This window comes from Tenrec ecaudatus, chromosome 1 (assembly GCF_050624435.1).
Source record: "Tenrec ecaudatus isolate mTenEca1 chromosome 1, mTenEca1.hap1, whole genome shotgun sequence".
In the NCBI taxonomy this organism is placed as follows: Eukaryota; Metazoa; Chordata; class Mammalia; order Afrosoricida; family Tenrecidae; genus Tenrec; species Tenrec ecaudatus.
In genome coordinates, this window is record NC_134530.1 from 311937979 (window position 1) to 312010067 (window position 72089).

Below are 72089 nucleotides of genomic sequence, written 5' to 3' on the forward strand. Positions count from 1 at the left end.
CACAACTCTTTAACCATACATAACTGTCCTCAAACACAATAATAAAATCATACCTGCCCCTAACATGGCATACTAACACACATATAACCATAAACACACTACCCCCATTTTCAGCTTATATTTTACAAAGAAACTAAACAAAAATAGCTGGTGCATACATACAAGCAGAAATTACTCCTAACAGTTACAGCCCTCACTTCTGCAGCTGGTCACAGGACCACCGCTGGTATTTAGAACTACCTTCTTCCACTGCCCATTCTGGATTTCCTTTACCCTCGGTGAATACTTGGTTTGGTTGTGGCTCTTTGCCTGATGGGGCGGCCTAAACCCTCATTCCTAAAAAGTCTGGGCTATTCGTAGTCATGTCAGAATTGTGGTGCTGTATTTTACCATAGACTTAACACAGGACATGGTAGTACTCAGAGACGACGTAAGGAATCTCAAATATTCCAGATAGGCGTCTCCTCTCCTTCACCTTCATTGTGCAATACTAATCCAATTTCGCCTTGGTAATCAGGATCAGTCACACCAATTGATATACAGGAATACCCTTTTTTGCCTGTAGAGGTATGAGGAGTACAAAATGGCCAAAAGGTATTCTTAGCATCTAGTTCAATGACTGTGTCTCCAGGTGACAGTATTCCTTCCTTTGAAACGAAGACCTCCAGATGAGAAGATGCAGGGATCCAGGGGCAAGAAACAAAAATGGGGTGAGTGGATCATGAGGAGTATTAGTGAGTGATGCTGCTCTATTCCCACCTCTTGTTTCCTAGACATGTGACTCTTGGCAACTGGAGAAACCGCACCATCTATTAGAGGCTGGTTTAGAGCATATACAGGCTCCTGGAGAACATTGCTCCAACACTGCAAGATATTGCCGCCAAGCATGTGCCCTAATTATATCTTCAGAAGACCATTCAGTCATTCTATCAAAACAGCTGCTTCATGATGATGGTGAGCGTAGGAGGACCAATGGATTGCAGGAGCATGAGCCCATTGCCACACTTGGTTTGCTGTGAAAAGTGAGTACCTGGAACCGAGCAATTGACCTAAGAAACGGATGCTATGTGGAATATTATGTTGGTGGTGGAAATATTTCTATAAGCCCATGAATGGTGGTTTGGGCAGAAGTATTGTGTGCAGGGAAAGCAAATCTGTATACAGAGTAAATGTATATTCCATTAAGAGCAAAACGTTGTCCTTTCCATGAAGGAATTAGTCCTATGTAGTCAAACTGCCACCAGGTTGTTGGTTGATGCACCCAAGGAATGGTCCCATATCTTGGATTCAGGGTCATTCTCTTGAGATGGGCTAGCACTAGCCTCTGTTGCCTGCTGTATGACCTTCCCCTTCCCATCTTGAAAATTCCAACTAATGATTGATTTTAAAACACACTCTTATGTTCTTGAGATCAGAACATTGTAATTAATAATCTTGTTCCTTTTGATGTTGTAACCAGGACATTACTATTTTTATTTTATTAACTAGGATTTTATAATTAATGCTGTACCCTGAATTGTAACATTGACTTTGATTTCTGCTTCTGCCCATGCTTGCTTAAGTCCTAGACAAACGATAAATGAGTTTTTGCCTCCTTTTCAAATGGATTGAAATGTCTGCTTGGGACTACAATCAAAGAATCCCTTTTAGATTCTTGCAGACTGGTTATAACTGAATAAAGACTCAGAAATTTTCCAGTCATTAGAGTGTCTGTCATATATTTGAACCCGCAACACTCTGCGGCTGACAGATTAGGCACTCAGCAGTGGCAGTGTCCAAATCAGCTTAGGTAAGCGGAAGTTCATGTTGCTGAGCCCATGCATAGCCTCCATTCCTGCCACCAAGAATAATTTGTTCATGTACCCATTGGCTAAAGACAGGAGGAGCTGGGGAAAGTAGAAAACTTGTTTTCACAGAATGTACCGTTCTACCCACTTGCTTAAAGTCGTCCTCTGGAGAGTTAACCCTTTGGTGAGCATACACATACGATTCAGCTATCTTCCATTTTTTGGTCCATTTAGAGAGGTCTAGTCACATACTCGTCCTCACGCCTCCTTGTTACCAATTTTCCAATCAGGCTCTTTCCAAGTCCCTAAACATCCAGTCATGCTATTGGCCACCACCCAAGGATCAACATACAGTTGCATATTTGGCCGTTTTTTTCTTCCAAGAAAATTGAACAACCAGGTGTACCACTTGAAGTTCTGCCTACATGGAGGATTTCCCATCACTGCTGTCCCTCAGGGAAGTCCCCGAAAGGGATGTTAGCACTGCTACCGTCCCCTTTTGAGTCGCGTTGTACAGAACCATCAGTAAACCAAGCACAAGATTTCTGTTCCTCAGTCAATTGCTCATAAGGAACTTCCCACGAATCCTTAGGCACAGGTGGGAAAAAGATGACCCTGCGACAGGAGAGGAGACTAGAGGCATTTGGGCCTCTTCCTGATGTCGTTTGCTACATAAAGTTTGCTTCAGGTCCTACAGTAGCCCGATCATGTATACACCATTTCCATTGCTGTGCATGTTCCACTTTAGGACTCTGTGGGTCAGACAAGACCCAGTTCATGATGGGCAGCTCAGGCACTTGGTGTTCCATGGTGAAGCAGTCAGTCTCCACAAAGGCCCAGTAACAGGTTAAATGTGGTTTTGAAAGGGAGAGGAGTTATCTACAGAGAATGACAGCGTTTAGTCCAAAACCCAAAGGGTCTGTGCTATGATTCAATAACAGGGACTCACCAAAGAATCCAACTGCATATCTCGCTGTCACTGGCACTTCAAGTACCATTGGATCAGCCGGATCGTATGACCCAAGTAGCAAAAAAGCTTGCATGGCAGCCTGAACCTATTACAGAGTGGTTTCTTGTTCTGAGCCCCACTCAAAGTTGGTGACTTTTTGAGTCATTTGATTTACAGGTCATAAGAGTACAGTCAAATGAGGACGTGTTGCTTTCCAAATCCAGAGACCCACCAGGCATTCTCCCTCCCTTTTAGTTGTGGGAGAAGCCAGCCATGGTAAGTTACTGCTCACCTTATCTATACATGTCTCACAGCACTGGAATCTTAGAAATTTCACTGAGGTGGAAGGCATCTGAATTTTTGTCAGGTTAATTTCCCCCAGTCTAGCACACAATTGTTTTACTAATGGGTCTAAAGTCAGCGATACTTCTTCCTTACTAGGTCCAATCAGATTAATGTCATCAATGTGACAGTCCAGTGTGAAATTTTGTGGGAGAGAAAAGAGATCACATTTCTTGTGGACTAAATTATAACACAGTCATAGGGAGTTGAGATAACCCTGAGGAGAGTTGTAAAAGTGTATTGTGGCCCTTGCCAGCTGCAGGCTGGTACTTTGGAAATGGCATTGAGAAAAAGGCATTGGCCAGATCAATAGCTGAATACCAGGTGCCAGGTGAGGCACTAATTTTCTCAAACAACGACTACATCTGGAACAGCAGCTGAAATTGGACTAAACACCTGATTAAATCTACAGTAATCTACTTTCCTTCACTAAGGTCTATCTGATTTTTGCACAGGTCAAATGTGCAAGTTAAATGGGGATATGATGGCAATCACCACCCCTGCATCCTTCAGGCCCTTGATGGTAGCACGAATTCCTGCAATCTCTCCAGGAATACAGTACTGCTTTGGGTTTTTCTATTATCCTAGGCAAACGCTTTTCTGTTGCCTTTCACTTGGCTTTTCCTAATAGCCCTTGTTCCACATTTCAAGGATTCAATATGGAGGATCTGTCGGCTGTGACTACGTCTATTCCAATGATGTATTCTGGAACTGAAGGATTTTCTACAGGACGGGTTCAGCGACCAACGAGACCCCCTGTGAGATGAGCCTGAGCTAAGACTCTAATAATAGCTCAACATCCAATAACTCCATTCTTGACTGGTGGACCTCCAAAATGTGTTGGGTCTCTTGGGATTAGCATCAGTTCACAGCCAGTATTTAGTGATCCCTGAGAAGTCTGATTATTTCCTTTTCCCCAATGAACAGTCACTCTTGGGAAAGTCCACTTTCTATACTAACAGTATACGTTTTTGGTCATGTAGTGGGGGTGCTTCCTCAAAGAGACCCAGCTTCACTTCTCCTTCATTCAAGGAGTGATGAGTCTGTAAACTGCCTCAAATCTGGGAACTGAATGAGGGCTCATGATTCTATTCCGACTATTTAAGTGAGACCCTTGGTCACCTGATGCAGAATTTTTTTGTTTGTATTGGTCAAGTAAATACTTAGTAGACTGTCCAACTGTTTACTCCTGGGGGAAGCCTGGATAAGTACCCAATGCCTTGGGTCCATATGAGTTAGGCTATGCTGATTGCTACTTGGGCTTCTGTCCCTCATGGCAACCACACCCACCCTGTCTTTGTCACTTGAATGCTGCCACTTGGCCTCTACACCATTGGAGCCCAATCAGCCATTGCTGGCAAGTATATTAATTCAAATGGGGGCAATTCACAGTCAAGCCTGACTGACATAAAATAACACTTGCAGGAGTCTTCAGAGATGCTTGAGCTCCCTTTAAAAATTTGTTTTTTATTCTTTGGGTAAAATGTATTTCCACAGGGAAATACCTTTGTTGATCTATGGGTTTATAAAAGGTATTTCCACAGGGAATTATTTGGTAAAAGGTATTTCCACAGGGTTTATCCTGATAAATCCACTCTAACACATCAATTTCCCTAAACCTTGGGATACTTCCATAATTTACCAAGGTAGGTCCAGTACTTCAACTTCCCTTAGTGAAGGCCATCTTGTAATCCATACTTCAGCAAACCAACCAAATAACATATCAGATCCTTTCCTAGCCTCCCTAGCTGAAACATGGAATGAAGAATATGTATTTAGTGGACTCATATTGATAAACTCCAACTAATTCAAGTTTATATTCCCTATCCTAATATCCACACTGTTAAGAACTATTCCTATATATATTCTCCAGGTTTCTGTTTGTAGATATTAGAAAACTCAAGCAGTTCCTTAAAGACTAAACTGTCCTCCTCCCTTGGTTATCTTATAGGCTTCACCTCCTGGGACTCACTGTGACTTAAGTCTAGTTATAAGTCTAGAGGCAATAATGGGAAGGGAGAGTGTTTCCTGGGAACATGTAGCAGTATATTGTAAGGCATCTGTCTCAGGAAATACTCCAGAAACAGCCCCAGGTGCTGTATCGGCATATGTAGTTGAGCTAATGTCCTCATGTGTGGGTGAGGGGAATACTGGTTTTGCTGAGAGTAGATTAATCTCTTCAAATTGGAGGGTTGATGCCGGTGGCTGGTTGCCTCAATGCAATCTGGAGGCTCAATATCTCCATCTTCTGGATTATCGGCCCATAAATGCCCATCCCAAGCTTTAGGGTCCCATTTCTTTCCAATCTGCGTTCTCACTGTAATATCAAACTCCTTTCTAGGTTGAGAAGTAAGCTGGCGTTGTAATTCAGCTACTCGCATGATAAGACCCTGGGTTTGGTTTTCAGCGATATCAATTCTGTTACCAAAAGCGATAAGGCTTTCTTTCATAAGACAAGTAGAAGCTTTGAGGTCATTTATTGGCATTTGAGCTGACTTCTGTAGCTCTGAGTTCATCTCTTTCCTTTACCAGTTTGTCTGTTCTAAGAACGGACACCTAGCTTCCCTGTACTTCTCATCTTGGCAAAATTGTAGAAAGGTATCAAACACTCCATCACCCAGAACCTCACTTCTTACCAACATTTTATCTATTAGCGGGACTATTTGGGGAATTAGCTTTGCTACTTCACGGCAATGATTCGCAGTGCCTGCTTGACTAACAGTGACAGATTTATCCTTGCTTACAGAAAGAGAGGCTGAGTTCTCAGAGCCTTTCTGCCTAATCAGAACTGAGAATCAATTTAGAAAAGGCATCTTTACAATTTTGTTTCTCCAGAACCATTCCCAGTATCAAACATGATTGATTAGGGTCTCTAGAGAAGAAAAAACAGTGACGCTTGGATGTGTTAGTATATAGAAAGTGATATACATCAAGAAATGGCTTACAGAGTTGTAGAAGTAGGTAAGTCCAGTCTGATTCCAATCAAGCTTCTCCTGACTCATGAAGCTGTGGAAGCAGAAAAACAGGAAGCAGGATGATGAGGCAGGGAGCGTGAGGGGTGGTGGTACAGACTAATTGATTAAGAGGTAAATAAATCTGAGGTCAGTAGTCCTTGGACGGCTCCTGGGACCAGCAGGCGATGTCACAGGACATTGAAGAACCAGATGCAGGATCCAGCTCCAGCAGACACTGAAGGCCACAGAGAACTCGGCTGTGCGCCAGCTCTCTTATATGCAAAAGGCCACACCCCCAAGGAAGTGCCCTCAGGCTGTTACCTTATGGATAGGTTGGTTCCACCCCTACCCTTACCCAGGAGTGTCTATCTAGCGGACATACACTCTAACCATAGCACCGGACCACATAACTCCGCAGAGTATACGTGAAATTCCCAAATTCTGAGCAATTACGGAGTGATCCAGCAAAAGGAAAGCCTCAGGCTCAGCACATATGATGATTCGCTGAGCCCTTGAAGACATAGAAGATACCAAGAAAGGTATTCTCTAAATATGCATACACGGTTAAAGAAATGAAAGCGGGACTCTGAAACCGAAGAAGAGTCTAAGCCATCAAGGAAAACAAGAAATCCACCAAGCCGAATCTCCAGTCAAAAAGACTTGCTGCCACCACCCCTGGAAAACTCAGTAGCTGCATTTGGCAAGAGGAATGAGGGGCCCAGGCAGCATACAGAGGGAACAAAGGTTAAAACAAACAGCCCCTGCTTTTCCAGAAATCCAGAGCTTGAAAGTTTTCATTCAAGATAAAATATGGAGTTGTTCACATTTTATTGGACTGAGCCTGTTAATCATAAGATGAGATTATTCGGAGTCTAAAAATAACCAGAAGATTTTTTTTTTACTCTCTGAAAATGATCAGAGGCATTATGGACCCGAGAAAATACAAAGGGAGCTAATGATAAGGTAGGAGGTGTTGATGAAATAAAAATGCTACCCATGTATGCTCTTTTTCCAGAGTAAAGTAAAAGCAAGGTCTTATTTTAGGTATGTTGGGTTTTAGATTCCTGTTAGACCCAGAAAGTATTATTACAGAACAGATGCGATGTTATGATTCTGTAGTTTTATTTAGGCAGAAGATCTAGTTGGAAATACAAATTTGGAAGTCATCACCTTATCTGTTTATTCAGAAACTGTGTAAATAAGTAAGACCCAGCAAAGAAATTTGGCCAATCATTCTTAAATCAGCTTCTCATGCCAAGACTATTTCTCCATTTGTTCCCTTTGGAAATCCTTTTTCTGTAAAATTCGGCTTATGTTATTGGCCAAAACTATTAACAGCTCAAAAATAATCTCTATTTTGTCTCCACGGTGGACAATATTTTTCATAAAAGAAAAACAGCTCAGGGGTCTCATTCATAGTTCCCAAATAAAAGTCTTTCCCAAATCCTTCACCCCATTACCTGCTTCTCCAAGCCATTTGCAATTTATTTTATTTTATTTTTCACTTTTAGAGGTCAAGGAAACTTGAGGTCGTCTGACTCATTTGAATCATTTGGCTCTTGTAGTCCTGAAGAAAATTTGCCTGTGCTGGAATTTCACATTTATATTTATTTTCCTACCAAAGATTTGGTAAGCACCTTAAAAAAGAGAGAGAGCCAATCCCACTAAACATATCCAACTGATTGATCACAAACCTCAGATTTTCCTGGTTATTTCTAACAGTTGCATAGTAACCGTCACCCAGCTCACTGCCATCAAGTTGATGCCCACTCATAGCAACCCCATAGGGCAGGGCGGAACTGCCCCTGGGGGGTTCTGCAACGGCAATGCTTTATGGAAATAGAAAGCCTCGTCTTTCCCCTGAGCAGCAGCTGGTGCTTTTACACGGCTGACTTTGCAGTGAGCAGCCCAACATGTAACGACTCTACCATCAGGGCTCCTAGTAATTGTCGATATTGACTCTTAAAAAAAGGACACTTATAAATGGCCAATTTACCTCTTTAGCCTTCTGGTTATTTTTAGACTTTCCCTCTGCAGCTCTTCTACAGCAAATCCTGGGGCTCCCTATAAAAGGGAACCCAGGTGGTGTAGTGAACAATTACAGTCTTAGAAACTCAAACATGGGAAATTCTACCCTCTCTTATAGGGTCACTCTGAGCCAGTATTGACTCAACGGCAGTGAGATTGGACGTCTGGTTCTAAGGGAAACCACAGCCATTCCTACATCTAAAATGTCAAACAGCAAAGGAAAAAATGAAGACTAACTTGAGGGGAAAGAACGGGATTTCCTTCTTTCATACAATCTCTCTGCAATATTTACAATTATGGAATCTCCAGGAGACATGGTGGCGTGGTGGTTACACATTGTGCTGCTAACTGACAGGTCAGCAGTTCGAAACCACCAGCTGCTCCCCAGGAGAAAGATGAGTGAAGCTTTCTACTTCCATAAGGAGTTACAGTTGGGTCTCTATGAGTCAGCAGCCACTCAGGGGCAGTGACTTAATATCCAGGAATCAGAACGGACGGGAACATATTGGGTTGGTTTGCTTTTGTTTTGTACTGTGTAGGAGGCAAATTATTACTCTAAGCCTTTATGTGTGAGGTTAACAAATTGGATTTCCAGTCTTGACGACCCTGGGTGGGATCCCTATGAATCGGAAGTGACTTGTTGGCAGTGACTTTCAGGGTGTCGGAATAATTATCTTCTTCGTGGGATTAGGTTCTAGCCTCTGCGGTTTGGGTCTTTCCACAAACATCTTATGTAGGAGTGAACTACCCATGAAGTGGAGACTTGGAATAATTTGGTTAAATTGAATGATTCTAGTGGTTTTATGAGTTGTAATACTTGCATTAAGATTTGGGGGTGAAAATAAACCTCCCTCTGGTTCTGCTCCTTTTTGAAGTATGGTATTTCAGAGGATTTTCTGCATGCTTATTCCAGTCCGTACACTCTCTTCCGATTCTCTTTTGAATCCCCTCCCCCACAGACTCTGGAGGCCACCAGTTGACCGAGGGAATATTCGTCGGAGGGAGTTTGCTGCGAGAAACCAGCCATCATTCTCCAGGCCTTTCCATTCATCACTTGACACTCCCTCTTGGTGCAATGGATCCTGAGATTGGCACACACCGCCCTGGACTTGGTTTTTCATGCCCCTTCTTTGTCCCACTGTCTCGATTGTTTTCTGCTGAGCCATAATCATTTCCCTGACCCCTGGATGCTGATGTACCTCAGCAATATGCCCTTGAAGCTATCCTTTAATAGATTCACTCTACAGTGATCCCAGCTGGTCCCATCTCCTTAATTACCTACCTTCTGACATTGGACCCTCTCTTACTTCTTCCCCAAGCACCAAACTGCTCATTCGGCTGCCCTCACCTCTGCCTGCGTATACCAGCGCTATCTCAGCCTTTACATGGCTACAAGCATCTCAATTGAACTGGTGGTTTCAGTTAATCTGACTCAAAACCCTGAAGTCATTTTTTATTTGATAATTTTCCTCAGGACTCATCATTCGCTGCACTAGCCTAATCTGTCCATTTCTACCTTCTAATCTTTCCTCAAATACTGTTATTTTTCATTTTCTACATTCATCCCACAGTCATCTCTCACCTGGGCAAACAGCATAGATTCCAAACTGTTTCCATTGTTTCTACTCTCTCTTGAAATTTCCACTTTGACTTCCTTTCTCTAAGACACTGCCCACTGCTCTCAAGGAAATGTAGGTACACTCACTGCACCCCACAGTGCCCTGGACGCTCTTGCCAGTTCCATGTCTTCCCCAAGAACCACACTGCCCTGACGCTCTGTACTCTGGTCATGCATGCTCACTCCTCTTGCCATTCAATGTCTCTTTTGCTGGTCCCTCTTTCTAGAATGTTCTCCCCACCTGCCTCCAGCAATAAACAGTTGTTCTTCAGAATCGGGTGCACTGAACTTGGTAGTCACCCCAAAATTATCATTCATTTAAATGGCCTTATGTAGCATTTGCCACCTCGTTTTCTATAGTTGTCATTCATGTCTGTAATACATTAATTAAAATGATCTGCCCTATAAAATGCTAAACTTCCTGGGGCTATATGTGATGATTATCTTGGCCTTGCTTGTGTTCATAGTATGCGGTTTAATGTTTAAATGTTGTACTACCCTGCCTGGTGCCCCTGCTGTCCATACCAAAGCCCAATGTAAATAGACCCGTCATGCACAATCTCTCACCATTTCCTATGGGTTATGCCGTTATGGATCTTGCATAGTTTAGAAACGCTTGGTAGTAGGTAAATGGGGTGAATTCTGGATAAAGCTGACATTATGGTGGGTAAGATTTCAAAGCCAAAGGAATAGAAGGGCCTTCAAAACCAAAGGAATAGTATGAGTATGTTTTAGAAGATAAGAGAAACAGGACAGTATCCTTTTCCTAAGCTGCACAGATCTACCAACCAGAGGTCAGACACACAGTAACATATCCATAAGGAAGGCATTTGTGGTAACAGGCATCATCAGAACAAAAAGTCCTATCGTTGTGAATGAGGGGGGATGGAGTACGGAGTGGAGACCCAAAGCTCATTTGTAGGCCACCAGACATCCCCTTACAGAAGGGTCTCAGGGAGGAGACAAGCCAGTCAGGGTGCGATGTAGCAACGATGAAAAGTACAACTTTCCTCTAGTTCCTAAATGCTCCCTCCCCACCCCAACTATCATGATCCCAATGCTACCTTGCAAGTTTGGCTAGACCAGAGGATGTACACTGGTACAGATAGGAAGTGGAAACACAGGGAATCTAGGGCGGAGGACTAGTGGTGTGAGTGGGGATACTGGGAAGGTGGAGGGAGGGTGGGTTGGAAAGGAGTAACCGATTACAAAGATCTACATGTGACCTCCTCCCTGGGGGCAGTCACTAGAAAAGTGGGTGAAGGGAAACCTCAGACAGTGCAAGATATAAAATAATAATTTATAAATTATCAAGGGTTCATGAAGGAGGGGGGAGTGGAGAGGGAGGGGAAAAATGAGGAGCTGATGCCAAGGGCTTAGGTGGAGAGCAAATGTTTTGCAAATGATGAGGGCAATGAATGCACAAATGTGCTTGACACGATGGATGGATGGATGGATGGATGGATGGATGGATGGATGGATGGAGATAAGAGTTGTATGAGCCCCTAATAAATTTTTTTTTAAAAAAGGCATTTTGAAAAGACAGACTTCAGAAGTGTCCAATCTCTACAGGTATTGTGATGGCAACTGTGTTCACCGATCTTACACTCACGGGAAGCAAGTTGTCAGATCGAGTTGAAGTGGATTCGGCTCGTACCACATTGGTCGCAATATGTTCCTGCCTCTTGTAGTGGATTCTGCCTTTAGAATCTTTCCTCCGTGGCATCTTTCATCTGGGCATCCTGCCCATGCTGAGCTTCCTGGTGACCCTGTATTCTTTCCCAGTGGATGTGAGGGGACTTGGTTTTGACGCTCTGGCCCAGGACTGCAATTTATGTGCATGGTGGTTTCCATGGTGTTGGGGTTTGTAGTGAGGACAGACACCCCAGACTCACCTCAGGGTCTTCACCCACAACTCCCCTTTTGATTTTTAGGTCTCATGTCCATAGCTCTGGCTTGTTCTTGTGTTTTGGTAAGAAACTCTCCTCTCCAGCCTGGTGCTTTTACCAGGGTGACCACGGAAAGAGGGGACAACACGAAGAAATTCAGACACACCTATGCCTTCACGAGCTCTTTATTTCCCTCTAAAGTCCCCAGGAAGACTCTTGAGTAAAACTATAGGCAAAGTCTCTCTGAGGAGATCGTGGAAACAAATACAATTCATATCGAGTCTCCAATCACTCAAGCAAGCACCAACGGGGATCCGTGAGGAAGAAGAAGGCAGAGGTGATCATATGGCTCTCATGCATCACTCTGTGAGCTCAGAAGTGGGTGACTGTCTGCTCTTTAGCCCAGTCCTGAATGTCTGCTTTGCCGAAGATGAGGTAGAAGATCAGGCCGGATACATTAATAGCAGCCGAAAGCAAGAAGACATGTCTCCAGCCCAATTCTGCATACTGGAGGCAGGAAACTGTAAGTCATTTTCTGTCACCTATTATTGACCATCATGGATCCTAACGGTTCTCCCTCCCCACTCTCTATTCCAGCCTCTGTGGACTTCCCGATGGCTCCAGCTATGCCCGGGATAAGTCTAGCTTAAGGCCATTACTCTGGCTCCTTAGCCCCTCTACTGCAACACTCCTTACCTACATGCCCATAACCTTCAGTCTCTTACTTCCTTCAGCTCCTTGAGTAAATGTTACTGTAAGCTGGTGCTCTTTATGCAGCCTACTTAATACTGATATTTTACTCGCTTCGTATGTATCCCATCTTAATCTTTTAGCATTTACTGCCATCCAATGTACCAGCAATTTGAAAAAATCAATCCTGTCATCTTTCCCCCCTAGAATACGAGTTTCATCAGGGGAAAGGACTTGCTTGGTGTTATTTCTTAGCTAGTCCGCACTTGGCCCACGTGAATGTTTGGTGCATCCCTATTGACTAGCAACATGCATGAATGATGGGCGGATAAGGTCGTCTTGAGAGTTTCGCTTTTAGGGAACTCTTTCCTCCTAGTTGGTTAGACAGTGGCTGGAAGGGGAGCAAAATTGTACAAGAAAAAAAAAAAAAGAAGCTGCGGCAACTTGATTTCATGAACTGACCTTTCTCTGTTATTCTCTCTGCATGTTCTAACTCACTAGTGGAATTCCAGAGGGACCTTAAGGAGGAGGTTCGGGCAAGTGTCCTGGGTTTCTTTTTTCATGCAAAATCTGCAGGGATCAACATCTTTAGAAAAAGTCCAAGCCATGAGATGACTTTATGTCGTATGACAACATAAAACTATGCTGCCGAAGTCACTTTGTGGTGCAGACAGTTCCTACTCTGGGCTGGCACCCAAAAGGTTGGACTCTGCTTACCGCTACCTTGGGATCAAGGTCTGGTGGCCCTTTTTGCAAAAGCAGCCATCCAAAACGGTGAGACAAAATCCTACTCTGCCACACAGACTTTAGTTACCACGAGTCACAACCGACTCAACAACCAAAGCCTTGGCTTGCTCTAAGTTCCGCTTCTAGCATGGAAAGGCTCGGCATAGCCAAATGCAACAGCCAGAGGAGTCCCTGAACTCAATCTCCGTGGGCATCAGTGGGAGTGGCTGGCCACTGGCTACTCCACTGTCATTTACGCAGCACCTCACGCCTTCATTCTGTCGATATTGGTTGGTGACCACATCATCCTGTGTTGCCTGACATCTTTACCGTCCTGCAGCCCAGGACATCTCTCAGTTCTTAGAAGAAGTCCGAAAATACAAATTCATCACGCTGATTCCTCCTCTCTGCACACTCTGGTAATGTGCCAATTTCCCTAGATGACCAGAGCCTAGGGTAGACATGAGAGTGTTTGGAGCGCCTGTGATGCTTTAGCTTCCGGTTGAGCTCCATTGAGGAAGACAAAAATACCCTTAACCTGATGTCTCACAACCTCAGGAGGTCCGGTACATCCTCTTGGCAGTTTCCCTCCTAAAGATCATGACATATCACCTCACCTGATTGAGGAAAAATCCAGACACTGTGGGAGAGATGGCCCCAGCTGTGTGTGCAAAGACTTGTGACAGTCCCTTGAGGAAGCCAGTGTATCTGTGAAAGAGCAAGAGGGAGACACAATTCTCCTGTGAGCAAAGAGTAACTCAGACGACCTGTTGCAACTCTGGCCTGATCTCAGTTCACTCTCTGAAGATTAAACCTGTTCTGTATTGCCTTGAAAGAACATTGGAAGCTAGACGTGGAAGTTCAGCCATCTCTACGCTCTTCTTCTTCGGTTGTACCGTATCCATCAGGTTATGTAAGCACGGTAAGGTGCTCTGGTCACATAATGAATTATGTTGGGCTTCCAAGCCCAAGGTTAGCAATTTGAAACCACCAGCCCATCATCTTCGGGAGAAAGATGAGGCTTGAGACTTCCCTATAGATTTACCGTCTTGGAAACTCACCCACAGGGCCAGTTCTCCTCTGGCTGCGAGTCAGAATTGACTCGGTGAGTTTGGAAGGTGGGTTTTCTTGAGGTGTTAAGCATGTGTCTCCGGAACCCTTCTTTTTGTCAGACAGACCCTGTGCTCCTGCCCCATTCATCAACGGAGAAATATTGGTTTCTGTTATTTCTCATGTCATATTTTCATCAGAGTGAGAGAGCTGGAACGATACTCCATTTACGTAAGGATGAGACAAAGAGGTCCCTACCGAGGAGCAATATCCAGGATGTTCACCAGGGCTCCCGAGTCACAGAGGCTGCTGAGGCCGGGAGAGAGGATCAGGAAGGCCACGGTGGTGCTGGCGCTGGATCTGACCCAGTACAGGGACACCATGAGCATGGAGGGGAGAAGAGCTCCTGAGGGGAAGGGCAGATTTAGAGTAAGCAGGGGGCGTCTCTCAATATTCCACATCCACTCCCATAATTGGCTCGCTCCTTACCGATGGCAGTGAAGAGCTTCCTTATGGTGATAAGTCTGAGGATTTTTCTGGAGAGGAGAAAATCAGCCAATAGACCTCCGAGAATAATGCAAATGAAGCCAGATATAAACGGCAGGGCAGACACAATTCCACTCTGAAAACCAGAGAGGAGGTGAGACAGTTTCTCAACCCCAATTCACCTGGATCCAGACTGATCCCTGGACCGATTATCCACACCTATGATTTTTCCCTTCGTGTCCATCACTTTTCATACAAATCCAGTGTTGTATTGAATCAGTGATGTTTTAGAGCCTGGGGGAAAATGCATATGACTCTATTTGTATTTGAAGATGACTAATGGGCTTGTCAAGGGAGAGATAAGTCTTTCTATGCTCATAAACAGTTACAGGCTTGGAAACTTAGTGGGGCAGTTCTAGCCTATCCTTGATTTTATCCTGCTGAGTCAGGATTGATTCAATAGTGGTGAGTATGGACTTTTCACATATAGAGAGAGCACTTAGAAATAGTTATTAATAAGACTCAACACAGTGGAAAAGTAGACAAAGAATATGAACGGATAATTTTGAGAAAAGAAAAATAAATGGCTGGTAAACAATTGAAACCTGGTAACAGAAACACAAAGTGAAACTACAGATAGATATAAATTATCATGGAATTGATTGGCAAAATTCTAAATATGTTTAGCATGTTTTGTGTTGCTGTTCTCGGGAAATGGGGCCTCTCAATTATGAGTAGGCATCTGTGGATGGGGATCCTCCAAAAGTATACATGGGAGTTTAACTCTGTAACTATAATATGACACTGATTGGAACTATGGGTTTTCTTCTGTCATTTTAATGAGGTCATACAGAATGAGGTGGGTCCTAAACCTAATCCCTTCTGAATGTTGTCTTCTAAAATGGAAAATCAAACAGGAAAAGGGACACATACAGAGCAAATAAAGACATGGGACAATTTATGAGCCAAAGAGTGCCACACAACACCCAGGGTCACAGAGAAGGAAAAAGTCTCTCTTCTGCCAATGCCTTGATTTGAACTTGTAGTCTCAAAAATTGTGAGATGATAAATTATTTTCTATGAAGCCACTCCTTACGGTATTTCTGCTTTTGTCTTTAATGACAGTACTAGATAACTAAGGCGGGGGGCCTATAACAACCTAAATAAGTATAAAAATTTATACTTATGTACTCCTTGATTCAAAAATCTAATATGTGGAAATGTTCACCACAGAAAGAGCTTCACAATTGCCTAATGACAAATGATTGTAATTTCCATTGCAAGATCCCCCAAAAGAATAGAAACAAACCAAATATTTCTCAGTAAAAATGATTCTTATCTACCAATATTAAAGATATCAAAAGGATAAGTAGCAAAATAATAATGTTTAAATTACATCAGCATACACAGCATATACTATTTTGTGGGAAAGGAGTTGAGAAAATAAAATTGAGCTTTCGTGTATGCTACCATTTTTGTAAAGAATGTAAAAGTATATAAGAAATTAATGTAAAATATAATTAAGAGTTGGCTGGGTCCAGAAATTAAAATAGACTGAGAACAAGGTAATTGTAAAAATTTCAATCCAAACTTTTAAAGATAGCTTTTAAAATGTTGAACTCTGTTAGTAGACTAGCCATTCAAACTCCACATTAAGATTCTTTTGGAGAAAGTGCAAGTCAGATTTTTGTCTCGGGGGAAAAAGAGACCATCAGTTGTTTGGTCGGACTCAAATGAGGGGAAGGGTTTAAATGTTTTTCCTTTTACACTCAACCTTCATTTTCCCACGTCTTGGCTTTGAGGATGGGCAATTCTTCCACCAAGCCTCACAGTAGAGTCAAAATATTCCCAATAGCAAGTCTCAGGCTGTCATCCCACAGTCCTGACTTCCTACCTCTCTGGAGCTCCTGTAACCTGATTCTCTTGTTGAAGCTTCTGGTTTCACTGGCTGCTACAAGCCCTCCCAACCCCATCCCCTTTAATTGCACAAGTGCATCTTTCTGACCTCACGACTTCCATACTGACCCTGCTTCTCCACAGACTCTGACCACTGGCAGGTCACTTCCTCCTGGCTACTGAAAACTTTTCCTTAAAGGAGGCCAGTCAGTCTGAGAAATCTGCTCTTCGAACAAAGACTGAGCGTGTAACAGCGATTCCATAACCTTGTGAATAATCAGTAACCTTGATAGTATTTTTTTCTTCCATGAAAATGTATTTCATGTGAAACACAAAGTACACATCATGCAAATGAGTGAGGCATGACCACAGTCACAATGGTGCTGCAAGCTACAACCGAGCACAACAAAGTAAACATTTAGTAAAATAAAGCTGTAAGGTGATGCGACGTTTTTTTTATCCAGAAGGGCAAAAAACCATGCTATTAAATATTGTAATGCCACTTTTGTGTCTCCTTTCCCAGTTTTGTGCCATAAATCTATCCAGAAGATAGCCCAGGATTGGGTAATAAATGCCTCATTCTTTAACATAAAGTAATCACGAATTGGAGCTCACTCAAATGCAAAGAACAACCACGAAGGTAGTCAGAGCATCCATTCATTTTGTAAAGTTTCATAGTGTTGTACACACATATAAATCCTAAATGAGGTTTTATGTCCTCTCCATTGTATTTTATTCATAACTTATCTTCTTTAAACTTGTCTATCACAGGTATTTCAAAGCCAGGATTTATTTTAAGCACCGGTTGCTCGTGCCTTGTTTAGCCAACATTGGATAATCCAATAGAAACATTTTGCATAAATCTTTTAAAAACATGACATTCGATGAATATCAAGATGATCTTGAAACACATACCAACCTACCTCAATAAGCACCAACTCACATGGAGATCAATCACAATGGAAATGAACCCTTTTGCATTGGTTACATGAGGGTCATTTCAGATCAGTCTTCTGATTTGGGGGTCACAGAGATGGAGTATCGCACAATCACGCATCCAACAGAAGAACATATGGAGATTTCTCTGTACTTACATCTGTGAGGCTGGCTTGAAGTACAGAGTTGATGTATGTCGGCGTGTATGCCATCATGATATAAAAAGGCCAATTATGACAGAAGTAAAAGACTAAAATGGCCCAAAGTGGCAAGGATTTGATCATCGCCTTGATGGGAAGAGACCAGCCTGGAGAAGAATCCTGGAAGAAAGCACATATCAATGTCTACTCCATCCGAGACTGGAGTCCTCTCCACTGCACGCTACATCACAGACATTCAGGCAGACATAGCAGGAAATGACAGGGAAGTCGTTCAATGTACCTGATCTGCTAATGCGCACACAATGTACTCCTTCTCACCGGTGCTGATAAAGGGATGACTCGTGGGATCATCGTAAACCAGAGGAAACCAGAGAAGACAACAGATGCAGCCAACTCCACCTAGAGAGAGAGGATCCAGCCGTGTGCATGGAATTCAAGGTCTTCCTTCCTTTCCACTCGGCTCTGAGACGTGATGCCTCTACTCAAAAGAAAGACTACCCTCAATTCTTTAGCCTCCTTGCACTTACATCAATCATCTCATGCTCTTACCTTATGTGGAAGGCCATTCCCAACCGGGTCATTTTGGCCTTGACCAGATAGCTTAACCCTTTGAAGAGTACATAGAACTGTTTATAACCTAGACCATAAAGAATTGTTGTGTTTCTCTTTGTCCTCTTGGATCTTGGTAAGTGCTGTGGGAAGAGCATGTCCCAGCTCGCCAGCTCTACACGGGAGATGAGCTACATGAGCTTCCAAGCTTCCAAACATCCCACAGCATGGTGAGAACAAATCATTGTTGATTTAAAACACTCTGTTGTGGTGTTTGTTTGTTTTTTAAGTCCTGTTATTGAGTTGTAACAAAATGCTACTATTCTTGCCACCTGTGCTTAAAATTGACCTGCCTGACTAAGGGTCAGTCAAAACCCCCACTTCTTGGCATGCTTTCGAAAAGTTCTGTTCGTTATTCAATATTCCCATTACTATCACATTTCTGAAAGAACCTATGACTTCATGATACTATGAAATGTTATGTGCAACCGACTACCCGGACAGATTTGACTCACCTTAAACCTTTTTTTAGCAGGATCTTGAGAAAAAGTTAAGAGCTCTAAGTTGCTTTTGTTGGCTTGTTGTTTGTATATTTATTCATAAATACCATTGAAAAGTACAATAAATCAGACTACTAGATTTTGAGATTATAAGGCTACAGAGACAAATATTTTGCCATCAAGAAACTTAAAACTGAGAAGGAATGAATAGATAGGAAAATTAGTGAATTCCACATTAGCATTTGAGGATTTAAGTACTCATTAAACACAGATGTCATGGTCCCATTGTGTACATGCTACTTACCATTTTTCAAAGTGGTGATCAAGTCTCTCTCAGTACTCAGTACTCTCAGTGCCTGCCCCCTTTTTTTTTGTAATTCTTCTTTAAAAATAATTTTATTGGGAGCTCTTACAAATATCATAACATTCCATGGTTCAATCCCATCAAGCAGTTAATGTGCAATTGCTACCACAGTCAGTTTCAAAACATTTTCTTTCTTCTTAAACTCCTTGATTTCAGCTCCCTTTATCCCGCTCCCCGCTCCCCGCTCCCCGCTGCTCCCCGCTCCCCGCTCCTCCCTCCCCCCTCCTCATCAAGACAGAACTTTTGGAAGCAGATGTCTTCAATAAATCAAATAGTACACTTTCTTTTTTTTCTGGCAAATTTGTTAACCTGGTATTACAAGAATGTAGGACCTTTGCTAGTGAAAAGGTTCTTTAGTCTAAAGAATGCAGGAATTTGCAGGTGGCATTTCACATAGATAATACCTCAAAATCAACCAAACAAGCCATGGCTGAGAACAACAGCTGCATTGCAAAAAGTACTGATTACAGGTAAGATTGTGAAGTAGTAGACTATTCACGAAGGAACACTCCAGGTGCATTTGGGACATTTCTGCACCATCGGTTTGCATACCACGCACACTATTGAGCTTTTTCTCGGCCTGCCCTGTCCAGCAACATCTATTGGTTTATTCTCCACTCTTTACATTCAGTGTTGTACCTCCAGTTTGCTCACATTCCTATGATATTTTAGTTATTGTAATAATTGGATGAAAAGAAAATATGGCATGAATGAGTGTCATTTAAAGTGCAATCTTATTTATTAGATAACATTTTCAGCGCATTAAGGTAAAAAGGACCCTGAGTCCTTGTGGGCTCAGTTTAGAAGCACTAAATAATATAACTTCTAAAAATAAAATATAGGAATAAGAACTCACTGCCACTGAGTAAATTCTAACTCATAGCAACCCTGTAAATCAACATTGGCTCAATAGTAGTGAGTTCATGATACTATGCTTAAAATTATTAGCCTTATTCTAATTAAACTCTTAGGCCACTGAGTGTATGTGTCATTTTGACAGCAAGCAAGACACCATGTGATTCACTCTGAACATTTATCAACTTTGATTCTATAAGGAGTCTGGTGACATGGTGGTTATGCATTGTGTTGCTAACCTCAAGGTCAGCAGTTAGAAACCACCAGCCACTCCGAGGGAGAAAGATAAGGCTTTCTACTCCTGTAAAATTGTACAGTCTCGGAAACCCACAGGCTCAGTCCCACCCTGTCCTATAAGGTTGCTAATGACTCCGAATCGGCTCAATGGCAAATGTGAGTTTTGGTTACATAGACTTCCAGATATATAAGGATTTTGCTAACCATGGCAACTTCCAAGCAAACAAACAAAAAGACCCTGCACTATCTGCCATCAAATAAACACAAATTTGAAAAGCAAAACTCACCAAAGATGTAGAAAGTGTAAGGCCATCCTATGGTCTGGCAGAGGAGACCACCAACAGCAAAGACAGTGAAGGATCCCAACAGTGCCCCTAATACAAGATGCAAGCATGTTCTAGGTGAAGAGGTCAACTTGTGCTTCCTACAGACTGACCCCTTTAACAAAGCTGAGCTGTGTTGTGATTAAAAATATGATCTTTAATTCAGACTATCTCGATTCAAATCGTATTCCTTCATCAGATAATTGTGATCTTGGACAAGGAATAACTAATCAATAGATCTCTTTGCGTCTCAATATGTGAAATGGTAATAATTATATATAGTTGACTCCTTATGTTGTTCTGAGACAACAATCAAATAATATTCGTGTAAAGTATGTACACAATATGTGTAAATACATACACAATACAAAGTATGTACACAATACATGTAAAGTATGTACACAAAGTTTTGGAACATTTGAGTCATTCAGTTATGACTAAAAGGGACAGTGTAGGATAGCTGTTTAAATTAGGAACTATGGAGACAGAGTACTCCACTTGGGATACAAGGTTGGGCTCTCTTGACATGCCATTGAAGAATTTTCTTGGACAGTGCATGTAAGGTGAGGATTAGGATTTCATTTACCTGATGCAGCAATGGTGATGAGTTGACTCCTTTCCAATGGAGGAGCCCATTTGACCCAAATTGAATACTGACCTGTTGTTACCATAACCTAAAAAAAGAAAGAAAGAAAGAAAGCAGTCATTCTAGTATGCCAATATACCTTCTGGGTTCTGTATTCCACTCATACTTGGAAGACATCTGGATACCTGGGCTATGCCTTGGACCACCCGAATTACAATGAGCAGTGCCACGCCAGTACCAGCGACCAGTGGAATGAAGATGGTCAAAACCGAGGAAATGAACAAGCCAGCGCCCACCACACGTTTGGCGCCAAATATTCCAGCCACGTAACCATTACAGATTGGAGCCAGGAAGGCGCCATAGTTCAGAGAACTGAGAATGATTCCCTGGATTTCAGGACTCCAGTCATACACAGGGCCCTAAAGAACAAAGAGAATCTCATTATGTATTTGTCTTTGGTTAGAGAGATGACAGTTTTTATTGTGAGATCCTAAAAGGCAAAATAATAATAGTAATAATAATGAGTTCTTTCCGTTATCTCTCCTCAATGCCTCTCCTGTACCAATCGCATTTAATAAAAACTAAATATGTGCTCAATTCCCTCTTTCAACTCACCATCACATAATTCACCCACAAATTAAAACATGTAGAAAGAAAGTTTATAAAATAGTCAGCAATATAAGCAAGGTAATGTTTTTAAGTAAAAGAAATAAACAGAAAGTAGCTAAAACCCTGTGAAATTTATTTGTAGAAATTTTGATCACACAAAAGTTGTGCACCATATTTATTCTGTCTACACTGAGTATCCAAGATGCTGGGCTACACATAGAAGAAGGCAGCATTAGGATTAGAGGAAGACTCATTAATAACTCATAATGTGTTAGTCTGGGTAAACTAGGGAAACAAATCCACAGAAACTCATATCTATATGAGAGAGTTTTATATAAAAGGTAAGCTTACATTAAAAAAGCTTCCCAACTAAGTGCTTTCCAAGCCCATAATAAATCCAACATTAGCCCATATGTCCGACACCAATCCACAAAGTCCTCCTCTATCTCACAAAACAGACGCAATGATGCTGACTGCAGGAGGAAAACCGAGTCAGTGAATGTGTAAGCATCTCAGCACTGGCAGGAGTCTCCATATGCCTACTCCAATACCCAGGGCTGCATCAGGGTAGGTCCATGTGGCTTCTCCTTGGGGATGTCTTGCAGGAAGTGAGCTTTTCCAGCTGAAGCAGGGAACTGGCTAAGGCAGCTGCACCCTGGTCCAACCATCAGAAAGCAAGAGACCCAAGGACTAGAACGGCGAGGTTCACCGAGCCATTTATCTCTCTGCCCTTCAATTAATCCCGCATGTGTTTATCGGCCAGGTTGGCACAATAAAACTTAACTACCTCAATCCTCCCCTTGCCAACTTGGCACCTGTACATAATTTTTTAGCCTAACAATTGCAGTTAAGCAACACCTACACCTTAATCCTATAACCCTATGAATATCTCCCCCCACCTGTGAAAGTTTGTAAACCAACAACTTCATGCCATTGTCCCCCCAATTTGGGTATCCAATTTCTATACTGCCCACTCACATCAACCCAGTGCTCTGAGGAGACAATCGCATTTTTTGACATGAAGAATCTTCCTTCTAGTTGGAACCCTGTGAAGTCTGCATCCGTAAGCAAAGTAAAATCGGGACAGGCCATCCATAAAGTCAGCAACAACATGTAGCAGTTCACAAGCTCGAAACTCACTTCATCTGGTCAGGTTCTGGTCAACTCAATGTGGGCTGCCTCACGCAGCCTCCACAGGGTGTCCATTGGTTGCCTTGCCTTTAGACCATGGGCTCTCACCAATACTCAACAAGCCTAGCCTCCTCGTGCTAGGTCATGAACCTTAGACCAATCAACCTGCTCTCATCTTTTCCTCTTTTTCCTGTAAACCAAGTCCACAGGTGTCAGTGACCAAACTCAATCCGTCTCTCTTTTGCTGCATTTCTCCCACTTCCACCCAACAAGTAAATCCAGGTGGTCACCTAGCAAGCATCTCAGCCTGCCCAGAGGCTCCCTTTAACATTCAGTCCTAGAGAGGAATTTTCTTGATGGTTCCAGATTTTTTTCCAGCTTCCGGTAATGACCACTGGTTCCTGAGTACTCCAGAGCATATCTTTTCAAAGCTTTGTTTGCAGGTGTGGCCTAAACCCATCTTAAGATCAAATGTCAATGGCTGAAAGTAAGTGGGCTTACAAACTTTCTATTTTCATACTTCTCATATTCTTTCCACAAAACAACCAAATAAACAGTGTGACTTTATCTGATTTTGGGCTAACCGAAGGAGAAAAAGTACCATGAGGGAGAGGTTAAACAATCATCTACTCTCCATCTTATGATTTGCTTCTCCAGTACAATCTCGCTTGCTGAAAAGCAAGAGAACGTGGAGTACCAGATAAACAAATAAATATGTCTTGAAGGATGTATAGTCAGAATGTTTCTCAGAAGCAAAGATGATAAGGCTTTGTCTCACATACTTTGCACAAGTTATCAGGAAGTTCAGTGCTTGGACAAGATCATCAGGCTTGGTAAACTGGAGGTCAGCAAAATGGGTTGACACCTGGTTTCCAAACTGGTCTTAAACATAACCACAGTTATGTGGGTAGGACAATGTGTCATATTGCTGTCCATTGAGGTCCTACGGGTTGGAGCCAACTCAAAGGGTTCTGATGACAACAACAACATAGGGTCATATGAGGAGGCTTAAAAAAAGTCATGGGGAAAGCCAATCATATTTTAATTCCATTACAAATATGCATCCATTAGATTATCTAAAACCTACCAACCCACGGCTGTTGAGTCGTTCCAAATTACAGTTACCAACATATAGGGTTTCTGAGGCTGTAAATATTTATAAGAAATGACAGTCTCATCTTTCTCCCATAGAGTGGCTGGTGGGTTTGAGCCACTGACTTTGAGGTTAACAGTATCCTTCTGTTTTTCTAACTAAGTCCTGGTTACACACACACACACACACACAAATCAACATAGCATCTTAGATACCGTGATCCTTGTGTTATCCCGGACACCCAGAAAATATTTTCCGTCTAAATGCATAATGTATTTTGTTTAAGTAACCCTTTAAATCAACCTGTTTGGGATAAAGCAAGAATCCACAGTTGCCTACACTTACCAGTGCTGTAAATTCCATTAGCGTCCCATTCCTTTCAGACTGGGAGTCAGTGGAGGGTCTGTCTGTGGAGGTGTTGGGAGGACTAGATGCGGTCGTATGGTTCACCATGGCTGGGATGGCAATGCTCATGTTCAGTTGTTGAGTATAAATTGTGAAATTACAGAGCTGCAAAATGAGGGCCAGCCCATAACGGACAGCACAAAATCCTAAAATAAGAAGACACAGAATATCTTAGCATAAGAATACTCTTCTCATGTCCAGAAAGAAAATCTTGCTGCTGAGGAGGAAAAAAAAAATGAAAATGATTAGGGCAAAGAATGTACAGATGTGCTTTATACAGTTGATGTATGTATATGTATGGATTGTGATAAGAGTTGTATGAGCCCCTAATAAAATGTTTTTTTTTTAAAGAAAAAGAAAATCTTGCTGTCTGTTTCTGAGTCAGAAATACAAGGAAGGCTGACTCTGCAATAGTTCTCTGGGAGGCAAGGGTTGAAGTCGTTCCCTCAGAAGGTTGCTCTGTAGGAGACTGAAAATGGGTGTGAAGTTAGTCAGAGAATGTATTGAGGAAAAGTTTACTGTGTTGAGTCCAAGAAAATTCTGACATGATTGGAAATTTAAAGAGGTAGATTTAGAGAAACAATTGGCTGAAAGCAAAGGTTGATTGCATGTGAATAGTGAGAGAGAAAGTTGGATGAGGGCAATGAATGTATAGATGTGCTTTACCCAACTGAAGTATGTATGGATTGTGAAAAGAGTTGTAGGAGCCCCTAAAAAAATGCTTTCAAAATAAAGAGAGAGGGAGAAAATTGTTTAAAGTTACTCCCACCGGGTTCAAGTAGGAAGAAAATGTTTGAAAATGATGATGGCAACAAATGCACAAATGTGCTTGACACAATGGATGTACGTATGGATTGTGATAAGAGTTGTACAAGCCCCAAATAAAATGATTAAATAATAATAGTAATAATTACTCCCACATAATAAGAGCACCCACGGTAAACAAGAAGCAAGGTGAATGCATTGCCATATTTGTACTTTTTAGGTGCTGTTGCGTTGAACCCAACTCACAGTGACCTTATGGACAACGGAGTGAAACACCACCGGTCTTGTGTGCCTCCTCACAATTGTTCTTCTGTTTGCGCCCATCACTGCAGCCACTGTGTCCATCCATCTTGTCGAAGGCCTTCCTCTTTTTGGCTTTCCCTCCACTTCACCAAGCTCAATGTCCCACTTCACGGACCGGTCTCTCCTGACGACATGTCCAAAATATGTGAGCCAAACTCTTGCCATCCTTAAATATAAGGACTTTTCTAGCTGCACTTTCTCCAAGACAGATCTTTTTGTTCTTTTGGCGGTCCGTGATCCTTGCAATATCTTCTCCAGCACCATATTTCACAAGCACTGATTTTTCTACAGTCTTCTCTATTCCGTGTCCCACTCTCACATGCATGAGGTGATTGAAAATGCTATGGCTTCCTCCATTCTTTTTTTTTCCCAATCATTTTATTGGGTGGTCATACAACTCTTATCACAATCCATCCATCCATCCATTGTGTCAAGCACATTTGTACATTTGTTGCCATCATCATTCTCAAAACATTTGCTTTCTACTTGAGCCCTTGGTATCAGCTCCTCCTTTTTCCCTTCCCTCCACTCTCCCCCCACCCCCATGAACCCTTGATAATTTATAAATTATTATTTTGTCATATCTTACACCATCCGACGTCTCCCTTCACCCACTTCCCCGCTGTCCATCCCCCAGGAAAGAGGTTATATGTAGATCCTTGTAATCTGTTCCCCCTTTCTCCCTCACCCTCCCTCCACCCTCCTGGCATCGCCACTCTCCCCACTGGTCCTGAAGGGCTCATCTGTCTGATGCCACATTCTTCTTCCTATAATCCAATTTCTCTGATGATTTGCTCAGCATACAGATTGAATAGATATGGTGAGAGGATGATACAACCCTGGCACACCTCCTTCCTGATTGTAAACCCTTATTCTGTCCTCACAGCTCCATGTACAGTTTCTGCGTGAGCACATGAGGTGTTCTGGAATTCGGATTCCTCTCAAGGCTGGCCATAGTTTGTGATGAACCACACAGTTGAAAGGATTTGCATCGTCACTAAAACACAAGTGAACATCTTTCTGGTATGCCCTACTTTCAGCCAAGACCCAGTTGACTTCAGCAATGATATTCTTTCTTCCATGTCCTCTTCTGAATTAGGCCTGAACCTCTGGCAGCTCCCTGTCAGTGTATTTCTGCAACCATTGTTGGAGGATTCCTCCACTCCCCCTCAAAAAAAGTCTTACACATGATGTCAATGATGTTGTTCTTATTTTGAGCATTCTGTTGGGTCACCTTTCTTTGGAATGGGTATAAATATGGATCTCTTCCAGTCAGGTGGCTAAGAAGCCATACTGGTCCATTTCAGCTAACTGGCGCCTAAATTATGGATCTTTACCTTGCCCATTTCCTGTTTGACAACTTCCAATTTTCCTAGGTTCATACTTTGCCCATTCCAAGGTTCAGTTATTAATTGATCTTTGCAGCTTATTCTGAGTGGTGCCTTGTCAGCAAATGAAACTCCTGAAAACTTTATTCCTACACTTACTCCACCCAAGTCAACTCTACTTTGAGAAGGCAGCTCTTCCTCAGTCGTATTTTCAGTACCTTTTCCAACCTGAAGAGTTTATGTTCCCACACAATCTCTGACAATATTCTGCTTCTACCCTTCAGGTTTTCAGTAACTGAAAATGATTCGGTGCTATTCATACGGTTTCCTTTGGTCCTCAGAAGAGGACAGTTTATTCCTCCTTTATACTCTGTTTTTAGTCACAAAACTACACGGGAACCTATTCATTTTGGTGACCTTGCTGATATTTGAAATACCGGTGACATAGTCTCCAGCATCACAACAACACACACCACCACAGTACAACAAGTTTACAGACCAGTAGGGGTCACAAAGAGTGCACTCACTGAAATAACACACACACATATAACACTATGAAACGATAAGATTGTGTTTTAAACATTCTAGTATCATTCAATCTTGAATATACCACTCATGTTTCTGGACATTTCCAGAATTAAATTCTTACTTTCATCATACTTGTTATTATATAATAAAGGTAGAAACCATGACCAAGAAGTCATGGATCAAGTTTGGTATTACCCTAGTAATCAGAAAATAAACTATTGAAATGGTGCATTTGTTCTGGGACTTTTGGAGATCTTGGAATTAAAGCAGTGAACTTTCTTGTAACTGATCTGTGCCCAATTATGTTCTGAATTATAACATTGACTATCCTTTCATTGGGTTTTATTGTATTTTCTTGTGTAATAGGCCTTTTTTAATTGATGACTTAATTCATTTTACTAACACACCGATTCCTCACTTAACGACTATCTCATTATCCGTCATTTTTCATTTATGACAATAGGAAAAAAAGAAATCTACTATGCCAAGTGGCAAGGCAAAAGTAACACTGGGCTGTGATGTTTAAGGTTGTGTGTCAATGTTACTGGGCTGTGGGTCTCAGTGATTTGGTAATTATTTAATTTGGTAGTTAAGCAATGGTGTCATATGGCAGTTAAGTAATGTTGTAATTTGGTAGCTATGAAATGATGTACTTACACTCCATTTTGTGATCCGGTGTGGTCATCCTGTAAGTGGTGTGCAAGACTGCAGGCCATTTTGATTTGGACTTAGCCTTAGCTAAATAAAATCTCTGTGCCGAGCATCACAGAAGTTCAAACAAGAGTGCGGAATGTTCATTACCACTTACAGCCTGTTTGGGGTCAATTTGACTCCTTCAGCTTTCCTGGTCATAGCATAAGGAGCATAGATAAGGAGCAGACATTTGGAATGGAAACATCAAGATTAAGGGATTATAGCATTCTTTTTATGTACTCACTATGCTTCATGATGCTGTGTAACCTGCTATACATTTTAAGAATAATAGCCCTGCAGAGAAACAGCAAGGGGAGCAAAGCAATGAAGTCCCCTGGGATTACCAAAAAAACAAACAAACCTGTGGGGCTAGAGTTTGTCACCCCATCAGACTTGATTGGAAAGCACTCCTAAAGGTCAACAAATAGACCTTGAACTATTTATATGCTTGTCAATTTTGTTGTTGTTGTTTTCTTTTCTTTTGTTGCTTTGTTTTGCCTCTGTCTTGGTTTTTTTGTTGTTGTTTTTTTTAAATACTTTTATTGGGGGCTCTTACGTCTCTTATCACAATCTATACATTCATCCAGTGTGTCAAGCACATTTGCGCATATGCCGCCATCATCATTTTCAAAGCATTCTCTTCCACTTGAGCCTCTGATATCACCTACCCATTTCTTCCCCCTCCCTCCCTCCCCCAGCCACACTCCTTCCCTCTCCAACCCTTGATAAGTTAAATCTAACATCATCCACATCTAACATCATCCTGTCACACCTCGCCCACTTTTCCATTAGTTATCCCCCTGGGAGGGGGTTCTAGATTGATCCTTGTGATCAATTCCCCCTTTCTCCCCCTACCTTCCCCTAATCCTCCTAGTTTCTCTACTCTCCTTGTTGGCCCAGAGGGGTTTCCTGTATTGCAGGCTCTGATCTGTAGCAGTGTACATTACATGCTCTGGTCTAATCCAATTTGAAAGGTAGAATTGAAAGGTAGAACTGAGGTCATGATAGAGGGGTGAAGGAAGCACCAAAGAACTAGAGGAAAGTTGTGTGTTTCATCAGTGCTATACTGCACCCTGACTGGTTCACTTCCTCCCTGTGAACCCTCTGTGAGGGGATGTCCAATTATCTACAGATGGGCATTGGGTCTCCACTCGTTGCACCTCCCCCGACCCCATTCACTTTGTGTGTGGTTTTATCTTGGGTCTTGGATGCCTGATACCTGATGCCATCAACACTTCATGATCACACAGGCTAATGTGTTTCTTCCATGTGGGCTTGGTTGCTTCTCAGCTAGATGGCTGCTTGCTTATCTTCAAGTCTTTAAGACCTCAGATGCTATACCTTTTGATAGCCAGGCACCATCAGCTTTCTTCACCACATTTGCTTATGCACCCACTTTGTCTTCAGTGATCATGTCCCGAAGGTGAGTATCACAGAATGCTGCATTGTTAGAACAAAGTGTTCTTGTGTTGAGGGAGTACTCTAGTCAAGGCCCGATGTCCATCTGCAACCTTAATTCTTAACTCATAGACATGAGTACATAGCTCTATTCCCCTCTCATTATATATGTATTTACATATATACATTCCTGTATTTAGGCCTCTATAGATGTCCTTTGCCTCCTGGTTCTTTCCTCTATTTCCTTTTATTTTCCTCTTGTCTAGCCATCATGTTCAGCCTTCATTCGGGTTTAGTAATTCCTCGCTGCTACATTGCCCTTGATTAAGCCCCACTAGGAAGCCTATGACCTTCCTTCCATTGATTATAGTTCAACTGTTGTTCCCTAGTCCCTGGGCTGGTTATCACACACACCCTTCCTTTCTCCCACCTCCCCTTCTCCTGTATCCCACCCCCTGAACCATTGGTCCTGTTCTTTTCATCTCCAAATTATTTATCCCACCTATCTCATCTAGATAGACATGTAGATACATTAATAAGTGCAAAAACCTGGCAAAGCCAAATAAAACAACCAAGGAAGTCAAAACCCACAAAACGCTGACAACAAAATCAAAATACCAGTAACAAAAAAGAAAGCCACTGACAAAAATGGAAAAGCCTAGTTCAAGGTCTGTTTGTTGGTCCTTACCAGTGTTTTCCAGTCAAGTCTGACAGGGTGCCACACTCTGTCTCCAAAGTCTATTTTTTATATTCCCGCAGGAGTTTCATCACTCTGCTCCCCCTGCTGCTCTGCTGCATGCTCCCAGTGCCTCGACTCAGCATGATTGAACCAGACTGTGCACTATTCCCACATTGTGTCTCCAGTGCTGTCTCCCGCAGTGCCATGGTTCAGTGAGGGGTGCTGTGTCATGTGGTGGGGCTGGTCCTACCGTCCTCCCTGTGCGTTGTCTGCTCTGAGCAAGAACATCATCCTTGGGGCTCAGTGGGCCAGGATGTCCTCTCCTCCCTCTCCATTCTATTTCTTTATCCCGTGTGTTCTAATCCGACTTGCCTCTCTCCCCAAGCTGTAGCCCGAGTGCTGGCCTCTGAAGTTCATTCTTCTGGGGGGGGGGTGTCCACATAGTTGGGGTGCTCTGTCTTGTTTTTGTGCTTACTATTGTCTCTGTATGTCTAACTAAATAAGATAGGAGGGATAAAGAATCCAGAGGAGAAAACAGTGTGACTGACAGTTCTGGGGGACACTGGAGAGGGAGAGGCAGGGGGAAAGGAAGTGGATGTTAGGAAACTTAGGGGCAAGAGAATAAGAAGTGATCTAAAATTGATGGCCAGGAGGGTGTAGGATGCCTGGTAGGGCTTGATCAATGGCAATGTAACCGAGAGGAATTACTGAAACCCAAATCAAGGCTGAACATGATAGTGGGACAAGAGGAAAGTAAAAGGAAATAGAGGAAAGAAATAGAAGGCAAAGGGCATTTACAGAGACCCAAATACAGGCAAGTACAGATGTAAATATAGTTTTATTTAATGATAGGGAAATGGATTGATGTACATATATTTATAGGTTTAGTATTGTGGTAACAGACAGACACTGGGGCTCTACTCAACTACTCTCTCAATACAAGAACATTTTGTTCTAATAACTCGGCATTCCATGATGCTCACCTTCCTGACAAGATTGCTGAAGACAAAATGCGTGTGTAAGCAAATGTGGTAAAGAAAGCTGATGGTGCCCAGCTATCAAAAGATATAGCATCTGCGGTCTTAAAGGCTTGAAGTTAAACAAGCGGCCATCTAGCTGAGAAGTAACAAAGCCCACATGGAAGAAGCACATCAGCCTGTGTGATCACAAGGTGTCGATGGGATCAGGTATCAAAGAACAAAAATCATATCATTGTGAATGAGGGGGAGTGCAGAGTGGAGACCCAAAGCCCACCTGTAGGCAACTGGACATCCCCTTACAGAAGGGTCATGGGGAGGAGGCGAGCCAGTCAGGGTGCAGTATAACAACAATGAAACATACAACTTTCTTCTAGTTCTTAAATGCTTCCCCCCCCCCGCAACTATCATGACCCCAATTCAACCTTACAAATCCAGCTAGACCAGAGCATGTACACAGGTACAGATAAGAGATGGAAACACAAGGAATCCAGGGCAGATAAACCCCTCAGGACCAATATTGAGAGTATCCATACCAGGAGGGGAAGGGAAAGGTGGGAGGAGAAGGATAATGGAACACAATGATCTACATATAACCTCCTCCCAGGGGTATGGACAACAAAAAGTGGGTGACAGGAGACATTGATCATTATAAGACATGAAAAAAAGTAATAATTTATAAATTATCAAGAGTCCATGAGGAAGGGAAAGTGAGGGAGGGAGGGGGAAAATGAGGAGCTGATACCAAGGGCTCAAGAAGGAAGAAAATGTTTTGAGAATGAGGATGGCAACAAATGTACAAATGTGCTTGACACAATGGATGGATGGATGGATTGTGATAAGAGTCGTATGAGTCCCCAATAAAATTATTTTATTTAAAAAAAATTATAGCCCACCTGCTGCTATTGACTGTTAAAAAAGGGAACACAAATATTGCGTGTAAGCTAAAATGAGCTAAGCACTCTCCAAACACCCTTTGCTTTCTTAGCTCGACTTTTCTCTTTCTCTCTTCCACTTGAAGTTGCTTTTAATTGGTTTGATCATTTCTAGAACACGGACCCAAACTTGATGTCCAAATGTGGGGACCTTGCTCCGTGGCTATCTCCTGAGTGTCCAGACCTGGAACAGACAGTGACAGAGATGGTATGGTATGGCCCTTCTCAGCTGATTCAGGATGTCTCTCATTCCTTGCCTCGTGTCTGTCTGGAAACAGAAGATGGCTGCATGATGTATGAGTTGAAGAAGAAAACAAAAAGATAGATTCAGATCAAGTGCAGGCATCAGCTCCCAGAGTGTGAATCCTCTGTAAAAGCTAGTAGGATGTGGGATGTTTTTCCAAGAAAAGATTTGTTAGGTTCTGTGCGGATGTCCAGTGGTGATCCAAGTTCCCATGAGGGGACTAAAAAATCTGGCTTAGCAATTTCCTTTGCCTTGTACAATGCTTTTCTGATTTTCTAGTATGTAATCTCCACCAAGGATATGGTGACGTTCACAGTTCTTGCTCTAAAACCGATCCTTTCTTGGAATCTCCTTGTATACTTCATTTCCCTCTAACTAGTTTGAGCTAATATGTCTCTTTGTCCTCCTGTGGTGTCTTTCGTGTGTCGTTGCTTGGATGCTGGAAGCTATGACACTGGTATTCCAAATGCCAGCAAGGGTCATCTGAACCGAACAGGTCTCAGAGGAGCTTCGAGACTAAAAACAGTCTACAAAGAAGGAAACTGGCTGCCCACTTCAGAGGAAAAGTCTTGGAAGAAGTACCACCCACATTGTCCTGGGAAGCAAGGATGAGGAGACTGTGACTTGTGTACTTTGGTTGCCCAAAGGACATGACTGTCAAGAGAGACCAGTCCCTGGAGAAAGACATCCTGCTCCGTCAAGCAGAGGGACAGCAAAAGAGAAGACTTTCATTGAGCTGGAGGGACACAGTGGCTGCAACAGTAAGCTCATGCAGAGGAACAACCATGAAGATGGCCCGGGCCAGGGTAGTGTCTCCTTCAGTTGTGCATAGGAGCTCTACGGGTCAGAACCGACTGGATGGCAGCTAACAACAACGACAACAACATATAGGCATAGTGTCCAAGAATAGGCCAATAAAGAGCAAATCGTGGCAGACGTTCACCTTATTGACAGAAGGGTTGGCAGCCGATCACAGGGAACTAAGAAGCTTCTTACCAAGGTTGGAGGGCAAGCGTCTTATGACAGGTGAAGCGGAAAACAGTGCCGCCAACTGGCAGGAAGGTTTATACCCCGTGCAGCCTGGGAACTGTGGCAAGGAAGATTCCAGAGACGAGCTCACTGAGCGCATTCTAGAAAATTGATCCTGCTTTGGGACGAGGGAACCCTTGAGGAAAGAAAGCAAACCGTAATGCGTTAACAAGATGTAGGCGCATTACGAATTCACTGATGGGTCAGGGGCTTTTAACACACATTTGCAATTAGATTTGTCTTCTACTAGCACCTATACATGGGATAAGAACATGCATGTAGACGTTTTCGTGACTCCTTAAATTTATTCATTTAAAAACCGAGTCCCCTCTATGTTTATGTTAGGTGGTATTTTGTAAGCTTGAGGTTTTTCATTTTTATTTTCAAGTTTCAGGTGTTTATTACTCAGTGTAAACCCCCAAACCAATATGATCTCATGCATTTAAGGAATAACGAGATCCTAGTTCCGGGGGACAATTGTGGGGCTGAATTCTGGAAGACCTTCATTCTAAGCAGTTGTGTGGGAAAACCTTTCATTTAGAAGTCAGGAAGGACTTTCTTTCTTCAGTTTGCTGTAGCCTGTGCTCACTGCGAAGAACGTATATCGCTCACCGTTTATTCCATGTTCTGCCTTGTTCTTTCTGTCTCAAGGGACATCGGGATTAACCAATGACAGAAGGATGCCATACAGCTGCTCTAGCACCTCTGGCTCCAATAACTGCGTAGAGAGGCATCAAACCCGGTGCTTCTGGGCCTGACTGGGGACCTGGGGCAGCATGTTTGTGTCTATAACCTCGGTCCTGAAGGCGGTAACAAATCTGGCAGGCCCGGGAGCCAGGATTCTGCCTACGCTTGAGTGTTAATGTGAATGTAGTTTTTGGTTGCACTTTGGCCTGCGTATATTAATTTTTGCTGCCAAGGATACGCTAGGTCTTATTTTCAGGGGATGTCTTATTTTTCCATGAAGAAGAATATGGTACACATTTATTGCTTATTGTTTTATTAAAAGAGACCTCGCACTTCCTGTTTGCTCTGGCTGTGCTGCAGCCAACAGTAAGCTGCGCGGCAGCGCCCACAGTCCAGAGTTACAGTAGCTTCAGGGGGTCTTATTTTTCGGAGAGCTCTTATTTTTGGGGAGGTCTTACTTTGGGGAGGATGCCTTATATTTCAGTGAGAGGCAAAACTGTAAGTAAGTGTTATTTTGGGGGGATGTCTTACTTTCAGGGAAACAGGGATAGTTTAATTAAAACCTTATAAAGGAAACTCACCTGATTTGGTTTAACGACAACTGAGTGGTTGTGAGTGAAATAGTCTTGAAATACAATGAGGTTGAGAGCCTCCCTAATGTCCATGAAACATAGACACCCCCTCCAAATGGGTGTCTTAAAAAACACCACCTCAGCTGGGGTCAGTTTTTCAAGATCTGGGGAGAGGGAGAAGGCCATTCAGTTGTTGCCATACGACGTTGTGTTAAGGTCACCCTAATCCAACAGACATTCCCACCAGACTGATAAGGAAACCTTACTGGAAATTCAGTCACCTTGTCTCAAATATGTCTCAGAGAAGGCAATTACATCTCTGTTGGGAGGGACATGAGGAAGAGCAACCTCCCAATGAACACAACCTGAGTGAAGGTGAGAAGTCTAGAAAGGGGGGAAGGGCCACATGGTCTTAGAAGAAGCTGACGCCAAAGCTATAGCATTGTCTTGAGTCCTACTGATCCCCCCCACCGGACTCCCAGGCCTGAGGAAAAGTACCCCTGAATCTGGTTATACCCTGCTAGTCCCTAGAGATTGTGGGTGCCAGCTAGAGTCATCCACAGCTCAGAGTCCTACCTTCTCAAGGTCTATTGAGGCCTACAGTCTCAAAAGGGGGGATTGTGAGTTATGAGCAAGACTGCAGCCATTTTAATTCAGAGTCCGTCCTATTTACATATAATCCGTTTTGCTGAGTGTTTCGTGTATTTTATCATTGCATGCATTGGCTGCTTCCCAATACGTCAAACAAGAGTTTGGAACATTAATTAATATTTGAATCCTGTTTGGGGTCATTTTGATACCTCCACAGTTTCTGTATAAGATTGATAAGGAGCTGACACAAAATTTACAAAAACTAGAGCTGAGTCAGCAGGACAACCCTACTAATAGCAAAAGAAAAGAAATTATAAAAATCAGGGCTGAGATTCAGGAGAGGGAAAATAAAAAAACTATGGAAAAAATTAATATCGCTAAAAGTTGGTTCTTTGAAAAGATAAACAGGATCGATAGACCATTGGCAAACCTAACCAAAGAAAGGAGGGAACAAATCTCAATAGCAAGAATAAGGGATGAAAGAGGGGTCATTACAACAGACCCTAATGAAATCAAAAGGATAGTTACACAATACTATGAAGGATTGTACTCCAGTGAATTCAACAATTTGGAAGACATGGACAAATTCCTGGAAAAACAATCCCTCCCTAGACTATCCTCGGTGGACATCAAGAATCTCAACAGACCCATCGCGATAGAAGAAATAGAAAAGGTTATCAAGGGATTACCAACAAAAAAATCCCCTGGACCAGATGGATACACTGGAGAATTCTACCAAGCATTCAGGGAAGAACTAATACCAATCCTACATAAACTTTTCCAGAACATAGAAAAAGATGGCAAACTCCCAAACTCCTTCTATGAAGCTAGTATAACTCTGATACCCAAACCGGGCAAGGATCCCACAAGAATCGAGAACTACAGACCGATATCCCTAATGAACATTGATGCAAAAATCCTTAACAAAATACTAGCCAACAGAATACAAAAGTATATAAAACAAATAATTCACCATGACCAAGTGGGATTCATACCAGGGATGCAGGGATGGTTCAACATACGAAAGACCATTAGTATTATTCATCACATTGACATGAAAAAGTATAAGAATCACATGATAATATCAATAGACGCAGAAAAAGCATTCGACAACATACAACACCAATTCCTGTTTAAGACACTAGCGAAGATAGGAATGGAAGGAAAGTTCCTCAAGACAATACAAGCTATATATGAAAAACCAACAGCCAAAGTCGTAGTCAATGGAGAAAAGACTAACACAATCCCACTGAAAAAGGGGACCAGACAAGGATGCCCCTTGTCTCCACTCCTATTTAATATCGTGCTGGAGGTTTTAGCTAACAGCATAAGGCAAAGAAGTGACATCAAAGGTATTCATCTGGGGAAGGAAGAGGTGAAACTATCGTTATTTGCAGATGATATGATTTTATATATGGAAAATCCCAAAAGTTCCACAAGGGGAGTACTGGAAGCAATAGAAGAGTTTGGCAGAGTGGCAGGATACAAGATCAACAAACAGAAGTCCATCGGACTGTTATACACATCAGATAAGACCACAGAAGAAGAGATCAAAAAGGTGGTACCCTTCACAATAGCCAAACACAAACTGAAATATCTAGGGATACACTTGACTGAAAAAACAAAAGATCTATATAGGGAAAACTATAGAACACTATTACAAGAAACCAAGAGCGACCTCAACAAATGGAAGAATATTCCATGCTCTTGGATTGGGAGACTTAATATAGTTAAGATGTCAGTTCTGCCAAAGGCACTATATAAGTTTAATGCTATCCCGATACAATTACCATCATCTTTCTTCAAAGAAATGGAAAAACTGATTACCAACTTCATATGGAGAGGGAAGAAACCCAGAATTAGCAGAGAACTCCTCAAGAAGAAGGACACCGTGGGAGGGCTTGCTTTACCTGACTTTGGCACATACTATACAGCCACAGTTCTCAAAACTGCATGGTATTGGTACAATGACAGATACTCAGACCAATGGAAAAGAACTGAAAACCCAGAAATAAAAGCATCAGCATACACACAGCTGATCTTTGACAAGGGCCCCAAAAAGATCAAATGGGAAGCAGATGCCCTCTTTAACAAGTGGTGCTGGAAAAAATGGATATCAACATGCAGAAAAATGAAGCAAGACCCTTATCTCACTCCATGCACAAGAATAAACTCAAGGTGGATCACAGACCTTGAAGTTAAACCCCAAACTATTAGGGCCATCAATGAGGGAATTGGGACCAACTTGAGAACTTTGGCGCAGGGAATACACAGGCTATCAGAAATAGGGAAGGACACAAAAACAGAAGAGGCACAAATCGACAAATGGGATATACTGAAGATAAAACACTTGTGTACATCTAAAGAATTCACCAAGAGAGTAATAAGAGAGTCCACAGACTGGGAAAACATCTTTAGCAATGACACATCAGACAAAGGCCTTATTACTAAAATCTACAGTACTCTGCTAGCTTCCAAAAAGAAAAAAACCAATAGCCCACTTGAAAGGTGGGCAAAGGACTTGAACAGAAGTTTCACAGGGGCAGAAATCCGAATGGCCAACAAACATATGAGAAAATGTTCCCGATCTTTAGCCATAAGAGAAATGCAAATTAAAACAACAATGAGGTACCACCTGACACCCTCAAAGGTAGCCCAATTCAAAAAATCAGAAAGCAACAAGTGTTGGAGGGGCTGTGGGGAGACAGGAACTCTCATCCACTGCTGGTGGGACTGTAAGTACGTACAGCCACTATGGAAATCAATCTGGCGATACCTAAAACAGATGGAAATAGAGTTACCATATGACCCAGCAATCCCCCTACTGGGCATATACCCAGAAGAGGCAAGAAACAAACCAAGACCAGACATCTGTGCTCCAATGTTCATTGCGGCACAGTTCACAATTGCAAGGAGTTGGAAGCAACCCAAATTTCCATCAACTGACGATTGGATTAAAAAACTGTGGTATATACATACAATGGAATACTACGCATCACTAAAAAGCAGTGATGAACGTATGAGGCACATAGCGGCATGGGAAGAACTGGAGGAAATCATGCTAAGCGAAGTAAGTCAGGCACAAAAGGACAAGTACAACATGAGTCCGCTGAGGTAAGAATTTAAAAAAAATTTTTTTTAAAGCAAAAGTGGCATAGGGAAAAAAGCTACTGTATACAAACATTTTAGGGGTGAAGACGGTGTAGTATGGAAGAGACCAGACCAAAACCAGGGATGTACATGGTAGACAATGGTGGAGGAGGTGGGGAAAGGAAAACAAAAGGATGAATACAAGGAAGAAAAGGGTAGTGGGGTCATGGGGCATTAATCCACCCAAGGGGAGGGTATTGTTTATATCTCCACAGGGAAAGTGGGACCAGACTTCAACCCAGTGTCGCAAGGTGTGAATGCAATATCCCGGCGTGGAGGAGGGAACCGGTGGAGAGGTCTGGGAGGCTGGCCCCAGCACCATAAATTAAGTGGATTCCTGCCCCTCCCCCAAAAAGAATTTGTTCCAAAGGACGACATTGACTCTGCAGCTATGGGAGATGGACATATTTGATCAGAGCACACGGGAGCAGATGAAGGGGCAGGAGGAGAGAGTGGAGCACAGCCTGGCCCACCAGGCCGTGATGATGATGTTCCTGAGTAGAGCAGCCAGTCCACAGAGAGAACAACATGGCTGGCCCTACTATGAGACATGATGCCCCTCAGTGACTAAGGGCGATACAGGGGACAGCACCGGAGACACAGTGTGGGAATTGCACCTGACCTGATCCCACCACACCGAGGCAAATCACTGGGGGAGTGCAGCGGAACAGCAAGGGAATGGAGTGGCAAGGTCCCCAGGGAATGCTGAAAGTGGACTTTGGGGCCAGGGCGTGGTGCCCCAACAGACTGGACTGGAAAATGCTCCTAAGGGCCAGCAAACGATCCCTGAACTAACTACAAGCTTTTCTCTTGTGAACTGTTTTGTTCTGTTCTTTTTCAGTGGTTTGTTTTGGTTGTTTTGTTGTCTGGTTGTATACTGTTGCTTTGTTTTCCTCTGTCTAGTTTTCGTGCATGTTAGTGACTCCACAGGTCTGTCTGAATAGGACAGGCTGGATGAACTATCTGGATGAAAAACAACGGGACCGACAGTTCCGGGGGGACTTGGGGTGGGGGGTAGGGGGGTAAGGAAGTGGTGTTAACAAACCCAGGGACAAGGGAAAAACATGGGACCCCAAATGGTAGAGAAGGGGCAGTGGCAGGCCTGGTGGGAAATGATCAAGGGTAAGGTTGCTTAGAGAAGAGGTATACTCTAGCCCAGGTGGCGATGAAGCATGGTAGTAGGGCAGGAGGAAGGTCAAGGGAGATGGAGGAAAGAGCTAGGAGTCAAAGGGCATTCATGGAGGTCTAGACAAAGACATGTACATGCAAATATATATAGGAGGATGGGGAAATAGATCTATGTGTCTATATTTATAGGTCAAGTATTAAGGTGGCGGAAGGACCTTGGGCCTCTACTCAAACACTCCCTCAATGCATGAATACCTTCTTTTATTAAATTGGAACTCTATGATGCTCACTCTCCCAACACAACGGCTGGAGCCAAAGTGGGTGAACAAGTAAATGTGGTGAAGAAAGCTGATGGTGCCCGGCTATCAAAAGAGATAGTGACCGGGGTCTTAAAGGCTTGAAGATAAACAAGCGGCCATCTAGCTCAGAAGCAACAAAGTCCACATGGAAGAACACACCAGCCTGTGTGATCGAGTGGTCCCAAAGGGATCAGTTACCAGGCATCAAAGAACAAAAAATCATATCATTGACTGCACACCTCCATGATAGGATCGCTGAAGACAAATGGGTGCATAAGCAAATGTGGTGAAGAAAGCTGATGGTGCCCGGCTATCAAAAGAGATAGTGTCTGGGGTCTTAAAGGCTTGAAGGTGAACAAGCGGCCATCTAGCTCAGAAGCAAATAAGCCCACATGGAAGAAGCACACCGGCCAGTGCGATCACGAGGTGCCCAAGGGACCAGGTATAAGGCATCATGCAAAAAAAAAAAGATATAAGTGTGTGTATGTGTATATATGTGTATATGTATGTGTATATATGTATATATATATCATATTAAATGAAGGGGGAAGTGCAGAGTGGAGACCCAAGGCCCAAGTGTCGGCCAATGGAGATCCCCTCATAGAGGGGTTTAGGAGAGGAGATGGGTTAATTAGGGTGTGAGGTAGTATCGATGAAGAACACAGCTTTCCCCCAGATCCTGGATGCTTCCTCCCCCCAACTACCATGATCCGAATTCTACCTTGCAGGGCTGGATAGGACAGAGGCTGTACACTGGTACATATGAGGGTTGGAGGTACAGGGAATCCAGGGTGGATGATACCTTCAGGACCAAGGGTGTGAGGGACGATGCTGGGAGAGTGGAGGGTGAGTGGGTTGGAAAGGGGGAACTGATTACAAGGATCCACATGTGACCTCTTCCCTGGGAGAGGGACAGCAGGGAAGGGGGGAAGGGAGACTCCGGATAGGGCAAGATATGACAAAATAACGAGGTATAAATTACCAAGGGCATGAGGGAGGGGGGAATGGGGAGGGAGGGGGGCGGAAAAAGAGGACCTGATGCAAGGGGCTTAAGTGGAGAGCAAATGCCTTGAGAATGATTGGGGCAGGGAATGTATGGATGTGCTTTATACAATTGATGTATGTATATGTATGGATTGTGGTAAGAGTTGTTTGAGTCCCTAATAAAATGTAAAAGAAGAAAAGAGAAAAAAATGATTAGGGCAAAGACTGTACAGATGTGCTTTATACAATTGATGTATGTATATGTATGAACTGTGAAAAGAATTGTATCAGCCCCAATAAATTGTTAAAATTAAAAAGAAAAGATTGATAAGGAGTTGTCGTCTGGGGAAAAATGTCATAATCATGGATTCTACAATTCTTGTCGTGTACGCCATGTTTAGGGCTACTTGTGACCTGTCATGTATGCTAAGAATTATGGCCCACCTGTGAGCATCACAAGGAAGTCTGCTGGCACTGCTGGGTCAGCCCCAGACTGCTAGGTACAAGGTCAATGGGCCAAAGCCCCAGGTGCTCTGTGGAAGAAAGAGATGCCTATCTGCTCCCTTCAGTATTTATAGACTCAGAAACCCTGCAGACGGTCACTATGAGTTAGAACTGACTCGATGGCAGTGGATTTTGCTGGGATGAACGCATTATACAATTTATATTGTTAGGAGAAATAGTATGAATGTTGCTTGCAAACTGAGATGAGCCCATCAAAACCAAATAAATCGATAGGTAGATAAACAACTCACTACCATCGAGTAAATCCTGACTCATAATAACCCAGTAGGGCAAAATAGAGCTGCCGCTTTGGATTGCCAAGGCTGTACATCTGTATAGGAACAGAAAGCCTGAGGCTGGTGGTTTCGAACAGCGAGCCTTGTGGTTAGGAGCTCAAGATGTAACGAGATAGATTGGCACGGTGGCTGCAACAGTGAGTTCAAGCACAGGAACATTTGTGAGGATGGACCGGGCAGTGTTTCTTTCTGTTGTGCAGCGGGTTGCTATAGGTCAGAACTGACTCAATGACACCTAACAGCACCACCGCCACTACCACCTCCACCAGGTCTCTGAAACGAGTCAAGCAACCACCAAACAACAATTGTTGCTCTTAGATGCTCCGTTAGTTTGGCTTCCTAATAAATGGTTTTTCTTTTTCTCTGCTCCACTTAAAGGGGTTATTAATTGGCTCTATTGTTTCAGGGCATGGTCCTCATATTTGAGGTAACAATCCCTGATTTTGGAAAAATTTATAACATCGTATTTAGTCATCCTCTCTCCAGTTTCACAGACGTTTCTGGTCTTTAATGATCATTTTGAGCAGGATCGGTCAGCTATTTTATTAACTGTACTCAGTTGACCTTCATGATGTTTGTCTCTGATTAGATCATTAAGCTTCACATTATATTCAGAGTGTTGTGGTCTTAGGAGGAAGACCGGGAGTCAAAATGCCAGTTGGGTTCATGTTTGACTGATGTCTTCACTGTAATGTGATTTGTCCCATGCCCACCCCGCCTTCATACATCTTATGGTGGGAGAGGGTTGTTTTTGCTATTGTTAAATAATAGGGAGTACACGCTGACTCATAGAAAAACTATCGCAACAGAACAAAACACCGCCATTCTCACAACTGTTGTTGGTTGTGCCCATTATAGGGTAGCTATGGTATGTATATAACGCACTGCAGTTGAGTTCATGTCTATTCCTGCGGATAAATATATACATTATTTGAAATTCTGGTGTGGGCTATATTGGCCTTTTCTACTCCTAAAAATGCCGCAGAATCCATCAGGACACAACTTTGTTCGTTTTTGTCTTGTTTTTTAATTAATCATTTTATTGGTGGGGCTCTTATAATAATCTATCCTCATTCAATAGTAATAAGCAACATTTCCAAAGCAATTTCATTCTACTTGAGCCCTTGGTATCAACTCCTCTTTTTTTCCCCAGCTTCTCCCTGCTCCCACCCTCGGGAATCCTTGATCAATTATATATTATTATTGTTATTTCATGTCCGTTGTCTCCCTTTACCCACCTTTCTGTTACTCATCCCCCTGAGGGAGGGGTGCTAATATCCAATCTTGTGATGGTTTCCCCCTTTCTCCTCTCCCTCTGCCCAACTTTCTTAGTTTTAAGGGATAATGGTTTGATAACTTTCTCAGTTTCTCAATTTTTAACATGTTTAAGTCATGCACTATTTTATTTTTATTAGCTTATATTTTAACATTCTACTTTCCTACAGAATCAATATATTTATCTATATTTCCCTAATGATTTATGCATATTATAATTATGTCTTCCCATGATTCCCATCTTTCTTATGATTACTTGTTGTATTTAATTTTTTTTCTGGCTGATTAACCTCAGCATTGGATTAGTATGTACCTGCCCTATATATCATCTTATGGTTGCGAATGGCATCTTCTTTAAAGAACCAGCTTTGGGCTACATATATTGAAATGTCAATTTCATCATGGTTTGAGCTCCTATTATTTTCTGCACCTACGTTATTAATTCCATTTTTCTACATGAGGCTCTGTTACTGTTCGCTATTGAAGGCAGCCTCTGATTCACAGCAACCTCATGTACCATGGTACAAAGGGCTGCCTGCAGTACCCTAAGCTCATTGCATAGGGTAATCCATACTCTCATGCAGTATACTATACTGTACACAGCAAAATGTCATACATAGATATTTTCCATATTACTTATTTTGAGAGAGAGAGAGGGTGAGATTTAGGATGGGATGATTTGAGGAGTAATATAGTTCAATAGACTTTTAGGTCCTATTTGGGAAAGGATGAAATCTTAGCAATATAAGAAGAAAACCTTTTTTGTAATAGATGAGGAAACTGACTAATGAAATAGTATTTATTCCGGGTCAAACAATGGCTAATTGTAGGATGAGTGTCAGCATGCGTGTCTGTTTATTTCTTTTGTGTGGAAGAGACTAGGATGGCCAAGCACTGAAGCCACCTAAAGACACAATCATTTTCTAGCAGACATAGCATCTAAAATACTGAGTCTTACAAAAGCAGAGCATTTTAATTAGCATGTTACTTTAACAGTAAATTACCTTATAAGACAATGGATGACTCGTACACTTTCAGGCTACAGTAAGTTTACAGTGAAATGAATGTTCCACGGTTTTCCTGGTTACATATTGAAGAAAAGCACTAATTTGTGATAGAGATGAGAGGAGGGAAGAAAAAGTGACTTGTATGACATAGAGTAAAGAAGAAGCTAGTTGCTTTTGAGGCAGGTCTATATCTAAGAAAGAAAAAAAATGTATGGGATGTGCCCCTCAACTTAGAATTAGAAAAGCTAAGGCTGGTTTACATCTTTCTATTTCTTACACGCTCTGATTATTTTTCTCCAGCCATTAATAACATGCTGTGGTTCTTGTTGGCATTGTCAAGTGGGCTCCCACTTCTCGAAGCCTATGTACAACAGAATGAAACACAGTCTGGTTTGGGTGCCATCCCCACAATGATTGCTATGGTTTAGTCCATTGTTGCAGCCATTGGGTCAGTCTTTCTCATTGAGCATCTTCCTCTTGATCCCTGACCTTCTATTTTACCAAGAATGATATCCTTGTTCAGGGAAGCAAGTTCACTGTCATTGACTCAATGATGACACATAGGGACCCTATAGGGCCAAAGCGTAACTGCCCCCTGTGAGTTTCCAAGACTGTAACTGTTTACAGGAGTAGAAAGCCCCATCTTTCTCCTATTCAGGGACTGGTTCCTGTTAATAAGTATAGGAGAGTAATATTATCAATTTCACCTGTGCGGAAAGATCTCTCTCTCTCTCTCTCTCTCTCTCTCTCTCTCTCTCATCTCTCATTTCTTCTCTTCTCTTCTCTTCTCTTCTCTTCTCTTCTCTTCTCTCTCTCTCTCTCTCTCTCTCTCTCTCTCTCTCTCTCTCTCTCCCCGACCTCTCTCTCTCTCTCTCTTTCACACACACACACACACACACACACACACACACACACACACACGCCTTAATGGCCCACAGAAGGGTGGGGGAAGAAGACATAAAGCAATGGGGCAAAAGGCCACTAATCCACCCAAAAGGAGGATATTGTTTATATCTCTACAGGAAAATGAGAGAGAGAATAGATCTCATTCTAGTGCACCATGCTCGATCATGGGAAAGACTGCAGAGTCAGCCTTAGCACAAAACAGGACATCCCCTTCCTAGATGACAGCACTACAGAGGACAGCACTGAAGATGCAGTTCAGGAAGTGCAGCTGGCCTCACCCGCCCTCATGGGGGCAAACCAAGAAAGGGACGCAACAGTCCAGTAATGGGAGCCACCAAGTCCCTGAGAAAACTCCATTGCAGACTTCTGACTGGAGACTGGAGCAGTAGGGTGGGGGTGGGAGACGGGGGTGATGTTAGCACTTGGAACTTCATCTGAACTGGTTGGAAGAGATTCACAAGGGGGCCACACAGAAAGTCTAAACGGTGTAATGGGGTTGCGGGGTGGGGCACTAGACCGCTCCATCCTTGACAGCAGGAACAATGGGTCTTGTAGAAGGCGCACCCCTTAGACATGAACCCTAAGGACTAAAAGGGTCTGTGTGCTCTTAGGTAAGTGGGTCTTGGGAAAGAGATCCCTGAAGGAAAGGGGGACTGGACTGATGGATTACAACAGGGTTTGCTCGCTATTTAACAGAGGGACATTCATCAACTCTGGCTAAGGACAACAGCTAGACTGGGAACCACTTGCATGCTCTCTCTCTCTCTTTTCTTTTTTCTTTTAGTGTCTATATATATAAGACAGGCAGGTAAGCAATCCCAAGGAGACAGCAACTGGACTGAAGGTAGTGGGAGAGATGGAAAGGACATGAGAGAAGAAGAGGTGGGGGAGGGGAGTGAGAAGCCAATAACGACAGGGACAGGGGAATAGTAAGGTATATAAAATCAATGGGGAGAAGGGTGTAACATTCTGGATTGTGTTTGATCGATTGAACTGTATCTGAGAGGAATACTTGAGAGGTGAACAATACGTAAACACAGTAGTGGGGCAGGAGGAAAGAATAATAAAGAATAAGAATAACAAAAAGAATGATAAAAAAGAGGACAGAACTAGAAATTAATAATCATATATATTGTTATAAATATAGAAAAATATATATAAAGATAAGTGTATTAGTTGATACCTCATATAATATGGAAGTGTCATTAGTTGACACTTCCATATTATATATATGGAAGCAGATGGACTTTGGGTTTCTACTTAAATCATACCTCAGTATAAGAACGGTTTGTTCTAATAATTCAGCAATGTATGATACTCAACCTTCCTGACACGATTGCTAAAGACAAAATAGGTGCATAAGTAAATGTGGTGAAGAAAGCTGATGGTGCCCAGATATCAAAAGATATAGCGCCTGGATCTTAAAGACCTGTAGTTAAACAAGCGGCCATCTAGCAGGAAAGTAACAAAGCCCACATGGAAGAAGCACACAACCCTGTGTGATCATGAGGTGTCAACGGGCAAAGTATCAGAAGTTCAATAACAAGCAATAAAATATAAAAAGTGTAGACATGAAAAAGTGTAGATAAAGTGGAGACCCAAAACCAACCTAAAAGATAATTAGACAGTCCCTCACCGAAGGCCATAAGAGAGGAAAGATATATCTGGGGTGCAGTGTAGCACCGATGAAACACATAGCTATCTTCTTGTTCTTTAATATTTCCTCCCCTTACTAGTATGGTCCCAGTTTTACCTCATTAAGTTTGTTGGACCTGTGAATATTCATTTGTATAATGAAGGTTGTTCTTGCATGAAATCCCAAATAGATAAACTTGGCAGAAACAGTAATGGGAGCAACAATTCCCTGAGGGTATGAGAAGAGAGTGGTGGAAGGAGGGAAGGGAGAACTGATAACAAAGATGACTGTATAACCCCACTAGAGAAGAACAAATAACATAATTGTAGGGGAATGGATACAGTGGACAGTGTAAGATATGGCAAAAATATTTATAATAATAGCTATTTATAATATAAGAATAGTAGTCCCTGGTGGGTAGGGTGGGGGAGGGAGTGGATAAAAGGGAGCTGATATCAAAGAATTTAAGAAAGATAATGACGGTGGCAGTCATTGTACAATGATGCTTGATCTAATTGAATTACGGGTTGTAATATCTGTAAGCGCTCCCAATACAATGATTTTTAAAAGGAGTATTCTAGCTGTTTGTCCTTCTTGCCGTCTGTGGTATATTCAATAGTCTTCACTAACACCATAAACGTAATGCCTTCCTGCCCTGTATGTCTTCAAGGTTTCGTGTGATAAATAAAATCTCAGTATGCGCGCTTTATAATGATCGAATTGTTGGCTCAGTACTGGCAGCAGAATATTATATGGGGGAGGCCAGAGGGACATCGATGTTAATGTGATCCAGGGCCAAGCCCTGTGCATAATGTTACCTTTTCTGGAGGTTTGTGCTTGAGCCAGGTGTAAATTGCCCTCATTGAAGATGGTTTCTTCTGTGACATTGGCTTCTGCGACAGCAGGCATTCCAGTTCTCTCTTCCCAGGAACGGTCATTTATCTACCAAAATAAAACAACGCAAAAGTAAGAAATACAGGATTTGATATCTCACATGACACGGTCCTGATTCCTTTCTGAAGAATGAATGGGAAATATTCTTGGACTTCAGGAGGCTGGCTTAGTCATCGTAGCTCTTTCACTAACCTATTAGGCAAACTCTGGAAGGTCACAATAACCCTAAGCCTTAGTCTCAATGTCTCTATATGAGGGATCTGGCTTATGCTAAAAGTTATTTTATTAGTGTCATATGCACTGGAGCAACACTTATGCAAGAATAAAGTAAAATAGGAATTAATGACTCATAATATGTGAATCAATAAAGGAAGATGCATATCTTTGTTGAAATAATATGCAACAGCAAAAAAATATACATTGCATCTGTCTATAGAGAAATGAAGAAGCTCCGGATGCAGAGAGGTTGCATGTTAGGCTTCTCACCACAAAGCTAGCAGTTTGAAAGCCCCAGCTGATCTGTGGAAGAAAGACCAGTTTGCTAATCCTGTAGAGTTATCATCCTGGAAATCCACAGGTCTACTCCATCCTCTAGGGTCACCTAGGAGTCCGCATGGACTTGATGACAGTGAACTCGTTTTTTATAAAGTCGTGGAGAGTAAATTATTTTAGGTGAGTTAGATTGATTCAAATCTCACACCTTTTCATTTGATCTCCCTTTTGACCTATTTTAATTTTGTTCGTTTTTAATATTTTCTGCTTACTTTTTGGTTGAAATTTGTCTCTGTTTAATTTCGTTATTGCTGCTGAGGGTTTGGGGGCTTTTGTCTGTATGTTTTTCTATATGGAATCCAGGGTAGGTCAATTATAGAGACAGTAGCTGGACTAGTGGTTTCTTGAGGGGAGGGCAGGTGCCAGAGGAGATTGGAGGGGGAATGGGCAGCTAATAACAATACATACAGGAAATAAGAGAATGTCCTAAAATTGATTGTGGTGATGATTGCACAACTCTTTTTAATATGACTGAGCCATTGAGTGGTATTGTATGTTAATATATGTCAAACATTTTATTTTTAAAAAGTGTGAAGATTGAAAGGTCAGATGAGGTTTTAAAAAGTGAGCTGTAAAAAAAATTACAAGAAAAGAAGTGAAACCTACCTGACCTAATAAAGTATTATGTATTTTTGTGCCCATATATGTTTGTGAGTGCACAAAGGACAATAAAAAGATGCATTAATCTGACAACAATGAGAATAGAAAAGGTAGGCTTGCCAAAAGACAGTTTCACTTTAATATTTAAATGTGCAGTAACGAATACTGCAGTGATTACAAGATGAGTTTAAAACAAAAAATTAACAATCACAAAAACTATGATGAAAATATGGGGAAAGTGGGCATCCCTGACCCTGACAGACACCTTCAGAAATTATGCATGTATGTGTACACATGTGCACTTGTATGTGTACACGTGTGTGTACATGTGTGTGTATGCATGTCTGTGTACGCGTGTGTAAGTGTATATATGCAGAGGTAACTGGATGCCAAAATAAACCTCTCTCTCCGATTTGACCAAATGCATAATATTTGAGAAAAAATGTAGTTTTACTCCCATTCCAAAGTACTAAGAGAATCTACAACATAGGACTGAGAGGAAAAAGTATTGGCCCTGTTCGGGAAGAAATAGGCTGAGAGAATTTCCTTAGATTGATTAGTGCTCTGCTCTACCATCCTCTCATTTGCTTCCAAACGAACAAAACAAAAGAGAGGTGTGCAAACTCTTCTCTCCATTTCAATTCACACAGTTGGAGCTGTCTGCAAAGAGGGCCACTGAGAGAGCTTGGCTGTTGGAGTTGACTGGTATGTCTGTGAGAGGGATGTGTATCGGGGTATGAAGGATGCTGGTAAATGACACTGACCGCTGAATCTGTAAGGAGGCCGTAACCATTAGACTGAGTTTTCAGGGCAGGAAAATGGCCCGCACTACACTCAGAGGTTGTGGTACTTCAAAGAGAGGCAGGTTCAAAGGCTCAAGAACAAAGATCAGCAGGTGCACTGAGAAGCAGGCACAGATGGAGCACTTGGCGGGGCCGTTTTACAGCCTTAGAAAATGCTCCCACTATCATGGGTGTTAAAATAGGATGTACATCTGTGGGTTTCTGTATTGTTCATTGAGGAAGCTTGATGTTCAGTTGGAATTTTATACCTATGATTAATATAATACATATTTTATTCTTAAGACTGATAAATAGCTAGATAGCTAGATAGATAGATGACTAAATAAACAAACAAACAAATAAATAAATAAATAGAGTGCTGCCTGAGAGGACTGTCTAAAAGGATAGTTCAGAAGAGGAATGGACTGCAGGATGACCCATAGTTTAGGGCATCATTTAGGACTGGGTGAGAGGACTTGAACCTCCTATGAAATGGGAGCAAGTGGTGGGTGTTCCCAGTGGGGTCCCTTTTAGAGGGGTTGGAAGTCAGCATCGGACACTGGCCCAGTGCAAACGCAGGCATGCCACATGACAAGCGTCCTAGACAAAAGGTGTTCTCATCTCTCCTCTCGTTCCTTGTCACCAGCCCCACAGGGATCAGAAACCTCCTTTAACAAAGAGGGTTAAGGTGAGACAGGGGCAGGGAACAAGAAGCCTAACCAAAGGCCCTCCCCCTGGCAAGCATACACTGGATGAGGTGAGAAGGTTTGGTTTGAGATAAAGTTTGGAGTTTTTTATATTTCATTAAGCTGGAGCTATTAAATATGAGATTAATTAGAAACTGAAAATACCGGGAAGGCGTTTTACTGTGGAGTATGGCTTCTATTATCATAGAAGCAAACATATAATCGATCCTTATTTTTCAGTCTGAGTGGACCCATTGTATAAGGCCTGCGTATGGACCTACTAAAGTGGGTAAATGTCCAATTAACAGACCAGCTGCTTCATTTACATCATTCAAAGGCACCCCTCTTACACCGTGGAGACCTCTAGTCAACCATGGCATGCAGATATGAACGGAACGCTGAATTACAATCCAGACTGGTGCTCAATGGAGAAATAATGTGGTCTGGTAGCTCAGGGGAGAAATAAGAAAACAAAGAAACTGAGCATTGTGTACACGAGTACATATGATACAAGTTTATGCTTATTTATAATATAGCAATACATATATGGCTTATCTTTCCTGTCCACACCCTAGGACATTTGACAGAATATGAGAAGTGAATGAGTCACGAGAACTAAAGCTAACAGTGTTCAGATGAAAAGTTTACCTCAACTGTTTTACCTACACAGGCTCTTCTAGGGCACCAATGCCTAAGATGGCAGTTCTCAACCTGTGGGTCGCGACCCCTTTGGGGGTCGAACGACCCTTTTACAGGGGTCTCCTGATTCATAACAGTAGCAAATGCCATTATGAAGTAGCAACGAAAATAATTTTATGGTTGGGGGTCACCACAACATAAGGAACTGGATGAAAGGGTGGCGGCATCAGGAAGGTTGAGAACCACTGGCCTGAGAGCTCACTGCTTTCCTCGTTGATTTGGCCAATACTTGTGGATTCTGTGAATGGAAGTGACTGCTACCTTCATTTTTTCTCTTCTGTCAAGGACTGAATAAGCTAGTTCTCCATGAATTCCCCTGTACTTGCAATGCTTATTATTGCCGAAGTGCTCACCAGTCCTTTGGTCTCCAGCAACAATGATTGTGCTGCAGGTAACCTTGGACTTCAGGCAGTGGGCACAGAAAGGACAGCAGGACATCAGGAAACATAAAAAGACGATGAGGTGTAACTTTCAGGAGAGGAACAGTAAGAAAGAAATAAGTAAACATGGCATGTACTGTAAAACAAACAAACAAACAAAAACCTCAGGAGTCACAGACACAGCTACAAAATAAGTAGCATTGTGAGAGAGGGATCACAGCTTCGGTCTCATCTAACCACACTGCCGAGTCAGACTCTGTAAGGTGGGTTCTACTTGCGCTGAGACGTGACTCAGTGAAAGAAGCCGTCTGGGAGAAGAGCACTCCAGGCACAACCGTAGGCCACACGGTTCCCCAGGCGAAGAGCAGTGCTGTGTGTCAAGTGCAGGGTAAGAATTGCAACAATAAAACATATTGCTCGGTTTGCAGAGACCACCCCACTTGGGACCGTGTAACTCAGGAGTGTGGTCCCTAACTTCTAAGGGATAACATGGGAGCCAGGAGACTGCTGAATGGAATTGACTTCAAGACGATCAGCAACAGTGATGTGCGAGAGTGAAGTGTGGCTGGGCTAGGCTGATCATGACAGGAAAAAGCAGGCTCCAGATCTGCTTTGGAGACAAAGTTCAGAAAATGTGAAAACGAGGTGTGTGTGTGTGTGTGTGTGTGTGTGTGTGTGTGTGTGTGTGTAGTGAACGGGGGTGTTTCATAGAACATGCCTAGATGTATGATTAAATAAGTGAATAACGTTGCCTTCTAAGGAAATGGGAGACATTAACAGGGAAAGGATTGGATTTCTAGAGGGAAAGCAAGAGTCGTATATTGGACGTACTGGGTGAGATATGCTAGCTAAAGCCAGGCGGGAAGGCTGCCAAGTAGGCCTGTGTTTGTGAATCTGTAGGTTGGGACAGAGACCATAAGTAGAAATAGTGGAAGTAATTGACTTTATCTAGTGATTTGGAAGCTAGATAAATGAGGAAAACCCAGGAAAGGAAAAGGGGGAAAAAAATGGGGCCAGGTATTCTTTTGTCAATATCTCTTGGCTAGAATCATTCTGCCTGTTCTCTTTGGATGAATGTTGATCCTGGGCCTCTAATTCACTGTACAATGTGACCTTTACTTACGGATTTGTGCGGAACTATTAATAGCTCAGCTGTCCCTTCTATACTACCCACCAAACCTCTTCACTTATGAGAAGCACCTCTAGGTTCTCATTAGCAACTCCTAAACCCCGAAGTCTTTATCTCATCAGCTACCTGTATCTGAAATTGGTTTCGTTTTGCTGTTTCCAAAATTCTTTTGGAAGGGTCTGCTTTGTTTTGATTCATTAAATAATTTACCCCTGATAAAACTTTCTTCCACAATATCCAGCATTTATTTGATAACGTTTTGCCTCAGCATAGATTCAATCAGTGTATTTTTTAAAGATCCCATAAAAGCAAGCGCAACATATGAATCGTAAATGGCAGATTGGCCAGTCTATTTCCCATACTTAGGTCATGTTCCTGCTCACAAGCACACTCTCCACGGTCAGTTTGCCTGCAGATCCTCCTGGTTATTCAGGCTCTCGCTCTGAAGCGATCCTTTTGGAAGCATTTAATTCCCACCGAGTAGAGCTCTTGTTTCCTTTCGGAAAAGGCAATAACCTCTGTTCATTTCCCCTAATTATTTCCAAAGAGCATGCTCTTCCCCATCTCCATAATTCCAAAGGATCCAATTCAGCTGCTCTCAAAGGGAAAAGACAGCCATTCCCACATCTCAGAAGCAGAACAGTGAGGGGAAAGGTGAAGGCTAACCTGAGAGAGGAGTGCAGGGTCCTCAATTCCTTTCAAATAAATGTCTCTTCGGTTTTTACAACTTTTTAATTTCCGGGAGTCAATGATTACCCCAACTCTTTAGACCCAGTGTTAACAAATGGGAGTCTTTTATTGGCTCAACGGTTTAATTTTTAACCGGACTGCTATTGCTTCACTGGTAAACAGATCAAGTTCACTCGCCTCGAGCCCAACTCAGAAGTCACTTAGGTCTTCCCTGAGCTTCTAGTCTGAATCCAGGTCTCCTTAGTACAGGATCCTGGCACCCTGTGCCCCTTGGGTACAGCACGTGCCACTCACGAGCTGTCAGTGTTACTGTCTTCTTCGTGGGATGAGTTTCATCTTTTGCCATGCATCCTCTTTCCACCATTCCCCTTTAATTAAATGGAGTTTTTCACAGAAGGGAAATGAGTGCATTGGGTTGAATGAGGTGTTTGTGGTTTTCTCAATATTGTTATTTACACCAAGATGACTGGGTCCTCTGACTATTACCATCCCTTCATTCTAATCTATTTTCGGAGAAAAGCATTTCAAAAGGTACATGCACAATTGTAGTCTGTTTTCTCCCTTCAAATCTGCTCTTGAACCCACTCCCAAAAGACTTTTGCTCCCACTGTTTAACTAACTCCATGCTTCGCAAAGCTGTCTTTGACCTGGGCACAGGTAAAATCCAATGATCACTTCCCTGACCTTATCTGCTAACAAGTGACCGAGGTAATGATCCCTTGCTTCACGTGACTAGCAGAAACCACTCTAGCTGATTTTTCTCTTGCTTGATTTGTCTTTCTCGCTCTCACTCTTTTTTACTAAATCCGCATAGGTTGCCTGACTGCTAAATGTTAGTGAACCCAGGACTGGGTCTGTGAAATTATTTTCTAGCAAACCTATTCTCCGGGTGATCTCGACTGCTCCCCCTTTCTTACCTGTATTGTTTCTGGCAGTAGACCCTCACTGATCTCTTCTCTGAGCTCCAAGCTGGTCACTCCACCTGTCGTCATCTCTATTAAAGAATCCAACAGATTTTTTTACTCTTTCCACATAACTCCTAAAGCACTCTCTAGGCCACTTCTGCCTCAGGCTTCCCCATCTCAGTTAAACTGGTTACTCCAGTTAATCAAGCCAAGAAGCAAAGAGCCTTGAATACTCAATATTCATTCCAACAGTTTGTTAAGTCAGTTATATCTCAAACCTTTCCCTAGATACCATTATTTTTCACTTCCTTCCTTCTGAACATAATCACCTCTCACATTAGCTGTTAACCATCCCCCCTGTTTCCACGGTCTTTTTCGGTTCATCCCCACATAGCAGAAAGAAGTTTGCAAATATAACTATAATTTATGATTGCTAGATCTAGAAAACTTTCAGAGCTTCCTCAGTGAACTTAGGACAAATTCTAATTCCTTTCTAATTCCTTTCTTATAATCATATAATTATAGTTACATTCAGGTAAAGCTGGAGAAAATGAAACTAAGTCCACGAGAGACCAAATGTGACCTGACTTTTGAGACTGTCTCAAGAACAGATTTGGTACATTGAACACTAATTGCAGAAGACCTCAGGAGCTGTAGAAAGACATCAAGAACATCATTCATTAATAAGACTGGAAAGAAATACAAGGTTAGCGTGGATGTCAGAAGAGACTCTGAAACTTGCTCTCCATCTTTGAGTAGCTAAGGCAAATGAAAAAGATGATGACGTCAAAGGACTAAGAAGAAAACTTCCAAGAGCGGCTTGAGAAGACAAAGTAAAATATGCATGAAATATGAAATATGCATCCTGGAGGCAGGAGCCTATGTCATTAACTGTCAATAGTATAGCTCTTGTCCTTTCTGGTTGAAAGGATCTCCTTCCCATAGCTCTGACCCAGCTTCTTTAAACATCCTGGTTGTTCTGGGTTTTGCCAAGCACATGTCTGTCTTAAGACCATTGTACTGGCTATGTCGCCCCTCTGCTAGAGTAATATTCACCTAGATGTTTATTACTTTCACTAACTCTCTTCCTTCAGTTCTATTTTAGGGTACAAAAAATACTCTAGTGGGATAAACAATCCTGAGGAGAAAACAACTAGACTGATGGTTCCAGGGGAACATGGGAGAGGGGGAGGTGGGGGAAAGGAAATGGGTGTTAACAAACCCAGGGACAAGGGAACAAGAAGTGATCTAAAATCAATGGTGAGGAGGGTGTAGGATACCTTGTAGGGTTTGGTCAAGTGCAATGTAGCTAAGAGAAATTATTGAAACCCAAATGAAGGCTGAACATGATAGTGGGACAAGAGGAAAGTTAAAGGAAATAGAGGAAAGAACTAGGAGGCAGAGGATATTTATAGAAGTCTAAATATAGGCATGTACATATGTAAATATATTTATATATAATGATAGAGAAATAAATCTATGAACATATCTTTATAGGTTTAGTATTAAGGTAGTACACAGAGACAATGGGCCTTTACTCAAGTACTCCCTCAATGCAATAGCACTTTGTTCTAATAACCTGGCATTCTGTGATACTCGCCTTCCCAACACAATTGCTGAAGAAAAAATTGGTGCATAAGCAAATGTGGTGAAGAAAGCTGATGGTGCCCGGCTATCAAAAGATATAGCATCTGGGGTCTTAAAGGCTTGATGGTAAACAAGCGGCCATCTATCTGAGAAGCAAAAAAGTCCACATGGTAGAAGCACACCAGCCTGTGTGATCATGAGGTGTTGATGGGATCAAGTATCAGGCATCAAAGACCCAGAACAAAAAATCATATCAATGTGAATGAGGGGGAGTGCCGTGTGGAGACCCAAAACCCATCTATAGGACAATTGGAAAGAAGGGTCACCAGGAAGAGATGAGCCAGTTGAGGGTGCAGTATAGCACTGTTGAAACATACAAATTTCCTCTAGTCCTTTAATGCTCCCAGCCCCCTCCCACTATCATGATCCCAATTCTACCTTACAAAGCTAGACCAGAGAATGTACATGGGTACCAATAAGAACTCATATACAGGGAATCCAGGACAGCTAAAACCCTAAGGACCAATATTTAAAGTAGCAATACCAGGAGGGTAAGGGGAAGGAGGAGGGAGAAAGGGAGAACTGATCACAATGATCTACATGTAACCACCTCCCACGGGATGGACAACAGAAAAGTAAGTGAAAGGAGACATCAGTCAGTGTAAGACATGAAAAAATAATAGTAAGCTATAAATTATCAAGGGTTTATGAGTGAGGGAGAGTGGGGGAGGAAGGGGGGAAAATGAGCACCAAGGACTCAAGTAGAAAGCAAATGTTTTGAAAATGATGATGGCAACAAATGCACAGATGTGCTTCACACGATGAATGTATGTATAGAGTGTGATGAGAGCTGTATGAGCCCCCAATAAAATGGTTTTCTTAAGTAGATAGAAATGAAAAATGGACTCCAAGTCTGAGAACACCTATTAGGTCTAACACAAGAAAGGACAGGATGAAGACAAACACACATCATCTGGGTGAGGGAGACCATTAGCCCAAGGTTGTAATGGCGCCCGTGCATTTACAGAGGAAACAGTCACCAAAGCATCATGGCAGCAGATCAGTGAATCACAGTTGCAAGTGGGTCTATGGAAATGGGAATTGAGCAATGATGGGGACACACACTTTGTATAAAGTAGAGCTGACAAGACTGGCCCCGGGGCCTTCCAACCAAGGCACTCATGACTGTGGGACCCCCATGTGACAATCTCTATCATACCAGATAAACCCCTAAAGCAGAATGAATGCCAGGGCTGTTGAGGGGTAGTAGTCATCAACTTTCTGAGGCACTCTATAATGGTAATGGTCAGAAGGAAGTCAATGGAGACTTCATCCACATGGGGACCCAACAAATAGGTATTGGGCTTGCACTGTTGTCTAAATAGCCTTCTGCAAACCTGGTGCTCAGCATTTAAGCTCTACTACAATTCCTTGTGTGAGTATGATTTCTTTTTAAAAATAAGGTGTTATTGTACCACGCTATTTAAGCTAGAAACTTTTCTCATCGCTTATGTGTCCTCTTAGGACTCTTATTTCTATTTTCTCTTAACGTTTACCACCACCACCATTTAACATACGACAGCATTTCTAGTTACATTTTTTCTGTCAGTTTCTTTCCTGGCACATAAGCTTTGTTAGAGCAGGAGCTTTGGTCCCTTTTATTCTCTTATGGAGAATGTGCTTGCACTTGGGACACGCCAGCTTTTAATACATATTTATTCAATGGGTAAGTGAATGGTGGAAAGACAATTTCCTTCTTAGATAACCATTTTCTGACAGCCTGGTAATCAATAGCTGGAAGGGACTGAGGCTCTAAAAACAGAGAGAGAAGGGAAGTGTTGAGTTTTGATAGGAAATCTCTCAATGTGACTCTTCATTCGTTAGAAGTCATCCATCCTGTATGACTTGCTGGTGGAAAATGATATGGAATCTAAAGAGTGATACTCATGTCCTAGACATCCCTCTTTCTGGAACGTCTCTAGGAATAAGATCATTTAGAATATGCTCAAGCCATTGGGTGAATTTGTTCATTTCAACAAATCTAAATGTAGCTCTTTGCACAGGAAAGGCAATATGAATGTAAAAATTCCAGCAAGCCATACTGTTTAAAGGAGTTTCTGCTCCAGGTGTATGTGCATAATTGGGAAGTACAGATTGCTCCTTCACTTTATTCATCATTCTGTTAGTCAGTATAACATTCGTTCGGTCAATATTTGTTAGGTCCTGATATATGGAGAACAACTAGAATTCAAGGTGTTGATACCAGAAGTCCCCTTAGAAAACCTGTTAATGCTAGAAAAACTAAAGTAGTTGGTTAGTTTATATTGTTCCTGGTAGGTGTTTCCTAGTTCGTTCCAACTCATAGCGAACCTGGGTACAACAGAACAAAACACTGCCCAATCCTGCCCCTAGACCTAGGTTGTTAATGAGGCTTCCTCCTATCCTGGTCCTGTGTTTTTGTTCATCTAGTCCAGCTTCTCAGATTATCTGCTCAGCATACAGACTGAATAAGCAGGGTGAAAGGAAACGACCCAGACAAATGCCTTTCCTGATTTTAAACCATGCAGTATTCCCTTAGTCGGTCTGAACGGTGGCCTCTTAGAGAGCATTCGATACTTTAAGGGAAAGGCCAATGTCGTTGCTAGAAAATTGGATGCTTATCATGAGGTGTTCACTGTACACAAACTCACAAAACATGAATGGCAAAAAATGGCCACTTTCCTATATAGTGATTACCCTGGGTGACAAGAGTCCTGGGAGGAGATGAGGGCATCTGAGTTGCTTTAGACTCTTCAGTTTTGGGTTAAGCCACATTGAGCAGAAAACAAAAATGCCCTTAGTCTGATTTCTCCCCTGAGAGATCTCTATAGATCTTGAAGACATGCTTTGAAATTTAGTTTGCGAATATTTTCATCAGAATATATCACCTGACAGATGGAAAATTCAGCAGAAGTGGGAGAGATGGCCCCAGTTGTGTGCGCAAAGTCAGAGAAAGAGAGAAATATTTTCCTGTAACCAAAGAGTTCATGTGAATCCATCTGGTGGAAATGTGTGCTAACCTCTGGGTAGGTCTGACCCTGGATGTTGTGCTGACACTGGACTGAACTCAAATGAAATAGGGTGAGTAATGAATAACATATCCTTGTCTGAGGTCTGAGACTTCCAAGAGAAAATTTGTGCTAACTCGTCAACATTATTTACAGAAAACATACAGATAGATGGTTTGCACCGGGTTTATATACTTTCCGGAAGAAAGACAAGACTTTCTACTCCCACACGGAATAATAATCTCAGAAACCCACAGGGACAGTTCGACCCCATCCATCCTATAAGGTCACTATTAGTTATAATCAACTTGGTGGCGGTGAGTTCGGGGTTTTAAATATACTCTTGCTTTCTTCTACTACTGAGTTCACTATATGATATTTTGTGGGTCCAAAGGCCCTTGTTGCGTAGGAGGACTTCATGGTTCCCATAGGATCAAGGTATCACCCATCTATTTTGGTGTTTCTGAAGAGGAACCATATCTTGGAAAAGGATCCTGAAAGTTATGTCTTTAACTATATATCCTTGATCCTTTACCTTGTTGTCTATCAAAATGAGTATGAGTACATTCATTACATCTGATTTAGGGAAATCACAGGGCAACACATATCAATATCAATTATCCTATATTTTAAAATTGTGGTTACTTAAGAGTTCCTACAATTAGGACTAATGGCACTGTTAAAAGCCACTGGCTTCTTCTTATTCCTGATTCACCAGATTTGGGTCCCTTCCAGGAATTATTGGGATGTAAGTGATGTAGGCTGCTAATCCTAAGATTGGCAGTTCAAAACCATTAGCCCCTTCAAGGGAGAAAGGTGGGTTGTCCAGTCTCTATAAAGAGTTACCATTTGAGAAACCTACAAGGGCAGTTCTCAGTACTGCAGGATCACTTTGAGACAAAATCAACTGGATGGCAGTGAGTTTGAGGGCTTGGGGGATGATTGGTGCTCTGGTCTTGTAGTGGTGAACCCCTCAGACCAATATCCCCTTTACTATGACTCCTGCCTTGTCCAACCCTCCCCGCTCCTAATTGACTCACTCACAAGTGTCCTCTGATTATCTTCTCATGCGCTAATTGTTATATTTTTTCTTTTACTCTCTATTGCTGGGTTGTGCTATAAAATAATGACAATTTTTGTTTAGTTACCATTTGCTCTGTTGGAAGGGTAGATAATTGGAACGAGAAGGTTGTAAAGTTGTTAATCTTCATAACATAGGATATCATAAGGGAAAAATACAGATAGTAAGTGACCTTATGAATGGTTAGTTAACTTCTGAGACTCAGAGAGTTTTTGATCTTCACACAAGATGCTATTTTGGATGAAAGCTACATGTGGGTCAACTGGAAAATTGGACAGTTCATCTTGGACTTCCTTTCAACCTTAAGAGCATTCTATTAATAAATTAATAAAGCTCTTTGTGGTTTTAATTAGATAATCCTTTTAAAGAGTAGACTGTAGAAAAAACTATTTTTTAATTAGTATAACAAGGCCTTTCTAAAGCAAAACATTTATGAAACTATAATTTTTACCTCTGATGATATTGTTCCTTAAGTAAGTTATATTTCATCTTTTTAAAGAAGCTTAATTTTTATTTTATAACACATGTATGCTTATAAGTTGGATTGCTTTAATATGAATAATTTATGGAATAATTTATCTTGACAGATACCTCAGAATTAAGACCCTTACAAGCAACTTGAATTAAATATTACAGAATGTGCTTCATTGATGAAATAAAAGGGATTTTAAAGGTAAAATTGTCCAGTGAGCCAGGAGCTTTACTTTTTGTCATTGTAGGAGCCAGTTTAAAGACAGGCAAATGAGTGAAGGAAGAATCTAAGTGGCACAGTCAGGTCAGAATTAGGCTGCTATTCAAAATGTCCAGTCATTCCAGTCTGACAGCTGCTTGCTGCAAATCAGCCTTTCTGAACCGTGGTGGCAGAGTGGTTTTGAGTTGGGCTGTGATCTGAAAGGCCAGCAATTCAAACCCACCAGCTGGTCCAAGGGAGCAACATGGGGCTTGCTTTACTTGTAAAAGGTAGAGTCTCAGAAACTCACAGGGGCAATTCTTCCGTGTCCTATAGAGTTGCTACGAGTCAGCATTGACTCAATGGGAGTGAATTTGATCCATTCCCATAGTTTTGCGATCTCACAAACCATGGAGAGCAGTTTCTACTCAATGCCAGCATTCTTTAACTAAAATGTAGACACTTTAAAAGACACTTGAAGAGGTAAATTTAAATTCCATAAATCAAGGAAAATTTAATTACATTTTATTTCAGCAGTAGTTACACGTTTTGTGATATACAGATAACTTCAAGGATTTTTCTGGCACTAACCTGGCTTATCAAATGGTTGTCATAATTTGAAGTCATTATATTTTTATCTATATTCAGTCTGCTACATAATGTGTTCATTTCCCCCTGGATTTTTGAAAGGTGATTGTAAGAAATATGCAACAAGAGCAATGTTTAAAAGATGTGTTGACGAGAAGTTAATTTGAGGACTTCCGGTAAAAGATGTGCCTCAGACAGTCCCTCTACAAACCTTCTTCAATGAAGATGTGGAAAAGACAGATAAGGATGAGGAACTCGGAGACCTAAATCTCTGAGGACTGAAAGAGTGAGCTGAATCCTGACCGACATCAAATCTCACACAAAGAGATCGAGAGGAACAGCATGCGTTCCCACCACAATCTGGACAGCCCCTCCCACAGTGCAGAAGAGGCCCTGCCACCCAAGGGTGAGCTACACCCTCGTTATCCAGACCCACTGGGTTAACAGATGAATCCCTAGGATCCAATATGTTCCACCAAGCAGACAGTGGCACCCCTCCCTCCACACTCAGGGAGCAGTATGTGCACTCCGCGGGCGGGAGGGGGGTGAGGGGGGCACCTGACAGGGCTGTTGTACAGCATGGGAGGCTGACAGAAGGTAGGTGGCATCATACCAGATTTGTCGCATGCTCTGGAGCCCAGAGATTCGTAGTCAGACACATGGGAACAGACTGTCCGCACTTAGTCCCACCTCTAGCACAAATGTCCTGTGAAGGCTCCACTCACAACACTAACTGGGATCTAAAGGCAGCTCCAGGACCAGAGGAGAGGCTTTCCTCCCTCCCTCACACACACACACACACACACACACACACACACACACACACTTCTTATGGCTTTTGGCTTAATAAACAAATAACATACACGCAGACAGGTGGAACCATCCCTGATTCCCATATCCCCTGGTGACCAGATGGGAGCATTAAGAAAAGGCAGTGGTCAGTTCTGGTTTTGGAGAACGTTGGCATTTCTCTTCCTGATTTTGTTGTTGTTTGGACAAACCAGCAAGGCTCAGGACAACACCGATATAAACATTCCCTACATGGGTTCTTGACAAGCACACACCGGTGACTGAAATAGTCGATGTTTGCAACTGCGGTGGGCCTAAGCGGGGGGTGTGGTTGTTAGCTCCGTATTGTTATCAGTGTGTCTTTGGTTGTGGTTGTTTTTTAATTATTCCGTTTGTCATTCCCTTTTGCATCTGACAAGAGTCAACTCTCCCAACACTACCCTGCCACCCCGCAGCTTCCAAAGCTACTAGTGGACAACTAGGGTATGGAGTGGAACTGCTCCTGTGAGTTTCACGAACTGTAACTCTTCATGGTAGGGAGCAGCCTTGTGGTTCTCCCCTGGGACAGCTAGTGGTTTCGAACGGTTGACCTTGAAGTTAGCAGCCCAAAGAATAATCACTGCTCCACCAGGGCTCCAACCTCATAAAAGAAGAGAAAATAACCAAGCGAGCTTGAAGAACCCCAAATAGGATAGGCCCCAAAAGAAGATTCCCATGGCATCTCCTAGTCAAACTTTCAAATACTAAGACAAAGAATCCTAAGAACAGCTCACGGGAAAAAAAGAAAAGTAACCTACAAAGGAGAGGCAATAAGAAAAAAAAAAAAGGACCTGATGCAAGGGGCTTAAGTGGAGAGCAAATGCCTTGAGAATGATTGGGGCAGGGAATGTATGGATGTGCTTTATACAATTGATGTATGTATATGTATGGATTGTGGTAAGAGTTGTATGAGTCCCTAATAAAATGTAAAAGAAGAAAAGAGAAAAAAATGATTAGGGCAAAGACTGTACAGATGTGCTTTATACAATTGATGTATGTATATATATGAACTGTGAAAAGAATTGTATGAGCCCCAATAAATTGTTAAAATTTAAATGAATAAATAAATTAATTAATTAATTAATTAATTTAAAAAAAATAAAACCTTTTCATTAAAACCCCCCAAAAAAAAAAGAAAAATTTTGAATTTTTTCTGCAGAAATCATACAAGCTAAAAGGCAGTAGAATTGTATATATAGAATTTTGATAGAAAAAGATGGCCAATGAGGAATCTTATGTCCAGCAAAATAAGCCCTCAAATATGAGAGAGAAATAAAAGCATTTTCAGGAAAGGAAAAAATAAAAGGAATTTTTTTTAAAACAAGACAAATTTACAAAAATTACTAAGGGGAATTCTTTGGCTAGAGAATCAACAACAGCCAGAGTCAACAACCTGGGGTTCACATACAAGACATCACTACCCAGAAATCAAGACCCTTAAAGCAGAATTCAAAGTTAAGCAAATTTCCAACCAACCAACTCACTGTCATTGAGTCGTTCCTGACTCAAAGCAGCTCCCTGTGGGTTTCCAAGACTGTATCTGTCTCCTGGAGTAGACAGTCGTCTTTCTCCTGAGGAGCTGCTGGTGGTTTTGCAACTTACCAGACTGAAACTAGGGATCCAGAAATATACTTCTGCAGGAAAACAATGATATAGAATTAGAGGAAATAGTGTCGATTCAACACATTCTAATGAAGAGGAAGTCAAATAGCAAAAGAGAACAAGCTGTCTTGCTCTTGGGAGGAAAACGACAAATAAGCTTTTGATTACATTTTGTCTTCCAACTACCATATATTCCCTCGGAGGCCAATCTTTTCTTGCCCGATGTTCATGTTTGGCTCTACTATCTCAAAAGCATAGAAAGCAAGGATACTTTGGGTAGCTACTCAGTTGATCAAGAAGAAAATTAATCATCTTCAAGTCTACACTAACCATGCATAGATATTCTTGGCAATTTATCTTTTCTAAGAATAAAGATATGGCCTTGTACTCTTCTTTCATCCTATGGAGTGACAAATCGGAATAGAATCATATTTATCACTGTTATTTTTAACTGTTTATGAAAAGTGCTACTCTTTTATGTTACATTCTGAAAGACCAATATTTTTTAGACGGATTCTGATGTCATTGCATCAGAAGTTTTTGTTTCGGGTAAGGAACGGCAACAAACCTTTTTCTCTCTTTCAATAAAATGTAATTTTTGTTCCAGGCCGGAATATATTATTTTCCTTTATTCCAGAGGCAAGTAATTTCTTGGACAGATTTAAGCTCTGATCAGATCGCTCAGTTCATCTAGTCAAAACGTTCACTTTGTGAAGCTGGTTCAAGATTGCTGTCACTACCCCGACCTTGTTTACCTTGTGTGGCAGTAGACATACAAGATTCATCCTCTGAATGCTATGGCAGTTCACAGAAAGGTGGACTGACTGGGCCAAGATCTGAGTTAGGAACAGTGTGCATTATGGGAAATGAAGTAGCCAAATAGCTGTGAAAAACAAAAAATTGGCGTAATTTAAATACATAAATTTCCCACTCAAATAAGAAAATTTGTTACAACATCTCACTTCTGCAGAAATTTGCTCTTTTAAAAAGTGGATTGAAACTTTTTAAGTTCACCAAATCTTTTTTAAAAAACTAGAGCCGATGCACTCTGTCCAGTGCAATTTGCTGAACCAGCACCCCACGTAACCCCACGAACAAGCCTAAAAACCAAGATACCAAGAAAAATATTGGGGTTGGGGGGCTGTGATCATCAGAGAAGTTGAATTATATGAAGAAGTGCGTGCCATCAAGATGAGAAGACTTATTCACAACCTTCGATATGCAGATGACAAAACCTTGCTTGCTGTAAGTGAGGAGGACTTGAAGGAATTGCTGATGACTCTCAAGGGGTGCAACCTGCAGTGTGGATCACAACTCAGTGAAACCAAGATCCTCACAACTGGACCAACAGGTAGCATCTTGATCCATAAAGAAAAGGTTGAAGTTGTCACAGATTTCATCTTGCTTGGGTCCACAATCAATGATTATGGACGCAGTGATCAAGAGATCAAATGACATGTTGCGTTGGGTAAATCTGCTGCCCAAGACCTCTTTGGACTATTGAAAAGCAATGATGTTACTTTGAAGACCAAAGTGCACCTGACCCAAGCCAAGGTATTCTACATTGCACCATATGCATGTGAAAGTTGGACATTGAATAAGGAAGACCAAAGAAGAATCGATGCTTTTGTATTGTGGTGCTGGCAAAGCATATTGAAAGTACCATGGACTGCCAAAAGAACACATAAATCAATCGTGGAGGAAGTACAGCCAGAATGCTCTTAAGAGACCGGGGTGGTGAGACTTTGTTTCACATATTTCAGACTTTATCAGGAGAGACCAGTCCCCAGAAGACATCATGCTTGGTAAAGTGGAGGGGTGGTGAAAACAGGGAAGGCTCCTGAAGAGATGGAGTGACACAGTGTCTGCAACAGTGGGCTCAAACATAAGAACAATTGTGAGGATAGGGCCGGACTAAGTGTTGTTTTGCTGTGTTGTACATGGAATGTCTGTGCGTTGGAACTGTCTTGAGGCATAACAACAACAATGACATCCTGGACTTATAAAAAGTACTGATCTCTTAAGCCTGACTAAATCATGATATCCAGAACTCTGGATGTTGACAAGGTTCATGAATTAGAGCTGTTTCCGAAATTAGCAGCGGATGGCATTAACCACTAAACAGACTAAATATTTCTAGGGGTCTCTTATGTAGAAGTGTGAGCGTTTTACGGGTCTGTTTCATGGTTATATGTACTTACTCTTCTCCTTTCTCCCAAATTGTCTAATTAATGAGTTTTGATGTCATGTCTCAAATGTAAAGCTTTTATTAGTTTACTTACGCTTATGCAACCTAAAGTCTTTACAGGGGAGGTGACTTGCATGGCATGGGGTAATGGAGAAGACATTTCTCTTTAAGGCAGGTCTTTATGTAAAATTAATCCCCCCCAAATCCCACAAACTTATTGTCTTCAAGTCAATACCCTATGGGACAGGATAGAACTGCCCTTGTGAGTTTCTGAGATTGGTTATGGGAGTAGAAATCCTGGTCTTTCTCCTGTGAGGCAGCTGGTGATTTTGAACTGTTGACCTTGTGGATTGTAGCCCAATGTAATAGAACCTTGTCATTTTATTTTCAAAGCTATATGTTTAAATTTGTTTTACAAAGCAACCTTATCACCTTCAAATTCTCTCCATTACATGTAATACATTGTCAAATCATGATTCCATTCTGGGAAACATTTTTCAAGCTCATCTGTTTGGGTGGCTGACAGAACCTCCCTTGTTTTGTTTTTTTTCTTCACCTCTTCTACATCCTCAAATTGCTGCCCTTTCATGTCCTTCTGCATTCACGGAAGCAAAAAGAAGTCTCACAGAGCTAGGCCAGGTGAGTAAAGTGTGTGGGGCAAGAGAGGCATGCTGTTGTTTGTCAAACACTGGCACACTGAGATGGCTGCATGAGCAGGCACATTGTCCTGGTGGCAATACCAGCCCCCCATCTGCCACAAATCGGACCTTTTTTGTTGCACAGTGTCACGTAGTATTTTCAGAACCTTTAAATAGGAAGCTTGATTAAGAGTCTGACCTGGTGGAATGAAGTCCAAATGCACTATCCTCCTCGCATCAAAAAAAAAAAAAGAGCATTGTCTTGATCGTGGAATGGCCTCAGAAAGGAAGGTGAGGTGATGGAGAACTCGATGTTCCTCAGAAGCACACCCTTGCCTTTCCTCTTGAGCCTTGTGTAATGACCACAGTGGGAAAGCCCTTCCTCTGTTGTGGATGTTGGCATTTGCTACAGCGAACATTTTGCTGCTATCTCTGCAAGAACTAAAAATATATATATTTTTAATGTAAAAGGAATCAAATACTGATAGAAAAAGCTCCTATATCTCATATGCTACTATCCCAACTATTAAGAATTGGGAGGAAATGTGCTTTGGTAGGAAGATTGCTACACTCAGGTTCAAGGAAACCTGGTTTGGCTTCCCGGTTCTCTCACTAATGACTCAGCAACATGAACTAATGCTTGGCTGGCCTTGGGAATTAAAAGATGAGGGTATTTTTTTGCATGAACTTTGAGAAGTCTTTTCCCTTCTTCCTACCCTCCCCTCCCCTGCATTCCGTAATGGAAATTAGTCTCGGTCACCCTGAGGCTTAGTCTCCAAAACAAGGGGTTTATATTATAAAGTCTTTCAGTTTCTTTATTCTCATGTCTCTAAAGCAGAATCAGTATCAACTAGATAGTCAGGCTTGACAGGAACTTTATTAGAAAATTCACTTAGAAGCGGCCATTGAAAAAAATTAACTGAAAAACTGCCTATTATAAAGACCAAAATACAATAGAGTAAATGTCCTTTTCAAATGCACAGTTCCAGAGATAAGAACAGATATTGCCCTGGAGAAAATAAAACGTTTGAGATATGAACTTGGCGATGCGAATGAGAAGATAATGGGACTTTTCCATGAACGGTTGGAAGTCTTTTCCTTTCTCCCCACTCCCATCCTCCCAGGAATGCACGGATTTTTCATCCATGCTTTTAAAGGAATGAGGATAAAGCCAAGGCAACCAATAACTTATAATGAAAGCCCAATAGAGATCCAGAAAACCTGAAGAGCTGAACCCTCAAAGGGGTTCCACTTATTGCAGAGGTGAGACAATGTGACTCTCATCGACCTTGTCCTGAGTCCTGGTTTGAAAATTAAGAATGCCCCTTCTGTTATACAGCAGAAAATTCACTCCCCTTGATGTGATAGTGATCCTATAGCACACAGTTGAGAGTTTATGAGACTGTAACTCTTTACAGGAGCAGCAAGTCCTGTCTTTCTCCCTTGGAGAGGCTGGTGGTTTCGAACCGGTGACCTTGCAGTTATCAACCCAATGAGTAACCACTATGAAAAAAGAGATGCTGAATTCAGCTCCAATGTGTAGAGATACATGTATTAAGTCTTTAAAAGGAAAAAGACAACGCAAGGACACGTCATTTGGGTAAGGGAGCTCATCCGCACAGTGCCATAAGAAGTACCAATTAAACATATCTTTGAGACAAAATCCCAAACAAGGGGTTGGGTTTTTTAATATTGCTGGTGGTCTCTTCTTTCTTCCTCTTTATTTTTATCTTTATATATTTTTCTTTTTCTCTCTGTTTCATTTTGTCTTTGCTTTTTATTGCTTCTGTTAGGTTTCCCAGTACATGAAGCACAGAAGGAGTGGATGCATACAGATAGTAACTGATGCAGCAGTTCATGGAGACAGAGGTGGGGGGGAGCAGAGTGGGAGAGCAAAGAATGATGCAGGAAGAGGGAGAGCACTCGAAATGATTGTCTGATTGTGATGACATACACACAACTCCTTTGTAAAAGCAAAAACGACTAAAAAGAAAAACCTAAGGTTAACCAATAGTTATCATTGGTGAAGGAGGAAGAGTTTGGGATTACAGGGCATGGAGTTTATATTATGGTGGTAGAATAATATGGGAAGGGATGTCAACATAATGGTGTCCAACATGAAGAGTATAATCAATGGCACTGAATTATAGATGTAAAAAAGGTTGAATTGAAGAATGTTGTGTATATTTTTGCCACCATTAAAAAAGAATGTTTTTAAGTAAGACATTGGTATTTTGTAAAATGCTTTATTACACATGTAATAAAATAGTTAAAAGGCAGGACAGAGAGTAAAGAATGTACATGTGTGATTTCCACCTTAGCCTAGCCTCCCACCTCCGAAAGAATCCTGATCATAAGTGTTATTTTAGCAACAGATTCGCCAAACTCAATGAAAAAATTAAGTATCAGTTCTGCTGAACCTATGTGAGCCAGCTGAACCCCAACACTGAACTCTAATGTATTAGAGCTTAAAGTCTGGCCACCCCATTAGCAAAAGGCTATGGATGCCAGGGAAAACCAAAAATCCATTTGCAGGGTCTACACATAGATTAAAACTTCATTGGATTCCTCGGATCATTAACGAAGGATGTAGATAGCCTTGTTCTCAGGCAGAACGCAATCAAACGTGAATTGCTTCCACGCCTCTCTAGCCGGCCTAGCAGAGGCCAGTCTCTTAGGGGCTTGTCTGTGTGGGTCCTGACAGACAGTGCTGGGGGCACCTCGTCATGAGTCATGTTGTATCAGGAGTGCCCAGACTGCCTTGGTTGGAAGGCCCTGGATCAATTTTGTAACTCGCTATCTCACAATGGATGTGTCCCAATCTTGGACCTATTCCTACTTCTGTGATCCTACCTATAATTATGATATATTGATCTGCCACCAATTTTTTGTGGTAGTTTCCTTTGCCCACCCATGTCTCTTTAAATGCTCTGTATTTCAACAAACCTTGGACGCCATTTTGACCTCAGGCTAATGGCCTCTCTCATCCAGGTGATGTGTCTGTATCTTGTGTTGTCATTGCCTCTTAAAATTTAATAAATGCTCTCCTTCAGTTATATTTGAGATTGGGGCCCCTTTTGTACCCTCTTAAGGTGTTTTAAATCCCTCATAACAATTTAATAAGGAAAGAAAAAAATCAAACCAGCCAACAAACTATCACATCACCCCTTGATGAAACTGATGAACTCAGAGAACTAATGAGTAGTTAAAAAAAAATCAGGGCACCTGACTGAAGATATAGGAAGAGCAAGAATTTCTGTTGCTCCCCGCCTATCAAAAGATATAGTGTCTGGGGTCTTAAAGGCTTGAAGGTAAACAAGCGGTCAAGTAGCTCAGAAGTAAAAAAGCCCACATGGAAGAAGCACACCAACCTGTGTGATCACGAGGTGTCAAAGGGATCAGGTATCAGACATCATCAGAACAAAAATATCATATCATTGTGAATAAGGGGCAGTTCAGAGTGGAGACCCAAAGCCCATATATAAGCCACTGGTCATCCCCTTATGGAAGCGTTGCAGGAAGGAGATGAGCCAGTAAGGGTGTGATGTAGCAACGATAAAACATACAACTTTCCTCTAGTTCCTAAATGCGTTCCCCGAGCCCCCCCTCCCCATTATCATGATCCCAATTCTACTTTACAAATCTGGCTAGACCTGAGAAAGTACACTGGTACAGATAGGAACTAGAAACACAGGGAATCCAGGGCGGATGATCCCCTCAGGACTAGTAGTGAGAGTGGCAATACAGGATGGCGGAGGAGTGTGGGTTTGTAAGGGGGAACCGATTACAGGGATCTACATATAACCTCTTCCCTGGGGGACAGACAACAGAAAAGTGGGTGAAGGGAGACGTCAGCCAGTGTAAGATATGACAAAATAATAATTTATAATTTATCAAGGGTTCATGAGGGATGGGGAAAAATGAGGAGCTGATGCCAGGGGTTTAAGTGGAGAGCAACTGTTTTGAGAATGATGAGGGCAATGAATGTACAAATGTGTTTTACACAATTGACATATGTATGGATTGTGATAAGAGTTGTATGAGCCCCTAATAAAATGATTTTTTTAAAAAAAAAGAACTGCTATTGCTGTTCGGTGCCAGTGTTGGTTCCGGTCCATATCTACCTTATACACAACAAAAGGAACACTCACTGCCTGGTCCTGTGCCATCCTCACAACTATTCCTATGTCTGAGCCCATAGTGGTAGCTGTTAGGTCTTTCTCATAGGAGAAATACCTCGCTGCACCTTGGCTTCACGTGAGCGAGAAAGAATTCACTCCGAAGCCTGGATTGTGATTCAAGTTAGTTTTATGAAAGATAGAAGTTTCAGGTTTACACAGGCACCCTCAGCGTCCTTCACCCCCTGCACAGCCTGCCCAGAGGATGCTCGAGAGATGTAAAAAGAAATGCTGTGGGGGCTGGATCCTGACTTTTCGGTTCCTCCGCTGGCAGGCGTGGTTGATGATACTGGTCGACTCCATTGGCTGAATTGAATTCACCGGGCCCAGATAGGCCAATACAGGCATAACGCCCACCTAGGTGTACTACCCCTTCCTGGCGAGAAGTTCAAACTTCTGACCATGCTCAATGGCCTCCCCAGTCCCTGTGCTAGCTACCTAACAGTAGCCACTGTGTCCATCCATCTCCAGCACCACCATTCAAATCGAGCAAGAACACAAAAAGGAAAATTTTTCTCTCCATTTTTATGAGAGTCCCTCCTGCCTTATTCCCGTGTAATCCAGGAGCTGCACATGGGAGCAGAGCCTTGCCACAAAATGCGAACCGTAACACAGTTTCCTAGGGCGAGGGAGAGCACTAGAGGAACAAAACTTTTACTCGGAGCCAGTTTATTCAAAGTTTTAGTGCCTCTCTGGCATTAAAGAAGTCAGGAAAATGCATTCTCCTGGAGAAACTAACCCCCTTCCTAACCAATGAGACTTTAAAATGAAGAAGAAGAGTTGGCGCATAATTTGCATTGTCTCCAGGCTCCATCATAACAGATATGGACCTCCTCCTTTGGAGGAGCCGTGGTGGTGTAGTGGTTATGCAGTTGTGCTGCAAACCACATGGTCAGCAGTTCACAACCACCAGCTGCTCCAAGGAAGAAAGACTGAGGCTCTGTCTACTCCTTCCACTCTGTCTACGAGTCTTGGAAACTCACGTGAAGTTCTGCCCTACTCTGTTGGGTCGCTGTGAATCACCATCCACTTGATGGCAGTGAGTTTATTTGTTTTTGTTTCGGGGTGTTTGGGTTTTTTGTTTGTTTTGGAATTTACTGAAAATAAACAGCAATGTGGTTCTCTGAACCTTCCCCCAGACACTGGAAACGCTCCAAAACACCTAAAACCTGTGGAACCAGACCAGACAGAACATTCTATCAACTTAGGAAGTGCCCCTGAAGGAGGAAGGTGGACACATTCCCAGAATGCCTGAGTTAGTGTTGGAACAACTGGAGCGTCCAGTTCCCTCTAGTGGAATGTGAAGAAAGAAAACACAATAATCCCTGGAGAAATAGAAGATTCCGAGTTTCAGAATTACCCCCAGCAAAATACACAAATGCCAGGGGTTCAACAAAATAATTATAAGACACAGCAGTGTAAGGAAAATCCTAATAGGGAATTTTAACCGTTGGAAAACAAACCCAAGGCACTGCCTCGCCCCATGTACTTCCTCCTTCCGGGAAGGAACCCAGCCCCAAACCCTTCCTCCTTTACTAAGCACTTGAACCCCTGCCTAGTCTGCTTCTGTGACCTTACTTGTGCAGATGAAGTATGAAAGTGACGTCCACCCGGGCCGAGATCTCCCAGAACGCTAGTCCCTCCGGGTCACCGCTAATAATTTTTTTCTCTTTCAGGTTCTCCAAGAGTGCCGCCTGGTCACAGGAGGTTTCTGAAGTTCTTACACTTCGGTTCTCTGCTTCGCACACCGAAAGAATTCACACCAACTCACGTTTTGCAATCCAAGGGAGTTTTTATGAAGGAAAGGTAAAGTTTCTGGTTTTACGGTCTCCAAAGGGGACACGATATTTCTGGAAACTGTGCCAAGCTGCTCGGAAGCCGCACTGGGGTGCACCACTGGGCATGATAGACCACGTGGAAAAGAACACACACAGGTGCAGAACTGGGTCGGGGGGGTGGGGGGGCGGCAAGGGTGGTTGTGGGGAGATCCCGGGAACCAAGAGGTCAAGAGGCCAAGAGAGCAAATCAGCAAGAGCCTAAGAGCCCAAGCACATGTGGCCGCAGTGTAGGCCGGGTGCAGCCCTAAGAGGGCACTTCCAGATGGCGCATGAGCACCCTGCCCTCCGACCTGCCTCAAGAGCAGAGCAAATGAGAGAAATTGGCTTTCCTGCAGCTGGGTTTTTAACACCTCTGGCTGGGAAGGCGTGGTTGGAGGCGTGGTTGAAGATATTGGTTGACCCCATTGGCTGAGTTAGGCCGACCTGTGATGTACCTAAGGTGGGTGTGC

The 72089-nt window shown here is 42.2% G+C and overlaps 1 protein-coding gene across 1 annotated transcript; it reads right to left on the minus strand.

Annotated features, from left to right (window-relative positions):
* Nucleotides 1-11939: 11939 nt before the first annotated feature.
* On the minus strand, nucleotides 11940-53482 carry LOC142442125 (putative small intestine urate exporter). Its single transcript, XM_075543498.1, has 12 exons — nucleotides 53408-53482; nucleotides 46897-47020; nucleotides 24105-24310; nucleotides 21112-21345; nucleotides 20927-21014; nucleotides 20305-20391; nucleotides 17793-17911; nucleotides 17510-17671; nucleotides 14523-14655; nucleotides 14292-14439; nucleotides 13601-13691; nucleotides 11940-12074 (listed from the first exon to the last, which is right to left on the minus strand). The coding sequence occupies exons 1-12, from the start codon at nucleotides 53480-53482 to the stop codon at nucleotides 11940-11942; spliced, it is 1602 nt and encodes a 533-aa protein (XP_075399613.1).
* Between the last annotated feature and the right edge of the window lie 18607 nt (nucleotides 53483-72089).

Coding starts and splice junctions, on each gene's coding strand:
- LOC142442125 (XM_075543498.1), bottom strand. CDS start 53,482: ATGACGACAGGTGGAGTGACCAGCTTGGAGCTCAGAGAAGAGATCAGT. Junction 21,015..21,111: donor TGGTCCAAGGCATAGCCCAG/GTATCCAGATGT, acceptor TTCTTTTTTTAG/GTTATGGTAACAACAGGTCA. Junction 14,440..14,522: donor GAAGCTCTTCACTGCCATCG/GTAAGGAGCGAG, acceptor CCTTCCCCTCAG/GAGCTCTTCTCCCCTCCATG.